The sequence below is a fragment of the Astyanax mexicanus genome, chromosome 16 (genome assembly GCF_023375975.1).
Source record: "Astyanax mexicanus isolate ESR-SI-001 chromosome 16, AstMex3_surface, whole genome shotgun sequence".
Lineage (NCBI taxonomy): Eukaryota > Metazoa > Chordata > Actinopteri > Characiformes > Acestrorhamphidae > Astyanax > Astyanax mexicanus.
The window spans coordinates 5,268,458-5,340,546 of record NC_064423.1 but is presented as its reverse complement, the minus strand read 5'-3'; the positions used below and the strand labels follow the sequence as shown (position 1 = coordinate 5,340,546).

The following is a 72,089-nucleotide window of genomic DNA, read 5'->3' as shown; positions in this document are numbered from 1 at the left end:
GTCTGTTTTTGCCGCTTTTACGTCTGCTTCCCGTCTGCTCCACTGTTACATCAGGAAAATACTGACTTTAATATAAGGTTTGGGAAAGAGCCAATTTTATGATTTAATTCATTATATTTTTAAAGTGGCAGATTTACAATTTTTTTTTTTTTTTATAATTTCTACAATAATTACAATTACAATTTGTTGTAACATTTATTATCAAACATGAAACCTTTTTATGTAATGCTTGAATAGAAATCTTCCAGATTTAGGTGTGCACTATCAGGCAGAAAATTGACAAAAATGCTGGCCTGTAAATGGGTTAAAGTGTTATATATATATATATATATATATATATATATATATATATATATATATATATATATATATATATATATATATATATATTTTTTTTTTTTTTTTTTTTTTTGAAGATCACATCGTGTAGTTTGAGTGCACAGGGAAGCATAGTGAGCTGGGAAAAATGTAAACTGTGTCAGGTGACTTCATGCTGACTGGCTCTCAGGTGGATGTTTTGAAGTTCAGGTGGTTTGGCTCTGTTTCATGCTCTACCTGAAATACAGCATTGCTCTAATATCCTCAGCAGCTGCACAGACTCTGTGTACGAGTTCCAGAAACAAGTTCAGCAGTTCCTCACTACTCAGATCAGCAGGGAGGAATACAGAAAAATAGTCTGCATGCTCAGGAGCTTCAGTGTGCCTGCTGGAAAATAAAATCTGCATCTCTTTAAAAGTTGTTTTCAGCAGAGGGAAGCTGTAAGATATGAAGTTCTGTAAGATTTTGTGGGGGAAACAAAACTGCACTGACTTTAGACTTAATAATAAAACACAGTGGATCAACACCAGCAGATGACAGACATGTCTCTCCAAACCATCACTGATCATCAATAAATTTTACATTTCGTTTGTAAATCAATGGAGCAGAGTCTGGAGGAAGAGTGGAGAGACACACAGTCCAAAGTGCTCGAGGTCTAGTGTGAAGTTTCCACCAATCAGTGATGGTTTGGATAAAGAGACATGTCATCTGCTGGTGTTGATCCACTGTGTTTTATGAAGATATCAAAGCCAAAGTCAGTGCAAAGTTTTGTTTTTCGGCAAAATCGTAAAGCACTTCATGCTTCCCTCTGCTACTGACAACTTTTATGAAGATGCGGATTTCATTTTCCAGCAGGAACTGGCACACTGCCCAGTTTATTCAATTGACAATAACTAAACCAACTGATTATAGGCCATTCAATGACAAAAGAAACAACAACAAAAAAAAAAAACACAAACTTACTCAACTACCAAACACTATCCATAACAATCCATAACAAAACAATTATATTAAATTTATGAGCTGTAATGAACAGTATAACCTGCAGTTATAGACAGACCCCTACCCCAACAGTGTGTTAATTAATGATCAACGCTTTATTTCTGTTACAGATAAAACACTCATTTTTAATAAAAAAAATACTAATGTTAAAAATCTATATATAAATGCTATAAATGATTTTTATGATAACAGTGTTGACTGATGAATGAAATCTTCCCATGCTTGAAATCTAACTGCAATTATAGAATGGGTCGTGTACATGTTTAATTAGTTACAATTCTAGCATTAGCTGTATGCTATCTATCTCTCTCTCTCTCTCTCTCTCTCTCTCTCTCTCTCTGTATCTCTCTCTCTCTCTTTCTGTAATTTTATCTTGGGTCAGGCCAAGCTTGCCATCATTTTAGTTGAAAGGAAAAAAAGCTGGATTCGGGTTTGATTGTGATGTTTGTCAGGTTTTTAAAGGTTTTGTGCAATCAATGATAAAAATAAATTTTATGTTTTTTAAGACTATGCAAAACAATAATGCATTTGAAGAAGTGTGGAATTTTAATGATGCTCTTTGTACAGTAGAAAATGGCATTTTACACTTCTCTGATGTTTTATGTGAAGTATTTTACCTGAATGCCTATGCTTTTTATCAGCCTGAGTGTTTGTTAATAAAGTACGGTCAAAAACTCAAAAACTCTGTGTCTCTCTCTTTCTCTCTCTGAATGGTGTGTGTGTATGTGCTGAATGTATATCCTGGCTGTACTGAGGTCAGTGTGGAGGGATTTGTGTGTGTGTGTGTGTGTTTGTGTGGTGGGGGGGGTGGTTAATGTGGTGACTGGTGAGCTCAGGCCTTCCGGAGATGTGAAAACAAAGGAAACAGGAAGGAAGTGACAGAGATTTCACTTTAAAACTGCCACTCTCTCTCTCGCTCTCTCTTTATCTCCATTTCTTTCTTTGTCTTTCTCTCTTTTTCTCTCTCTCCCACACACACACACACACACACACACTTTGTCATCACAATCAGTTGTGGAATTTTTTTTTTTTTTTCTGCTATTAAGCGGCTTTATTTGGCCATGCTCATGCTGCCTGTACTGAGAAACACTATTGCAAGACTTTTGCAAGTATTTAAATCTATTATATAAAAAGCTCCTTGTTAACAACACAAATAAACTATTATATATATATATATATATATATATATATATTATAAAAAAAAAACTATTTATATTGATATTAATCCATATACAGTACAGACCACTGTAACCATTCACGTTGGAAGGGGGGGGGGGATGGGTGGGACATGTCCCACCCAATATAAGAAAGAGGTGGATTTGTCCCCCCCCCAAAAAATTCTATCGTTTCGCTCAGTTCAGCAGTACTATTAATGAGGAGACAGACCGGACCAATCACGGAGCCAGTTCAGGAAACAAGTTCCACCTCTCAGGAGAAACAGCCAATCAGCTTGCTGTTTTTGCAGTGCGCGGAGGTGTCAGTGTGTTGGTGGGGGGGAAGCCCCTCCCTCTCTGTGAGATTTAGCAGCGGGACCGGGCTGCAGCAGCTTGAGCTGATTTTAAGATATGGATATACGGCGTTTTTTTTTTCTAAAAGAAAGGTAACAGTATCTAATCATGTAAACTGTGATGATATGTTTCTGATAGCTGGTTAAAAATACACGTCTCTGAATCAGCACACAGTTTACTGCACTGCACAGCACACTGTGATTAATAAACTGCAGCTGTGTTAGTGAGTTAGCTTAACTTTGGAATGACCTAGATTGGGAGTCAAGGTTAAAGAAAGAAAAAAACTATATATGTAATGTTCAACTGTAATGTTGTAACTATATATGTAATGTTCAAGCCCGCTCCTACGCCCGTGACTGTAACACTGGTATATAAATTAGGAAGATATTTATTGATAACCGCTTACCGAATACTGGCTGTTACATACAGTATTCCCTCCAGGCCATTTAAATGGTCATCCCCCTATTGTGAGTATGTGTGCAATAACAAACACTTAACAAGGTTTTTAAGTCCTAATTCAGAAAACATTACAACCAAAAGCTGAGCTGTTTATAAAACTATAAACTCTCTACCTCAGTAACTGCTGTGATTATATATGTTCTATATGTTAGGGCCTAATTCAGCGAAACACTGAGGAAGGAAGGTGCCTGCCTGATGACCCCTGAGAAGAGCTTGCACTGAAGTTTGTGTTAGAGTTTGGATGAAGGGGATTGGTGTGGTCCTGCTCTTGTAATAATTTGTCTCATGAGTTTTTGTAGACGTCTGAGTACTTGGCAGTTGAGGCACGGACCATGAACATAGTTCGCTATGCTTCTGGATTCTTGTCGAGCCAGTATCAGATGGTAGTGGTTGCTGTGTTCTGCTCACGCAACTTATAATGTGATTTATTGTGTGTGATTGTGCTTAGGTAAGTGTGTTGTTGCCATAGTTAAAGGAAGTGAGCTTAGATTAAGGAGGGATTCTGTTTGTTCATAGGTTATTTTTTGGTAGGTCTGTTACTTGGCAGTTGAGGCAATGGACCATGAACATAGTGTTAGGCTGTGCTTCTGGATTCTTGTCGAGCCAGTATCAGATTGTGGTGGTTTTGCTATTGTTGTTAGTTGAGTGAGTAGTAGATCCTGGCTGAGCCCTATGCATAACCCCAGCTGTTAGGTGCAGGATTTGTCAATTTCCTGTATTATATTACTTACTAGAATGTGTTATACATCTCTGCACCTTATTCTCACTGTGCACTTTATTATACCGTATCGGTACTGCACTGCCTTGTCTTTAAAATTGTCTCGTCTTTTGTATTTATTGTAGTGTTATAGTTTTATGTTGCACTATCATCTCTCTTGCACTTGTCTGTTATTTGTTGTTCTATGTTGCATCCTGGTTCTGGAGGAACATGATTTCACTATACTGTGTACCTGTACTCAGATATAATGACAATAAAAGCCTCTTGGCTTGACTTAACTTGAACTGTGTAAAAAAAAAAAAAAATGAAGTTTTCTCTATCCAATTTATCATGCATTCTTTATTACATACAACTCTATGTATGTACAAGCATTTTAATTAACACCACTAATATAAATATATAATTGCATTTTACATTTCTCACATTCATTCTTGTATTTACATTTAAATATCCACTATACAAACTTAAGAAGTCTTTAGAAGTACAAGTGTGATCAATTGCAGTTAATCACAGAATATTGCTAAGTCATGTTTTTTATCGATTAAAATCAGTAAATTTGTTTAGTTTTCTCCTTAAAAACTCCTAGTAACTCAAAGCATGAGTTCTCCACTAGTGTTTGTAGTTGTGTCAGCTCTTCACGTGCAATTCCTTCTGCTAATCTCATCAGAAACTCCCACTGCTGCCCAATTACAACATTCCCACAGAGGCCCTGTCGCATTCTCCTGAAGATTTAGAGCTGAACTTCCCGCCCACTACCTGCAGCCCAGCCTCAGCCAGAGAGTCGTCTGAACGCAGGGTTAAAGCGCTGGATAATGATGGGCCTCTCGCGCTCATGTCTGTTTACTTGGGCTATGTGAGGCCATGAAGTGGACCATCTGTTGTAATGATGAGAAGGGTGGCACGCGCTGATACCAGCAGCTGAGCATGTGCCAGGTCACCTTCTGGAAGTTCACCTTGAAGGAATGTGGCCACCTGTAGATTTCCATGTGGCTCACGTTCACCAACACGGTTTATTGTTTGAATACTGCAGAGTAATACATGTAAAACATCTCATTTTTAAAGGGAACGTATTATACACCTTTTTTTATCAAGGTGGGCAATTAATTTGAAATTAATTGGCCACATGAGAAATTAGAATGGTTTTAGAGGGCCAGTCTATTATACTTAGCTTGATTCTGGCGTGTACATATACAGGGGTTGGAGAATAAAACAGAAACACCTGTCATTTTAGTGTGGGAGGTTTCATGGCTAAATTGGAGCAGCCTGGTGGCCAATCTTCATTAACTGCACATTGCACACAACATTATGGGTGACATACCAGAGTTCAAAAGAGGATAAATTGTTGGTGCACGTCTTTCTGACGCATCTGTGACCAAGACAGCAAGTCTTTGTGATGTATCAAGAGCCACGGTATCCAGGGTAATGTCAGCATACCACCAAGAAGGACCAACCACATCCAACAGGATTAACTGTGGACGCTGTAAGAGGAAGCTGTCTGAAAGGGATGTTCGGGTGCTAACACGGATTGTATCCAAAAAACATAAAACCACAGCTGCTCAAATCACGCAGAATTCAATGTGCACCTCAACTCTCCTGTTTCCACCAGAACTGTCCATCACCACAATCAATTATTGTGCTCTAAAACCAGGTGTTTCAGTTTCATTCTCCGACCCCTGTATATATTTACCTATACAATATTTATAATAACCCTTTTTATGTAAAAAAAAAAAAACACAGTAAATGAAACATTACAATGATACAATAAAATGTAGATTATTAAACAAGATTTAAGTGGGAATACAAAAGCAAGCAAAAAGTGAGTTTTGCATGATATATAAGCAAGAAAGCAATTTAAGCAAGAAAAAAGCAAAAGATTCAGCTTTTTGTTCAAATATTATTATTCACGAAAGTAATTTTCTCGTGTTTTTGTTGCACCTATGTTTTGTACCTCGGTAGATGCTGGAGTTTCTGCAGTGCTTTTGGAAAGCAGCAGTAGAGCCTGAGGGGTTTTGATTCATATGTATCTCTACAAAAATACAGGAAAGTACCAGCAATATCATTTTTTATCATGTTTAAAATATGAATTCTGTTTTTATTAGTCAGTTTAAGGTTATTAATTGATTGACTACACTATTGATAACTATTTTGTTGCGGCTAAATAAACTCTAGTGAAGGGTTTCTGGATTGTGTGTGTGTGCATATAAGCTTTACTGTTCTCCAGTCATTTCACCTGTTCACCTCACTATATCTACACCCACATCTTGTCGAGTACTGTCTGGTTTATCCACATTACAAACTGTTATTCCTTGCGTGTGGTCGTCTCTCGTTTACGACCTTGTATTGTTCATTCACCGACTCTGACTCAGAGCTGGATTGGGTTATGGTATCTGAGATACCCAGTCCAATAAAATACACCTGGATCAGCACCAATCCCAGTCTGTTGGATCGGATTGGAACACTCCTACTCATGGTGATTCTGTGACTTGTATTATCGATGTCCAGAAAATGTAAGTAATGCCATTTTCAGTGGAATTTATTCTTTATTTATTAAGTGTGATTATCTGTATGGCTTTAGGATTTGCTGACATTTTCATTTTATCTCCTACTTGAATTACAGGATTTGGTAATATGAGAGATTTTTATCGCTTCCATCATTTTCATTTTTATTTTTGTTGATGTTAACAAAACAAATTTCCAAAGTAAGCCTGAGGACCTGCAGCAGCAATGCAGGTTTTGGATGATTGATGGACAGGAATGTGAAAAAAGTCAATAAAAGCCATACATGACCTCTACATGACCTCTTGTTCTGCATGCAGTACAGTCTACAGACGTCTTCTGCGATTTTAAAGAACAAAAGGTCAAGTTTACATTCCTGTGTGGGCGTGCGGTGCTGTCTGGTCTGTTGCTGGACTCGCTGTGTTTATGAGGGTTAGTACTCAGTTACTAAACTCCTGCCTGTAAGCACTGATTACTTATAATATTAATTACTGTAGGGTGTCAATCGGTTTAAAAAAAATATTCAATTAATCACAACAATATTCTGTGATTAACTGTGATTAATCGCACTTGTTCTTCTTAATACGCAAGATTTTATAGTGGTTATTTAAATATAAATAAAAGGGGCGCCGAGTGGTCCAGCGGTCTAAAGCACTGCCACTATGAGCGGGAGGTCACAGGTTCGAACCCCCGCTCATGCAGCTTTGCCATCAAGCCGCCAGCGAGGGAGAAAAATTGGCCCTGCTCCCTCCGGGTGGGTAGATGGCGCTCTCTCCCCACATCACTCCTTGGGTGATGTGGATCAGCACAAGGCTGCATCTGTGAGCTGATGTATCAGAACCGAGTAGCTGCACTTTCCTCCGAGTGTTAGCACTGTGATGATGCTACTCAGCAATGCTGCATCAGCAGCAGCTCAAAAATAAGTGGTGGCTGACCACCAGAGGAAGCATGTGTTAGTCTTCGCCCTCCTGGTGTGTTGGGGCATCACTAGTGATAGGGGGAGTCCTAATGAGTGGGTTGGGTAATGGCCATGTAAATTGGGGAGAAAATGGGAAAAATGTTAAATAAAAGTTATGTATATAAATAAAAGAATGAATGTAAGAAATGTAAAATGCGATTATTATATTTATATTAGTGGTGTCTATAATCAAAATACTAGTAACGTAGGGCGCTGGAATAAAGAATGCATGATAAATTAGAGGAAACTTTTATTTACTTTATTATAAACATCTCAGCTTGGTTGTAAGAAATTCTGTATTAAAACTTAAATTAACTAAGTATAAAAGAGCGTTTGTAGAGCATCTGTAGTTGTGAAAGTTTCATTGACCCCAGATCAGTGGATGAGTTCACGTATATTCGTTTTTTTCCCACTCTGTTTGGTTTGGTTTGGTTTCACACAGGCATAAACCTAAATGCACCAAAATGCACATCAACAAACCACACAAGCACATCGTCTCCTCTGATTGGTCAGAGCTGTCTGATGTTTGAGCAAGAAAAGAAATAGATGTAGTGATAAAATTCTGTGCTCCAGCACGTATTTCTGTATATCTGTGCAGAGTGAAGCTGCTTTTACACAGAACGCTGATCATTTACAGCGCAAATAAACCGAGTGTCACGGTTGTGTGTGCAGTAAATTCTGAACATACCACGCTCAGTGTGTAAACAGCATGGAGCAGCAGAGACAGTGTTTGTTCATAGCAGTATATTATCTGGCTTATATATCAGATTAAACTGTGCCTTTTCAGCAGTTTAGCTTAATTAAAAAGAAGTATATTTCATAGTTGGGTCAGATTAAGACCAGATTACGGTGTCACCACAAGCGAACTGCTTCAGAAAAAAAAATTGTAGGGCGGAAGTTGGGGTCAAACTTGGCGTTATTAATTGCATTAAAAAAATATTGATTACTGATTCCAAATTAGTTGCTAACTAAATGCAAATTAATTGTTGTTAACGTTTTAATGTTGTTATAAGTCACTATAGGGTGGGCTTTGATTAATTTTAGCACAAATTAACCCCTCAATGTCAAATCCCCTCCTACACCTTTTGGAAACAGGATAAACTAAGATGCTAAATTAGTTAAGGCTTCTCGAAGGTTATTTTTGTTAAACAGCTAACTGTACTTTGGGCCACAGTATGGTTCAGTGGTTGGGATTAAAGACTGAGGGATCTCTGCTTATTGGCTAACCAGACCAGGCCTCCACCATAGAGATGTTGTTTCTTAGCAGCACAGCAAATATTTGTATCTGAGAACTAGGTAAACTTTAGGAAATGAAACCACAAACCTGCGATCAGTAACCCAGTGCCCTAACCACTGTGCCACCACTGCCCCGGATAAAACACATCAGATTTTCCCTACAGACTGAGCATCAGACTGAGCATCGCTCGCTAAAATCTCCTGTACACGACCTCCTACACACCACATCAGAGAGATGGAATTTCCCCAATAAAGTGAATCTACAAACCGAAACAAACCCAACAATAAAGGACAGTATTATGAGTTACTATAGATATAATACGTTCACTATGCTCCAAAAACAGGGTTTATACGGTCATGAAAAACCTGGAAAAGACATTGAATTTGAAAACAGTAATTTCTATGAATTATAATTTTAAATACCCAAAAAAGTTTTGGTAAAGTCATTCACGAAAATTTGCAGTCTATGAAAGTGTTTTTCCACTATTTTGAGCTAAGAAATACATCAGCTCAGCGTTAGATCAGTAACATAGCCCTACACACTCTCAGGTTCTGACTCGTGTTTTATGATTATTGAAGATTGGGTAGCAGATTGGGTGCTATGAGCAGTGAGCGCTGCGCTCTCAGTGTGTAAACAGCATGGAGCAGCAGAGACGGCTTTTGTTCATAGCAATATATTATCTGGCTAATATATCAGATTAAAGATTTGTTAGCTTTAAAAGTAAGACTACCTTTATAAAGAGTTCATACATGCTTTATAAAGGAGCTTATAATTGTCATTAATTAGGTTGGAAATACTTTAAAACCTATTAATAAGCAGTTGATAAATATATGACAACGTATAAATAGAAATGGCAACTGTGATTTATACTGTCAAACCTCAGATCTATCTAGATATTGATCTTACTTTGTGTTTTACATCAATCAGTATTAAATCTGCCATAGTAATATATTTGTATGTTTAAGTATGTTTAACTATTTATTATAAATGACTTTGAATTAAATGACTAAATGACTAAGCAAACCAAGATCACTGTTGCCTTTTTTAACTGACGTGTTGTAACTGCAAAGGTTTTTAAAGCATTTATGACCTAATTAATAATAATTAATTAAGTAATTTATAAAGCATTTATAAAGCCTTTTTAAAAGTAGTCTTATTTTAAAGTCAACATTGTCAACAATGCAAACAATTTTTTTTTTTTGCCATTATTCAGTAGTTTTAGTTTATTTTTGATTTTATTGTCCATGTCTGCGCTTACTCTCTCTTAAAGACCTGTATGTATGTTCATGACAATTTGTTGGCTTGAAGACATGGAAAAGTCATGGAAACTTATTGGTTAAAAGTAAATGAAGTCTGAAAAAAACTAAACAAATATTTCAACTGTACAGCAGTTTTTAGTATGTAGTATTAATGTGGCTGATGTTAAATTTATGATGGCTTCCTGGTGTGTGTGGTAAATTCTGATTTATATGGCGTGTGTGGTAAAGGCTGGTTTACATGGTGTGTGTGGTAAAGCTGGGTGTTTAAATGTACGCTGAGTAAACTGATTACAGTAAAAATGATAACACTGAGAAATAAGCCGAGACAGGGTGGTGAGGCCTGGTCTGCCCCCAGTTTATTTTTATATATTGGAACACAGCCCCCCTCACGGCTTAACGTTTTCACTAATCTCTCACTTCACTAATCTCTCACTTACATTAGGCGTCTTTTCCTAGTTTCACTGGAAACGTATGACTAGTTTCATTATGATCTTCAAGGTGAGAGAAAAGAGAGGCAATCAGATAACTTTCACGCCATCTCAGAGATTCATCTTCTTCCATCAAGTGCGTCAGTTCTTCCTGCTCTGTTCATATATATATATATATATATATATATATATATATATATATATATATATAAATAAAAAATAAATTAAATTAATGAAATGTGCATTGAATGAAAAGGTGTTATCCTGTGCAACAGAGGTAACTCTTAGTCTTTTTTCCTGGGGCCGTCCTGATGAGGGCCAGTTTCATCATAATGCTTTGCACTTTCTTTACTTAGTTGAGTAGTTGTTGCGTCTCATAATCTGGATTAGAACATTACTCTATAAATATTCACTATTCACTGTATACCTGTAACTCTACCTCTTCACTACTTTACTTTAACTGATGCTCTCAAACACTTTATTAAGAGACAAGAAATTCAAGTAATCAACTCTTTATGAGTTCAGCACAGCTGACTCTACCTCATAAAGCTGACTGAGAAAATCCAGCAGAGATTTTTTTTTTTACTAAATAATTCCATTGTGTTTGAATGACTGTATAAGTCCACAATACACAACAATCTAAATAATAAAAAACACCAAATTTAAGGTATGTGCACACTTTTCACTGGTGATGTATATATTATATTAATGTATAAAATACATTTAAAAATGTGTGTATTTTTCATTAATCTACTGCAGTTTTTTGAAATACATTTTGAAATTAAACAGTATATTTGAAATTTATTTGAAATGCATGATACATATTTATAAAAATGTATAACAATGTATAATAATGTTTATTATGAATTATGAATGCATAATAACGTGTTATGAGTATATTTGTAGAGTCTAATAGACATGCCAGTCATAGTCTTATAGCCATAGTCTTATGACACATTATAACGCATTCATAAAGCAATATAAGCATGGCTATACATATTTTACAAATGTATACCACATCATAGCTATGTTTATTATGCATTATAAACTGTGATCATAATTCATCATCAGTTGTGTTTATAAGATGGTACCTTAACAAAGCTGCCTGTTTATAAACACACACTTATCTATCTAATTATAGTTTTAACTAATTAATTGGCTAAATAATTATACTTATGGTAAGAAATATAATAACCTATGTCAATTAATAATGTATTATAATGTGTTGTTGTACACTTCAAGCATATGATGCATTATAATCACAATTTATAATACATTATAAATACGGCTTTAATGTGTTATACATTTCTATAAATATTTATAGCCAAGTTTATAGTGCCTTATGCATTAATATAATGTGTTTTAAAGATGCTTTTAGTATGTTTATAGAGCTTATAATAGACATACCATTCATAGAAAGTGTTATTCATTATCCTTATCTCTGTTAATATAAATATAATCAATATTTTGATTATAATCAAAAGTTCACTCGTAGAACTGTAGATCAAGATTGGTCTACAATAATTCACAATTATTATTGATTTATTACAATATAAATAGGCAAAATAAAAATGTACCTCTGTTTTATTATTAAATTTAACCATGAGAAGCCTTTGTTGTCATTATTTAGCCAAATAAAATCAAATCTAGAGCAGTATGTGTCTAACATAAACTGTATTTAAACATACATAATAAAAGACATTTAACCAACCATTAGAGAGTTTTATGATCAAAAATCATTAAATATATATAGAGATTTTTTTCTATACATTTTGTAACTTTAAAATGGGTCAGTTACCCACAAAACAGTTCAATTAAAAGATGATAACGGTAGTTAGGGCAGTTTTAGTGTCCTCTTGAGCTTTTGTTTTTCAGTGTATTTTTATTTTGGCAGGATTTTACTCTTCCTGTTGTTTTATCTGTGTGTTATCTGTGTTGTATTTGCTTCAGCTGGATTTTATGTGATCTGTTGTGCAGCACTTTGGTCTATACTTATTGCCCATTTGTAGGCCAGGTCTGATGTTTATTATGAACTGGGTGTATTTGTAAATATATAGTGTACATGTGACTGGACTCAATAAAACCGGCACAGTTATTTATTTATTCCTCCAAAATCTAAGATGTATTTATGGCTACATCTGTGGTAAACATGGTAAAAGCATGCCCACAGCTCACCTCCTACAGCAGTGCCACAGCAGACTATAGAGCAACATCTTCCAGTTCAAAGAAAACCACGGCTGATGGTGGATTTCGGGTTTGGTGGAATTTCCTAAATATTTAACACAATTGTCTCCCAAGTTTTGCTGATCCAATTATCTCACACACTTACAGGAAGAGTCAGGACAAGCGCATGCCTCCTTCGATACATTTAAAGTCACACTTTGCCTCTTTTCCAATTACTAGTTGCAACCAATACAGCATCCCCGGGTGGCCAAATCATTCAGAGGAAGGCACCAGATAAATGGCTCATCAAATGGCTGAGGCCTTATTTAAGTGTCAACTGCGCACCATGGAGCTTGATTTAGGGCATGTCAGTGTGCTTTGCTGTTGTAACAATGGCAAAAGTACACCTTGCGTGACTTAAAACATGCAAATTTTGTTGTAAGGTAAAAAAGATGTCTCCTTAACCTTGATTAAAAACGGTCAGTCTACCTACAGCTCTGGGAAAAATGAAGGGACTACTTTAGTTTCTGAATGAGTTTCTCTGATTTCGCTATTTGTAGGTATATATTGAAGTAAAATATAAATTGTTGTTTTATTCTATAAACTACAGACAACATTTCTCCCAAATTCCAAATAAAAATATTGTCATTTAGAGCATTTATTTGCAGAAAATGAGAAATGGCTGAAATAACAAAAAAGATGTGGAGCTTTGAGACCTCAATTAATGCAAAGAAAACAACAAGTTCATATTCATAAAGTTTTAAGAGTTCAGAAATCAATATTTAGTGGAATAACCCTGGTTGGTTTTTAATCACAGTTTTCTTCATGCATCTTGGCATCATGTTCTCCTCCACCAGTCTTACATACTGCTTTTGGATAACTTTATGCTGCTTTACTCCTGTTGATTATATTTCAGATGTTTTCAACGTATTAAAATCAAGGAAATCATAATTTTAAAGTGGTTTCTTATTTTTGTCCAGGGCTGTATTTCCTTCTTAGTACTATCGAGATAAAAGATTTCCTTATTTCACACTTCGCCTCTAAAATTTTCCTGGTATAACCAGGTAGAATCTTCCTGGTAGACACTCGGAAAAACAAGGGGTAGGGATGCACATGAGAAATGGGATTGGGCCGTAGCATTGCATCATGACTATTTTAATAACACACACTGGTTTTAGATCAGAATGACATCGCAGTTTCTCAGAAATAGCATTACCGCGTAATTCAGATCCTCTGTCTGTTCTTAAACAGTTCTGAACAGGTGCTGCTGTTTCTGTTTGCAGAAATCCCGCTCGCCTGTTCGCCATGAGAACATGAAACACAAGCCCTCAGAGAGAGAGAGAATTTCCATGAAATCTCCCAATCAGACTGGAGACTCGTGTGTCTCGTGACTCGGGCTGCTCTCCTTTATTATTATTCCATTTCCTCCCTGCTAACGGAAGGACCAAAATAACCGCGCTGAGATCTATTGCTCTCCTGGAGGAGGACTTTTGTGTTAAAAACACTGAGATAAGAGATGCCCTCCCGGAGTCACAGTGTCCTCAGTGTTTGGGGATCAGTGACAATGCTCCCTCCATCCTGAGTGTCCTCAAGGTGGGCACAGGACATTGTGTGCAGACAGGCCGGGCGCGAGAGCGTCTGTGTTTGTGCTTTAAAATCGCACCCACAGGCAGATGTTTCAGCCAGGGTCCCGCCCCCTCACTCTCTCTCACAATGACTGTAGTGTTCAAACCGTCCCCGTCACAAATGAAGAAACGTACAGAAAGAAAGGAGGCGGGATGTGCTGAAGGTTTTGTCTTGGGCCTTTGTTTTTTCCATCATGGTACATTTTTGAGATGGACGTGTCTCCTTTGATCTATTCATGCGGAACATATTTATATTTTTAACCCTTGAAGATCAGATATTATTCGTTTTTATTTTAAGATTTATTTAAAAAACATTTTAGCTAGGCTGATTGCTGTATATCCCCTATCACTAGTGATGCCCCAACACCAGGAGGGTAAAGACTAGCACATGCCTCCTCCGACACATGAGAAGCCAATTACAGCTAATAGCCTCTTTTTGAACTGCCGCTGATACAGCATTTTGCCAAGAAGCATCTTAAAATGGTTTATAAAACACACAGAGCATCAGCATCCTGCATCAGTAAAGAGTTTATTTCCTTTATTTATGACTGGAATTGTTTTTATTTACGTTCTTTTGATTCAATAACTAAAATAAAGCAGCGGAACACCTCCACGAACTAATGCATGCTCTCCTCTCCGACAAGATGTATATAAAATATAAAAAATACAGGCCAGATGCGGCCTGCAAGCATGAAACATCTGGCCCATGAGGTTGTTTGAACGATAATGAACGATAATGAAAAGAATAAAAAATAAAATGCTTCTCTGGTGAGCTTTTGTTTATATTCCTTTCCTGTCTCTGTCACTCTGTCGCACTCGGCATGACTTTTCCGCTTGTAGTTTCCACTTGTACTCGTTTTTCTCGTTGTACTCGTAATGGCTTGGAAAATATCTGGCCAGCTGCCAAACTTATTTGCCGATGCCTGCGCAAGAGCATTAATAAGCAGCAGGTTATGAACGTAGATAACTGATGGTAATCACAGCAGCCCTGTAACAGATCGTGAGTGGAAAATTGCGCTTCTTTCCCTCAGAGATTCTTAACCTGGCAGACCAAGTAATTAATCTACTTTTTCAATTTAATATTATGACTTTATTATTGTAATATTATTACTTTAATCTCATGACTTTTCCTGGAAGGCTACTGTATATTTTTTTTAAACCAGCCATGTTTCAGCACTGTTCATGGTGCGTAAAATTATTTGTGAACATAGCTTATTTAACTATAGTAAATTGCGGCCTGTATGTGTAAAAAATGTTTTAATTAGTGGGTATGTCTTACATTCAGATATTCTCAGTAGCCCGTAAATTACGGTAATCAGTGTGGAACTACAGTATCTTTATTCCTGCAGGTGAATTGTGATGAATATCAGCTCTCAGGCAGCTTGAGAATGTTGATGTGGGCGTGAGGTTGGGCTGAATCGCTCTTTCTCAACACAACAGACTGAAAACAAACAGATATTAGATCCCAGTGGAGAGGGTTCAGTTTCAGGGTTGCTCTTTGATGAAGTGCAAGTTCAGCATAAACATCAGGACATAAATACACTGTCCTGAGATACATGATCCTGACCTCAATCAGCCTCAACATTTTATAATGTCATCAGAAAATTTGACAAGTTTATAACATTAATATACAGTACAGTTAACTCTTGGAACAGTGAGGCCAATCCCTTATTTAAAAAATGAATGAGACAAAAGATCAATATTTCAGCTTCTGAGTTACTTATTAGGTTTGGATCTTTTTATTTCTTGTGAGAGAAAGTATTGGAACATGTGACTCTCAGCTGTGTTTTGTTGCCCAGGTGTGTCCTGATAAATGAATTATTTAAATGATCAACAGCATTAAATATCTATGCTCAGTTTTAAATTTGGATTTTGCCTGTGCAGACAGTCAGTTACAAAAATTGATTTAGTTATTAATCTTAATCATTTTTAGTTCTAAATATTTAGGGGTTTGTAACAGCCATTTCAGTTTGATATATCTAATAACTGATGGACACAGTAATATTTCAGGATTGAAATGAGGTTTATTGTACTAACAGAAAATTTGACCGGTGCAAAAGTATTGTCACCCTTATCATTTTATTGACTTGAATACTCCTAACTACTTTTTACTGACTTACTGAAGCACACAATTGGTTTGGTAACCTCATTGAGCTTTAAACTTCATAGCCAGGTGTATCCAATCATGAGAAAAGGTATTTAAGGTGGCCAATTGCAAGTTGTTCTCCTATTTGAATCTCCTCTGAAGAGTGGCATCATGGGCTCATCAAAACAACTCTCAAATGATCTAAAAACAAAGATTGTTCAACATAGTTGTTCAGGGGAAGGAGACAAAAAGTTGTCTCAGAGATTTAACCTGTCAGTTTCCACTGTGAGGAACATAGTAAGGAAATGGAAGAGCACAGGGACAGTTCTTGTTAAGCCCAGAAGTGGCAGAACAAGAAAAATATCAGAAAGGCAGAGAAGAAGAATGGTGAGAACAGTCAAGGACAATCCTTAAGCACATTAAACCTGAGTGGAATGTTATACAATGAGCAAACAATGAGCAATATTCTTTCTTTGGGTTTTTTGGGGGGAAGGGTTCATTTTTGTGGAGATTATCTGTGTGTGTTTGTTCAGTTCTGAATTTAATTTCCACTATTGGGGCATTATAGATCCACTTGGTGTTAGGTTGGACGTTAAAATAAGGGTCTCCACTGGTGCGCTGCTACCTTAAATAAAAGTAAAGCAGTGAATTCCTGGAAAACTTAGTCCCAACCTTAATTTCAATTCAAGATAGATAGATGATCAAAGATCTCTCAGAATAACATCTACAGATTTTCATTTTACATTTACAGCATTTTAGCTGACCCTCTATTCAGTTATTCTTTATAAGGTTATTTTTTATTACAGAGGTACAGGGCCAATGTAGCGTTAGGAGTCTTGCCCAAGGACTCCTATTGGTGTTGATCAGTATTCAATCACCCAGACCTGGAATTGAACCCCAGTCTGCCACAAGGTAGCTCAAAGGCAGGTGGTGGTGTTATCCACTCCACCACACCAACCACAAACCTCCAAATACGGATATTAAAAATTGTAGGACTCTCCAAAAAAAGTGAAACGCAACTGAATTCAGTTCTAGTCTTTGGTAAAAGTAATACCAAATACCAAATGCAATACCCGATGTCCGCTACGAGGGACAAATGATAAAACATAATATTTCTTACTGGCAACAGTTACATTATTTAAGCAATAAAATGATTAAAACCTTTTTTTCCTGAAACCTAGGATATTTTATCTTTTACAACCCAAGTCCTATACATTTTTAAGTTAGTGTTACACAAAAAAGAGCATTCACAGGCAGGGTTCTATAGGCCTTTTTTTTAAACTTGGAGGCAGTACAGAGACTTAATGAAAACAGAGTAGGCTACTATAAAAGCAAAGGGTTGGGGGGGGGGGGGGGGGGGTAGAGAAGAGAAGTTGGATGAGTGAGCAGCTCTTTACACCGGTGAAACTGGAGACTGATCGGTCACGATGTTCTGACCAACATCATGCATTATTTAAGGGCGTAATGTTGTCCTGGCTTGGAAAAGACCGGATCCATTTCAGGGTGAAATCTGTTCTGCTGTAATATAAACCCTCTAATTCAGCTCTTATTTTAGGAGTTGAAACATTTCTTCGTGTAGCTGAACCTCATTCTTTAAGCTGGGATTTGGTACATGTACATACGTGGGTATATGTATAAATGTTTCTTGGAATATAAGAACCGAGACTAACTGCAGTACTAGATCTGGATGCAACATTATACCACTATATGCTTAAAATGCATATTTTCAATACACCATACCATATAAACGTTCAGCTGTTTATATTTAAACCAATCAAACAAGAGCTACTGTATTTAAATAGCTCAATACAACTACAACACTGAAGTAGAAAAAGTTGGGACAGTTTGAAAAAATGTAGTGGTAACACTTTCTATGAATGTCATCTCTATAAGACTATAAACATATTTATAAGGCATTATAAACATGGCTATACATATTTATAAAAGTCTATAATTCATCATAGTCATGTTTATTATGCATCATAAACTGTGATTATAATGCATTAATAGCTGTGTTTATAACATGTTATACCTCAATACCAAGAAATTCAGTCCCAGCTTGTAGACTTGTATCATGACTAAAACAGCTTCCAACTTATAAACACACCCTTAGTAATCCTATAAATATATTTTTCACCACTTATGAATTATACTTGTCTTGAATATAATATTAGTTATAGTTAATTATAATGTACTATAACAGGTCTTTGTGCGCTCTAAGTTAAGTGACAGACTTTCATTGTGGGACTAGATTTTTAAAGATAGATATATACTATTTTAACATGTATATCATAAGCATAGCTTATAATGTATTATAATCACAAGTCATAATGCTTAATAAACATGGCTATAGTGGGTTATGCATTTTTATAAATATTTATAGCCATGTTTATAATGCCTTATAAATGCATTATAATATATTATGAATGTGGTTATAGAGTCTAATAAAGATGACATTCATAGAAAGTGTTACCAATGTAGTTAATATTCATATTGTAAGTTAACGTGTGTAGTGTATATTATGAATATATTATGCACCCAAGTTTTTACATAAATACAACTGTATTTATGTGATGTGACAAATTTGATAAGTTGATCTTATTATGGATTGGAATTTAGGAAACCGTGTGTCACTTGCCATTCCCTTTAAGAGCCAGGTGAGCTCTGACTTTGGCACATTCGTATCTTAACAGTGCGGCTCTTTTGTGCGTCTCAGCAGAGACCGATACTGAGCTGCCCGTTCACACTGTGAAGATACACCAGCAGCTCATTTAAGGGAACAGTAATGTTATTTTATTCTTTATTCTGTTTATTGTTGATGTAAAAGCTGGATTTGCGCTCTGCAGTGAGTTTATTTGTGCGTAACGAGCAGGGGTGTATATGCATTTCAGCATGGCTAAGATAGGATTGGGTGGCTGACTGTTGACTGTTGTCAGGGTTTTAATCAGTCAGTGGTGCACCTGAGTTTCCAGCTGTTCCTACTGTTGATGGGGTGTAAGATAGCAACATGCATTGTGATGTACTGTACCTTACGCATTGTACAGTACATCACGATAGGACCCAGAATCTTTTTGAGTTGTTTGAAAAAGGTTTGTAGGTTGTATGTTTGTGGATAAAGAAAATATTTGAAGGTTTAATAAGAATAATTTGTCTATACTGAATCAGAAAATGTTTATAAAAAAGTTTATAAAATTAACTTGCACAATTGTAGTGACTTAATTACTTTATTTAAAAGTCAAACTATGTTTGGGCGTAATAATAGGTATTTCCAAAACAAACAAAAACAAGGTGAAAAAAATGGTATAATGTTTTAAAAGATTTTTTTTATATATATACATTTTAAATCAATTTTAGATTCTAACTAAATCATAAATATTCATAGAGAAAATCTTATATATTTAGCTGTAACAAATTAGATTTTTTTTTTTAAGTTGGTCCAAAGTACTATTTTTTCAGTATAAGTATTTTACTGCAGTCCTACAGGTGGTGAACCCTAACCGAAAGTTAAAAACCATAAAAAAAATTGTTGTTTCGTTTCCTTCTTAAAAGTTTTTTAAAGCAGTGTGAATGTAGTCTGGATGGTAGCGTGAATGGGAACTGCTCAGTCATCTGTGGCCCAGTAGCTCTACAGTATTTGCATTCGGAAGCTGATAAAAGAGGAACTGGGTCTTAACTCTTCTTAGCTTCTTCTTCTTTTTGACCCGTATCTGAATTCCTTTTTAGGCAGAAATTCACTGGCTGGTGTTTTGAATTTCTGAATTGGTGCTGGCCAAGTTTTTATTGCTAATAAAGTACAAAAAAAATATGGTTACATTTTCTATGAATGTGATGACTATAAGACAAAAAAAAAACTCTATATATTCTGGATTACTTCTCTATTCATTTATCATGTAGGAATTTTTTTGACTGCTAATGTATGTTTAAAGGATAGCACTTGTTTTTGCTAATAAGATTTACAAATAGTACAAAAAAGCATATTACATTATAAAAATCAAATCAAATTTATTTATATAGCGCTTTTTACAACTAGTGTCACAAAGCAGCTTTACAGAACAGAGAATCGGACAAAACACTAAACATATAATAAGGAACCCCAGTGAGCACAGAGGAAAGGAATAATGTGTATAACTATGTCATTGCTATGATGTTGCTAGATGCTTGCTATGGTGTCTGTGGTGGTTGCTGAGGAGTTGCAAGGTGATTGCTAAGGCATTGCTATGGTATCCATGGTGGTTGCTATGGTGTTGCTAAGCAGTTGCTAGGTGGTTGCTAAGCTGTTGCTATGGTATCTGTAGTGGTTGCTATGGTGTTGCTAAACAGTTGCTAGATGGCTGCTAAGATGTTGCTATGGTATCTGTAGTGGTTGCTATAGTGTTGCTAAGTAGTTGGTAGGTGGTTGCTAAGGTGTTCCTGGGTGGTTACTAGGCAATGTATTTGCATAAATGAGATTTAAAGGCTCATTGCTAAGATATGGACACTAGGTTGCTCTGGGTGTGCGGCGTGTGCAAACTTTTGACCGATAGCTGGTTTATCCAATAGCTTCTCCATACAATCATTATACTAAGCCCAGTTAGAACTTTGGGCCCCCCATTCATTTCTATGGGGAACATGCGTACGACAATTGTACGAAAACCATAAGTCGTATTGTTTCGTAATTTTCGGAAAGAACGTGATAAGTTCTATAGACCGTCCTATTTTCATCTTCGTATCTCCAAAAATATGACATACACGGGCTTTCAAATTTCTCCCCATTCATTTTCAATGGGAAAAAATGTGTACGTTTACGAAGTTTTTACGAAAACTGTATGTCCTATACAAGCACGCATCGCACCATCAGGTGTCGATATCTTGAAAACTGCGGGAGAAGAAGCGCGGCAACAAAAGTGCAAATAATAAAAATACGCTCAAGCAATGCGCAACCATAATTAATTCCGAATTGTAATTATCATGCATTATAATCTGTATTTATATTATGTTATGTTATATAATGTTATATTAAATACTTATTGCCATTTATAATGCCTTATTAATAAGCACTATGTCGTGTTATGAATGTGTTAATAGAGTCTGATAGACTCATAGAAATTCATAAACATTCATAGATAGTGTTATTAGTAAAACTAATAAAAAATACCAAGCGCCATAAGCTTGTAAATTTACTTATTACAGAATGTTAAAAAGTACAAGTTTGTCTATTCATAAAGGCTTATATTAGTATGTACGATGTTCTTATGAACAGATATTATAATGCATTATTAAACCTCACTTTACAAAGCAATTGTACATCACTGTAAGTTATTATGTATGCTGTATAATGCATTATAAATGCATTCACAATGCATTATAAATACAGGATTTATAAAAAATGTTACAAACTATGCTGGAGTTATTTCTGTTCGCATTTAACATTACATTTAAATCTGCAGCTGCTTTAAACACTCTGGAAATGATAGTGAATAATCTGAGTCTGATCTATGTCCCTGTCTGACTCTCAGAAAAGGCTCTGGAGTAAAGATTTGTCCCCAGTTTGAACCAGCGCCACCACAGTGAGGTAAAGCTCTGCCCAGAATATTAATGCCCACATCAGGATTCCCAGTGCCAGCGACTGGGGTTTCCCACTGAAGAGTCCTAAATAAAAGGGCTGGTTACTGGCAGAGCTGGAACTAGTGTGGGTATAGCCTAGACAATTTACACGAAAAAAAGGTAACACACCTTCTATTAATGTCATGTCTATAAGACTCTATGAACATATATTTATAACACATTATAATACACTCTGTAATGAACTGTCCTGTGAAATTATACACTGTAAAATTGTGTAAAATCACTGAATTAGTATTCATGGCTTCACCCACGTTGACTCAGGCTGCAGCAGAGCCGAAACTGTCTCGTCAGCTAAAGAATATACAGCTTGTACTCCAGCTAGTCAGCGTTAGCTATCTTATATAAGTAAGGTTTAAATTGGATCTCCAGTGGTTTCTGCGTTTTACAGAGACCTTAAATACACACTATGGGAGCACTGGTCAAAGTGGGCGCGCCGTTTGTGTCAAATTTTATAAAATAGAACAGAGTCCAAGGAAAGAGTTTAGTAGCGTTAGTTTAGCTGAAAGAAACATTATAAATGCTCCGTCCCAGATAGAGTGCTTTGGGGCAGGAGAAAAACAAAGCACATGGAGCAGATAGGACAATCAGACTCGCTCTGGAGTTATTACACTTATGTATTAGTTTATACATGAGCTAATGCAGCACCAAAGCACATTTATGGCGATACATACAGAAATTAAATAAATAAAAGAAAGAAGCACGGTTATTAATCTGGTGCCTGCATTTAGCGTAAGAATCTTTTAAAGGGACAGTGTACACATTACTGAATACTGACCGTTACATACAGTATCCCCCCCCAGGCCATTTAAATGCTCATTCTTTTTAAATGCATTTCAATTTCTGAATCTGTAGAGGTTAACAGAAGCGTGAGGAACTGAGAGAGAGCTGTAGAGCTGAGCTGCTGAGGCTGAGCTGAGGCAGTATAAGTACACTCTCTGTGTTTTATATAAGGAAACGAGTGCAGTTTCACATCACGCTGTGAGATCACTTCATTAAGCAGTGTTAATGCCACTTATCCTGCTGTGCATGGGGAAAAAGAGGAAGTACCTCACATAGCTACAGAGTACCAGATTTTTTTACATAAATACATTATTATACATTCATTATTTTTCTAAGCATATATAAGTTAAATGTTTGTGGTCTTTGGTTGTCTAGTAGTGCAATACTGGCAGCAGAGATGTTGCCCTTCGCATCAAAGTAATTGGAAACTTGCTCTTATGGCCTATAACACTGCAGCTACACTGTAAACCCTGTAAAAGTTGTTTAAACTCAAATGAATTAAGTCTGTTCAACATAAATTTGGAAATTTCTAAACATTAATCAATTGTTTTGATTCCCAATTCACTAGCCAGGGCAGCGGTCTGCACAGATCTGATTGGCCGAGGAGAGCGTTTAAAGATTTTACACCACACGTGATTGGTCAGCAAATTTCCTGTGCCGCAGACACGTATACCGTAAGGACAAGAAAAGTTCCGGTGCTTTAAATGAACTCTTTCAAAATTAAATCCTTCTCAGTAGTTAATTGGTTTGGATCTGCATTGAACAACGTCTGAGTCCGGACCCGGACCGCAGTCTGCATATATGTGATCCCTGGTCTAGATCATATACATGGTTCTGTTTTATAAAACCACTCCTTGCTGCCCTGCAGAGAACAACAGGTTCAAAGTACTTTTAAAATCAAGTAATCCATAAAGTAACTAAGTTACTTTTTAAAGGAGTAATCAGTAATTGGATTACTTTTTCAAAGTAACTATACCATCACTGGTGGGCACATTTACATTCAAACGGAGACCAATAGTAAGTTGAACCAACTTATAATAACTGAGTTTAGTCTGTTGCCATTGACAGCTTCTTTTCCATTGGCTTCTGGCACAATCTATTTGCATACTGGGTGTGTCCAACAGTTTCTGACAGACTCAACATCCGTGAGTAGTCATTCCCCCCTCGGGCTCCCTTAGGTAAACTTGTACAGTTGATCATATATTATGATGATAGACTGCTTGGTCTCTGTGTTGTAAGAACAAGCAGCATCAGTTTCTGAGCTGCTTCAGTAACTCTGTGTTGCCGTGCTCTCAATACTGTTCACTCTGTAGCTAATTTATGAATTAAAAATTTTCAGAAAAAACTACTTTCATAAGTTCAACATAACTCTGATGGCATTGTTAATTTAGATAGTTTAGAATTTTTCTAGTGCTGCCCCTTTCATTTAGAATTTCTGGCTTTAAAAACCACTACAATATGCAAATGTTGAGTGAAAACAACTGAATTTAATCATTAAAATAAACTTAAACAAGTAAGATAGACTGGTTGTGCAAAAGTTACTTCGATATAAAATGTTGAGTTTCAGGTACAACACATTTTTGTACCACTTTAAAATAAGACTACCTCTATGAAGGGTTTTTTAAAGTGCTTATAAATTCGATTAATCCTTATTATTGATTATGTTGTAAATGCTTTAAAAAACATTGATAAGCAGTTACAACACATCAATTGAGAAGGCCACAGTGATATGTTGTTTGCTTAGTCATTTAATTCAACATAGTCATTTAATTCATAGAAAGTTAAACATTAATTATTGACAGGTTTAATGCTGATTGATGGAAAACACAAAGAAAGATCAGTATCTAGACATATCTGAGGTTTAACAGTATAAATGAATGTGAAATTAATATTTTGAAAACTTTCAACTCACTGTTGCCATTTCTATTTATGTGTTGTTATATAACTATTAACTGCTTAATGAATGGTTTTAAAGTATTTGCAAGCTAATTATTAACTATTAGTAAACACCTTTATAAACCATTCATAACCCTTTATAAAGGTAGTCTTATTTTAAAGTGGTACCCACATTTTAAATGTCCCTGAGAAATTGCCTTAAAATGTTTTGAGTAACTTATTATACTTAACTTAACTTAACTTCTCTGATCCTAAATCAGTCAATCATTATACAAAATATAACCGCATACCCAAGCAAAGTTGGCCCTGGTAGGCATGACTGCACACTGATGGGGAGCTAGGGGTGTGGACAAACACATTATGCAAATAAAGCATGACATGGGCCAATAGGAAAGATTATCTTACATTTTGTTTAGGATACTATGAAATTAGATTATTTCATTGGGTCTTGGTCAGTTTACGTAATATTTGCTTAAAATATGGAGTAAATTCTACCCAAACAAAGTGAGAGCAAACTGTTGCTTTAAATTTATTGACTATACTCTTTATATTTAATTTTTTTACAGTCTATAAATGGGTAAATTTTAGGAAGTTTCTGCATGTGGTACGTGTGATGTGTTTTTTTTCTGGTGGTCACACCATCACACTCCAGCAAGAACATAGCAGACGTTTGTAGTCTAGTATGAAGATGATCCGTGCAGAGGCTCAAGAGAACTCCAGTTTTACAAACCCAAGTCTAACTAAGCTTTAACTTTAATATATATTTACATTATTCTTTGTGTAAAATACATTCATTTTTAATAAGCATATATGCAGCTGAAACACTAGGGAGGCGCCTAGTGCAAAATCCCAAATTATATTATCAACATTAACATTTTAATATTTTAACATTATTATAGTCATTATGGCTTTTAGAAAAATGTGCCTGGATGAGGGGAGGTAGTGTGTTATAGAGTAAGTAAAGCTTTTGTCTTTAATGGCTTTATTTTTCCCCATACATTACTTTTACTTTAATACTTTAGGTACTTTTACAACCAGTACTCTTTTAAACACTTTTACTTAAAGAGTAAAAAGCTTGAATTGATATTTTTTTAATACCTAGTATCTATACTACTCTTCTGCCTGAGTAATGAATGTGAATTCTTTTGTCACCTTTAATTAAAAAATGCTCTATACGTTCTATAATCTTATTTCTATGACTGTGTCAAAATTCGGTAGTCCCATGTGGCTGGAAGACTAAATATACAGCTCTGGAAAAAATTAGGAGAGAGCACATTAGTTTCTGAATCAGTTTCTCTGATTGTGCTTTTTATAGGTTTATGTTTGAGTAAAATAAACATTGTTGTTTTATTCTATAAACTACAGACAACATTTCTCCCAAATTCCAAATAAAAATCTCGTAATTTGGAGCATTTATTTACAGGAAATGAGAAATGGCTGAAATAACAAAAAGGATGCAGAACTTTCAGACTTCAAATAATGCAAAAAAACAAACAAGTTCATATTCATAAAGTTTTAAGTGTTTAGAAATCAATATTTGGTGGAATAACCCTGGATTTTAATCACAGTTTTCATGCATCTCTGTCTGTTCTCCTCCACCAGTCTTACACACTGCTTTTAGATAACTTTATGCATTTACTCCTGGTGCAAACAAAATCAAGCAGTTCAGGTTTTCAATTTGGTAAAATCAAAGACACTTATCATTTTTAAGTGCTCTCTTATTTTTTTCTAGAGCTGAATGTAGAATGTAATATAATAAATATTAAACACTTCCATATAGATGATTTATTAATAGTAAATTGATTTAAATATGTTAAAATCAGAATTGTGCTCAGAGAAGACTACGTGTTTAGATGTGGGCAGGAATGGGTTAAGTCAAATAATCAGCAAATTCTCCAGAGTCTGAGCGAGCTGAGCTGCCTCCTGATTTCCTCCTTATCTCTCTGAAGTGACAGACGAGGCACTGTCCTGTCCTCCTTACGCACAGTATCATCACAATGTCTTGTAGAGTAGAATATACACAGTACTTTAACTTTAACTCAATTTAACTCACATTAAAAAAAGTGCATAACACTGGCCTGTACCATTCTTCTGTTTTTTTATTGGTAATTAAGTGAGGTTCACAAAAACAAACCACATTTACCTCTTTAAAAATAATAAACATTATGAACATATTTGAATATATTTACATCTCGGTACACCGCAATGTTGTTGTCTCTTTTGCACAGCAAAGATAGAACATTGGCGTTTATAAGAACATTGAAAAGGAGACGACAGTATGTACAAAACTTGTTAATAGAACGACTTAATTACAGCACAGTGCAAAAATATAGAACAGAAAGTGGAACATCCTGAAAGTAGCTAGCATTGTCGGGGGCAAACTACAGCAAAAAAAAAAAAAAAGGGAGTAAAATCGCTCAGGGCCGTCGTTTCCACAAAAAAAAAGAGAAAAGAAGAGAAAAAAGAGACGCATTTCCTTTGGGGGAAATGGATCGGGTAAACAAGTTCAGATGTAAAACGTACACAGCCAAAGCCCCTAGTGTTGCATTAAGTCTTTACAGTGCTGGATTAACTCTTACCGTATTAACTCTTACAGTGTTGGATTACCTAATAGTGTTGGCCTAACTCTCGCAGGGTTGAGTTAACTCTTACAGTGCAGATCTGCACTCTAAAAAAAAATGTTTTTTCAATTTTTTTAAAGTTCTTTATGCAGTTTTTCTCTTGAGCCACATTAAGTTCTTTATAAGTAAAGAATCTACAATAGAATGGTATAAATAAGAGGTTTCACCCTTTTTTTTTGTACAGAAACTTATATTATATAACTTATACTATATTTATTCTAGAGTGCAGCGTGTAGAGTTAACTCAACCCTGCATGTTTTCAGTGCAGACTGCAGGAGCTGTGCAGATCCACTTTCTCCATTTGGCTGTGTAGCTGAGGAGAGCACCGCTTTGCTCCTTTCTCCTGCCCAACTCAACGCTGGATTGGACAAGAAGGAGGGTGCTTTGAGCTCAGCCAAAGGCCTTTAGTTTGTCCTGTGGTTTGTCACGCATTTGTCCTGTGTTCTCTCCAGTTCAAGGTGGTGAACACTGTGAAAAACACTGAGAAAAAAAGCCCAGAACACAGTTTTTCATCTTCATCTTTCAAGTCATACGGATAAGGTGGCACAAACCCCATACCCTCCCAGACCCAACGTCACCACTTCCCCAGGGCTGGCAGACTCAGTCCAGGACCACAGAGTGGACCGACGTGTGGACCAAAGAGTGCGTCACTGTAAACCATCGGGAACCTCGCTGGGAAGTGAAAAAAAACTAAACAAAACAGAGGGGGTTTCACCTCCTGTCCACCTCAGCCCACCTCCTGCATGTGCCCGTCCTGCTCAGAGTGCGGCGGGTTCACCGTCTCCGGGCTGCTCTCGATGGACGACTCGCTGCCCGTGCTTTCGCCCGACAGCAGCCGGGTCACCCTTAGATCAGCCCGCAAAGTCTGCACATCGTTTCCAATTGCCATCTCTCCCAGGTCACTGATGATCTGGGCCAGCTCAGCCTGTCCCGCACCGTTCAGGACCTCGTCCCCCTGGAATCGGGCGGACGCCTTCTCTTCTGCCTCCTCTCCCAGAGAGTCCTCGGTGATGGAACCCAACTTGGGCGCACTGCGGCTGCGCTCCACCGGCGGCCTGTAGCAGCACTGGCCGTTGAGGAGCTTGCGAAGTGGCACCAGAGGCACGGTGCGCTCGCCCACCAGCTGCTGCTGCTGGTGCCGGGCATCGTCTCGTCTCTTGAGCCGCTTGAACTCTGCCAGGGCGGCCGCCGACGTCTGGTACAGGAGCAGTGCCATGGCTTTAGCCTTCTCTGGCTTGGACACGAGCACGGCGTGGCATCGCAGCATGACCGCCTTGTGCTTCAGCTCGTGCCGGTAGATCCAGGCGAAGATCTTGGGTAGGCGTGGGTCGGCCACGCAGTAGGTGACCCGGTGCAGAAGGTAGAGGTGTCCGGGTCGGCGCGCCCGCTCGTCGGAGTGCACCATGCGGATGCCCTGAGAGCTGACGGTCAGCTTCATCTTGGTGCCACTCTTGCCCATGTCGCTCTTGGCCCAGATCTTGCTCACCGCCACGTCCGTGCAGCCGTCCCCTTTGGACTGGATGGTGGTGGCGTTGCCCAGGTACAGCACGGTGTAGGTGGGGTCCTCACCTGTGATCTTCACTTTCCTTCGCTTGGACTTGAACATGCTGCCCACCCGGTGCAGGGCGCTCTCCGGGCACGACCTGGCGAAGGAGGTGAGGGCTGAGTAGTTGAGGCTCACGGCATAGCCCTTCTGCTTGGACTGCTTGTCGTCCTCGATCAGGTCGAACTTGTTCTTCTTCCAAGGCAACATGATCCACGCGCTGCACGTGGAGCTTCAGAAGGCGCGCTCAGGACAGACCCACCCCCTCAAACCCTGACTAAACTCTACAGACTGCCAGTCTAGACTTATACCAGCCTAATGCACTCACTACATTCCTCAGCTCCCGGACCGCTGCACTGCCGCACGAGCTACAGTATCTCTCCGCGCGCTCCGCTCCTCCCCGCATCGTCTCGAGCCTGAAACTGACAGCAGCGCGAGCGAAGCAGCGCTTATGAGCTGGACTGAACCATCTGAGCCGCGGGGAGGGGGAGCAGCTCTGAGCGCGGGACCAACCAACACACACAGCTTCCGGGGACCGACTCAGACAACTGTGCCCAACAAACACAGCAAAATATCACAGTCTAACGTCGCATAAACGTTGTCCAAACTTTGCTCGGTGTATGTTTCATCAACGTAATCAAATTACATTGCCTTTTTTCGCTATTAGAACACCTTTTAACAACTTTCCAAGGACGTAGTGCACTTCAGCGTTAAGACAATGTTTCCTAAACATTGAACAAACTTTAGTTTTTGGTTGCATTACATCATCACTTTTTAATGTTGATATTGGAAAAACAAACCTTAAAACAAACTTTATTTAACATTGGCTAAAAGGTTGGTGTTGAAATTCTGATATTTAAAGTAGATTTGAAGGACTCTAGACGTTTATTTGAAGGCTTTTTCATGGGTGGGATTCTGATTCTACACTCAAATAGTTTTTAGAGAAAGGCTGCTTCCCACAAGCAACAACCATAATAATCCTAATTATTTTACTATTTTATTTATTTCTGACCCATAAATAATAATAAAAATAAATAAATAAATAAATAAATAAATAAATAAATAAATAAATAATAATAATAATAATAATAATAATAATAATAATAATAATAATAATAATTGTATATATCTAAGTTAAATCAAATAATTAATATAAAACCATAAATCAATGTTAAATCAACATAAAAGCAATGTGCACAAATAAATCATGAATGTATTAAAGACAGAATAATACAATTTTGCTATCTGGGTTGTGGGCACCACAATAATAGGTTGTAAGTAACTGTGTTTAATGGCTGTCTGTTTTTATATATACACCTACATACATTTATTTTCTTATGTTTAATGGTTCCTGTGATGTTCTGTTTCACTTATAATAACTCTTTAAATTTTTTTTTTTTTATTTTAAGGTGAAAATATCTTCCTTATTTAATAATAATAATAATAATACTTATTATTATTATTATTATTATTATTATTATTAAGGCAACACAACCGTATGCATAATGATAAAAAAATACAATAAGGTGATATCTGCTGCCATCTACTGGAGGATAAAGGTATCCGCACCCTCATTTAAAGACAAGCACACTGCGCTACTGCGTTCATACAACTGTGTTCAAATGTTACAGTGCTTATGTTTAATGTTTAATTAAATTAGCATTTTTAAGTTATAAGACAAGCTTCTGTTGATTTTCTAGAACTTTCATCATATTTCACATCTTCTGTCTAAATTTTAGTGGTTAAACACATCCTGCTCATTTTACTGAATTCCTTTAGTCCATAAGAGCTGAGACCCATTTCTGAATGCCAATTTCTAAATTCAATCTGATAAATTCAGTGAGCAGCTCATTCATGTTTTTTCTTCTTTTGGGCACATGACTGCTAATATATTAAGATTAAAATCTTGATGTAACACAAATGACGCAGCAACTTTAATAACTCATATTTTAACATTGGCTCCAGAAATCAGGTCAGAGCTTGTTATATGGGTCAAAAATTATTTAATAAAAGCTTTTGAATGATTAAATTGTTAACTCAAAAAATATGCTAGTTCTATCTCCAGTACTCCTCTCTTGATGTTTCCATCACTTAGGAAAAGTGAAGGACAGAGCTTTAAGGAACTTTACACAGCTTGTAATGGGTCTGTGACACATATAACTTCTAAATGGCCTCTTTTGGGTTAGTAACAACTCACTTCTGCTCTAAGAGAGGACTTATAAAAGAGTCAAATTACTAATATTTTGATAAAAAATAAAGTTCTGCAACATAAGAATAGACTTTTTGTGAACATTGAATTTCCATTGATTCAATGTTATAATTGTTTATGCATTATTTGTATTAAACTTAACTTTATATATTTAGTATATATGTATTGTTTGTATACTATATAGCTTGTTTGGTGTTCTTGCACTGGCTAGCATTACTGCTACTGTGAGCTGATTGGTTGGTGAGCTTTAGGTTTATACTTGAATATTAAAAGCTCTATTGTATTCGGTACCAAAACACGTGATAATGTTCTGTCTATATATTTGTGTAAGACTGGTGGAGAAGAAAATGAAAAGATGTATAAAAACTGTGATTAAAAAACAGGGTTATTTCACCAAATATTTATTTCTGAACTTTTAAAACTTTATGAATATAAACTTGTATAATTTGAGGTCTGAAAGCTCTGCATCTTTTTTGTTATTTCAGCCATTTTTCATTTTCTGCAAATAAATACTCTAAATTACAACCAGTACTTTTACATTTTTACTTGAGTTGATACTTCTACTTCTAAAATTATTTTAACTCTCGTATCTATACATCTACCTAATGAGTGAGAAATAAATGTAAATACTTTTCACACCTTTGCTCATTTAGTTTTAAGCATTTTCTCTAAAGAAGCTACTACTATAATACATTCGATTATAATTTGGGGTAAATATAACATACACAAAATTTAATTTGCTTAAAACAACAACAAAAAAAATCCTTATTCCAAACATTTGTTTATTTGGATTTATATAATGATATACACAATAAAAAAAATAGTTTTAAGCTTATCAATTTAATTTGACTTTTTTTTATTAGTATTAAACTGGCCTATTGCTTTTTAAATGGTTTGATTGTATGAAGTACATACTCTCTCTCTCACTCTCAAATATAGACGAAAACACAAAATTGGGTCACAAACAAATTTCAAACAACCATCTTTACAAAAATACAAAAGCAAAAAGAAAAAAAGGGATTCATATAAATTTGAAACACTTCAAAATATCTATGGATTTATGACATTTCATATTTTTCAACAAGTGTATATAATCAGTATATAAAAGGTGTGAATATACAAATGTCTGGAATAAGGGTATCTATTTAGCTAATGTTGTTTTGTGTATATCAAAGTTATTTAAAGTTACAATTAAATTTATTATTCATCTCTCTTTGTGGTGAAATAAAGGTTCATCAAAAATATACAATATATTTATTGGACTTTGAGAAGAAATTCTTTACCTAACCTCATCTTCAAGTTTCAAAAAACATACGGGAGAAGCGGAACCATTATTATTATAGAGCAGGATAGAGTAGGACGCTTTAGTGTGGAACACTGGAACATACCACCTCCGTGTTTACACTGTACTCTAATAATTTATTTCTGTTTATAACTGTAATACAGCTGTTCTGACTTCCATCAGAACACAGCCGCATCTAACACGCACACAGACGTGTACACTGATATATAAACTGATATAAACAATAAAATAATATATAACTTAATCAGTGATCTGCGGGCTGTGAGGGGGAGTTTGTGGGAGTGGATCAGTCCCGGTGACGCTCCTCTCACAGCCAGCATGTGCAGCAGTAGCAGCTGGAGCTAAAGCTAAAGCTAAAGCTAAAACCCGAACCAGCAGCAGCTCTAAACCCGCAGCCCGAACCCCGAACCCCGGACCCGGTATGGGTAAGAAGAAGAGCACGGGCCTGGGCAGGGCCCTGATTAAAGAGAGACTCGGAGCGGCGCGGGGGAACCGGAGGAACGATACCTGGGTACGGGAACCTATAACTATCTATATAGCTTAGCCTAGCTATAGCTTTAGCTTCATGCTAACTGGGGCTTTAAACTTCTGTCATAGTGAGAAAACTCTGAACAAAAGCTGAAACTATAAAATAATAAACCTCTCTAGGTTAAATTAATTCCTAAAAATATAAGCCACCTAACTCACCTATTAATAAAGAGCCACACATACAGAAAACACACAGTTATAGCTAGCTTAACAGCCTTATCTTTACTTGACAGTCACGTGTGTTTACTAACATCTATCTATCTATCTATCTATCTATCTATCTATCTATCTGTCTGTCTGTCTGTCTGTCTGTCTGTCTCTATCTTGTCTGTCTATTTATCTTTCTGTCTATCTATCTCTACCTTGTCTGTCTGTCTATTTATCTGTCTGACTGTCTGTATCTATCTCTATCTTGTCTATCTATCTATCTATCTATCTATCTATCTATCTATCTCTATCTTGTCTGTGTCTATTTATCTGTCTATCTATCTATATATCTATCTAGCTATCTCTACCTTGTCTGTCTGTCTATTTATCTGTCTGTCTGTCTGTCTATCTATCTATCTCTATCTTGTCTGTCTATCTATCTATCTATCTATCTATCTATCTATCTATCTATCTATCTCTATCTTGTCTATCTATCTATCTATCTCTATCTTATCTATCTATCTATCTATCTATCTATCTATCTATCTATCTATCTATCTATCTATTTATCTCTATCTTGTCTGTCTGTCTGTCTATCTATTTGTCTGTCTGTCTGTCTATCTATCTATCTATCTATCTATCTATCTATCTATCTATCTATCTATCTATCTATCTCTATCTTGTCTGTCTGTCTATCTCTATCTATCTATCTATCTATCTATCTCTATCTTGTCTGTCTGTCTATTTATCTATCTATCTATCTATCTATCTATCTATCTATCTATCTATCTCTATCTTGTCTGTCTGTCTATTTATCTGTCTATCTATCTATCTATCTATCTATCTATCTATCTATCTATCTATCTATCTATCTATCTATCTATCTATCTCTATCTTGTCTGTCTGTCTATTTATCTGTCTATCTATCTATCTATCTATCTATCTTGTCTGTCTGTCTATTTATCTGTCTATCTATCTATCTATCCATCTCTATCTTGTCTGTCTGTCTATTTATCTGTCTATCTATCTATCTATCTATCTATCTTGTCTGTCTGTCTATTTATCTGTCTATCTATCTATCTATCTATCTATCTATCTATCTCTATCTTGTCTGTCTATCTATCTATCTATCTATCTATCTATCTATCTATCTATCTATCTATCTCTATCTTGTCTGTCTGTCTGTCTGTCTGTCTATCTATCTATCTATCTATCTATCTATCTATCTATCTATCTATCTATCTATCTATCTATCTATCTATCTATCTCTATCTTGTCTGTCTGTCTATCTCTATCTATCTATCTATCTATCTATCTATCTATCTATCTATCTATCTATCTATCTATCTCTATCTTGTCTGTCTGTCTGTCTGTCTGTCTGTCTGTGTCTGTCTGTCTGTCTGTCTGTCTATCTATCTATCTATCTATCTATCTATCTATCTATCTATCTATCTATCTATCTATCTTGTCTGTCTGTCTATCTCTATCTATCTATCTATCTATCTATCTATCTATCTATCTATCTATCTATCTCTATCTTGTCTGTCTGTCTATTTATCTATCTATCTATCTATCTATCTATCTATCTATCTATCTCTATCTTGTCTGTCTGTCTATTTATCTGTCTATCTATCTATCTATCTATCTATCTATCTATCTATCTATCTATCTATCTATCTATCTCTATCTTGTCTGTCTGTCTATTTATCTGTCTATCTATCTATCTATCTATCTATCTTGTCTGTCTGTCTATTTATCTGTCTATCTATCTATCTATCCATCTCTATCTTGTCTGTCTGTCTATTTATCTGTCTATCTATCTATCTATCTATCTATCTTGTCTGTCTGTCTATTTATCTGTCTATCTATCTATCTATCTATCTATCTATCTATCTATCTATCTATCTATCTATCTATCTATCTCTATCTTGTCTGTCTATCTATCTATCTATCTATCTATCTATCTATCTATCTATCTATCTATCTATCTATCTCTATCTTGTCTGTCTGTCTGTCTGTCTGTCTGTCTGTCTATCTATCTATCTATCTATCTATCTATCTATCTATCTCTATCTTGTCTGTCTGTCTGTCTGTCTGTCTGTCTGTCTGTCTGTCTGTCTGTCTGTCTGTCTGTCTGTCTGTCTGTCTGTCTGTCTGTCTGTCTGTCTGTCTATCTATCTATCTATCTATCTATCTATCTATCTATCTATCTATCTATCTATCTATCTATCTATCTATCTATCTATCTATCTATCTATCTATCTATCTATCTATCTATCTATCTATCTATCTATCTATCTATCTATCTATCTATCTATCTATCTATCTTGTCCGTCTCAGAAATCTGGCATTTAAACTATGTAAAATAATGTCTCTGTATTTTTACCGTATTTATGTTTCTTTTCCAGCTTCACACCAGTGAACTGAATGATGGATATGACTGGGGTCGTCTGAATCTTCAGTCTGTGACCGAGCAGAGCTCACTGGATGATTTCCTGGCCACGGCTGAACTCGCTGGAACTGAATTTATTGCAGGTTTGTTCATATTTAAGGCAATTATTCTATATAGAACCAGGACAACTTTAATAAACACTCAAGTGTTTAAACGGGTTCTTTACACTGGTATAAGTATTGTGACACTTTCAAAATTATACATTAAACATTAATTGATGGTGTTGTAGTGTACATTGCAGTTCCACTGAAACATATGTAGATATCAGTTATTACGGTAGTCATATCGCCTAACCCTGTCCAGTGGTCACATTTACAGGTACTGTGTCGCTCAAGGCAAATCAATCCATACATGTTATTCTATATGTTGCTTGATACAACAATAGAATTTTAACATGCTTCATGTTTTGTCAGATCTGTCAGTTAAATGATTATCAGTTAAATTTTTTGATGATTTGAGGCTAAATTATAAAATAGAAAATTGTGTATAAAGCCTTATTATTTGTGTTTTATTTAGTATAGTGAACAATTTGTTTATGTTCTGTTTTTCCTTTTTTATTTTTCATTTCTGCTTTTTGAAAGCAGAATATTAGAGGAAAAAAACTGAACTTATATTATATATATTTTATATATCTGCCCAAAAAAGTAACACAGTAAATTTGATTACATGTTGGATCACTGATTTTTCAGTTAAAATTTCTGCTTTCATTAATATTGAAATAAATGTCAAATATGAAAATATCATGCAGCTCTATTCAAGTGTAGGAAACATGTCCCAGCTGTAACTGTGTTGAAATGCTAAAAGTGTGTCTTTCTGTCTCGTTTTATAACATATTTACAGAGAAGCTGAACGTGAGGTTTGTACCGCCTGAAGCCCGGACTGGATTACTAACAGCCGAAGAGTCCAAAAGACTGAAGAAGCTCCATGAAGACAACAGACAGTTCCTTCGGATCCCACGAAGGTGATCTTGAAAGATCAGATAACTGCAGTAATCCCATCTCCACAGATTGTTTTCCAACATGCATTAAAAATAGGATTGTCCACATTAAAGGGTTTTAAAATTTAGTTTTTACACAATTACTTGTGCCACCAAGTTGGAAATTTACTGTTTTGATTTGGTATAAAAGTTTAATTTGTGTATTCATGCATTTTCTTTCAGACCTCCGTGGGATGAAAGTACGAGCCCCGAGGTTCTCCAGCAGACTGAAAGAGACACTTTCCTCACATGGAGACGAGATTTGGCGAGGTACATTAACATTTTATTTTTATTTTGTTCTTTTTGTGTTGTACTTGTTAAGTGCAGTCATCTTTTTGTGAGTTCCGGCTAATTATTTTCCTGTTTTGCTGCATCAGGCTGGAGGAGGAACAGAAGTTGATTCTTACACCTTTTGAGAGGAACTTGGATTTTTGGAGGCAGCTCTGGAGAGTCATTGAGAGAAGGTACTCTACATAAGCCAATGTTATTTTTGTTGGATTTTAGAAAGTGGAAGAAAGTACCCTCTAGAGCAGGGGTCATTAATAGGTGGACCGCGGTCCGGGTCCGGATCCAGACGTTGTCCAATGCGGACCCAAACGATAAACTACAGAGAAGAATTTAATTCTGACAGTGTTCATTTAAAGGGGCGTAACCTTTCTTGTTCACACTGCAGCGACACAGCATCGCTCCCAATCGCTTTCTCCGCCTTTCTCTCGCCGCTTTGGGGTGCGTCTCCTGAAAGAGCAAGCAGTTTATCTTCCTCCAGCAAGAATATGTAGAGTTGTAGTTCAGTGTTGTGTACGAACCAGACGCTGTTATTCTTTTATAGCCCTAAAACATCCAGTTCAGGATCAGCTGGCCCTCAGTCTCTGTAATCACACAGAGGTTAACATAGAGCACAAAAAAGCCTGTAATCAGCCTCTCCTCCGTTTTCTCACTCTGTAGTTCAGCCTGTGGTGTGTGTGGTGCTGAAGCCCTGTCTGCGTGGCACTGATTGGCTACTGCCCAGTGAAACTCGCTTCTCATTTGCATAAAGTTGAAAATATCTAAACTTTTTGCCACTCCGACAGGGGAGGAATGTTATTATATATTTTTTCATCATAGTTCAAACAACCTCACAGGTCAGATGTTGCATATATATATATATATATATATATATATATATATATATATATATATATATATATATATATATATATATATATATATAGACGCATCACAAATATTTGACATGCTAGATATCTGACCCTGTTGGTTGACTGGGAGTCAGAAGCAGCAGCTAAATACTGCTAATGGAATTACAGAGAAATAGAGGGTCCAAAATGGCTCTAAAACACTCCCCCTGCATTACCAGAGCTGTTTATGAAGAGTCTTAGCACGTTCTGTCCCCCTGTTATATCCGTAAATGATTGTTAAACACTAGAGGGAGGTCAAGAGTGGATTCTCTATGAAAGGGGTAAATGGAGCTAAAAGCTAAAAACTTTAATTTAAAAATAAACATAAGCTACTAGTTCTGAGTTTCATTAATTTTAGAAAGTAGAATAATGTATTTTACTAAAAAAAGCAAAGAAACCATGCCTGTATTTTATAGGGCTGGACCCGAATATTCGGGTATTCGGATATTCGTTCGTTGAGTAGGTATTCGGTTTTTAATTTTGGTATTCGGATATTCGTTTTTTTTCTCCTTTCCAGAGTTCCACCTCACTCTAACCACTTCTGTTCTCGCGGGTCCCGTCAGAATATCTTGCGCGCGGGACAGAACTGAACTGTTATTGGCTGGAGCGGGAGTTTAATCCAGACGATGCGGGAGCAAATTAATAAATAGTTAAGAAAACTGTAATAATTGTAAAAAAAAAAAAAACCTAAAGAAAACTCTCAACGCGCAGGATGGACCGACACACACGCACACACCGATGGTGTTTGGACTGGGGTAAGGAAAGGGACCACACTTTTCAGCGCTGCTGTTTTAATAAATATATAAGTAAATTTGAAGCATTAAATGTAGTTTATTTAATTTATATTAGGAACGTGGGGCGGGAGCGGCAGAAATGTGTATGTGGCGGGCGGGCGCGGGATTAAAAGAAGCAATTTTTTTGCGGCGCGGTAACGAGACAGAAACGCGGGAGCGTGGAAGAGTGGGTTTAAAAATCAGTCTCGCGCAGACCTCTATTATACATGATAAAAAAAAATGCAGGCTCTTCGAAACTGATTTATATAATAAAACGTAAGGGGTAATGTGGCAACAGTAGGGGCTAAATCGGTTACAAAAGCCTGGCCTACAAAAATGATGTCTGAACGAATTTCCTCTTATCTAATATAATTTAAAATGGTTTAAAAATATAAAATAATTTCTAAGCAAACGAAATATTTAATATTGAGCTTATAGCCCAAGTGCAAAAATACAAAATCAGTAATACGGCTATGCCCTGCACAATGCTAAAACCGAAATAGACCAAGTACAATAACGTCATTAACAATGACTTTCCTCTACTCTAATATAATTTAACATGGTTTAAAAATATAAAATAATTTCTAAACAAACGAAATATTTAATATTGAGCTTATAGCCCAAGTGCAAAAATACAAAATCAGTAATATGCCCTGCACAAAACCTTTAACCGAAATAGACCAAGTACAGTTTACAATGACTGTCCTCTAATATAATTAACAATGTTTAAGAATATAAAATACTTCCTGAACAAACGTTTTTTTTGTTTGTTTTTTTAAGCAAATAGCCTAAGTGTGAAAACACAAACAGCAATTTACTGGGCTGGCTTGCGCAGCGGAGAAACCGTGCAGCAGCAGCCTCGGTGTGGGGCAGCAGAAATTCCGGGATGAAAACACAAAGAAATCTGGGCTAAAAACACAGAAAAAATATGGGGTGAAAACACAAAAATCCGGGATAAAAACACCAAAAATCCGGGGTGAATATGTCTCGTCGGTCAGAGCAAATTGAACATTTTTCAGTGGATTAAAGGGGCCGTGATTTGCTTTTTTTTTTTTTTTTTTTTTTTACCTCTTTTTTTAAAAACGAATATTCGAATATTCGCTTCGAATCAGTGCCGAATATCCGGAGCTCAAAAAACGCTATTCGGGCCAGCCCTAGTATTTTAGTTTATCTACAGATAACAGGTTTTATATTGTAAAGGAATAGCGTTACTGCTACTGAGAGCTGATTGGTTAGCGAGCTGATGCAGGAGATACAGGCAGAGGTTGTTTAAAAGGTTTATAACTGGAGTTCAGAACAATAAAAAATATGTCTGCGGTGCTGAAACATTTGATGTAGTTCTGTGTTGAGGACATAAGTACACATTTCAGTAAAAAAACTGATCAAACATTTATGAACTCTATTTTTCTTAGTTGCCTCATTTCTACTATGGGGTGTGGTGCTGTTGTGTATAGGTTTATCCCACAGGTGAGTATAATGAAGTGACCCCAATAGTTATTTGTCTAATTAAGACGTGCCTCACCTGTGTCAAGTATTGCTGTAAATAGTGTGAGAATCCAGAGTAATAAACATGATGTGGTGCTCTATAGAATGCCCTTCCAAGTTACGATCTACCCACCCAGAGAAAGATGACCAATTGCGCTCTCTCAGACTCTGGCTGCTGATGGATGAGCTGTGTCCCGGGTACTCATGCTATATAGGCATAGTGTCAGATTTTTGGTCTAATGAGCCGTTTAGTGACCAGATTTAAACACTACTGATAGTGTTTAACAGAACCATGATAGGAAATGCATAGAGAAGAATAAATATCCCTTAAGGGATTTCTGTGGGGAAGGAAACATTATAAAAGTATGTTAAAACCAACAAAATGCTAATATATCTGGTTAAATATTTTTTGATTATTTATGTATTTATTATTTTTTGTGTTGATTTTGTTGTTTTAAGATATACAGCCATCATGCACACATACACACACAAACATTAACAAGAAATAGAGAATGTAAAATAAAGTAAATTTTAAAATTAGACCATGTTTTTTTTTTTCCCCACAAATAAACAAAATATCAGCGAGAAGGCAACAGTCTAGACAGCCCAACACGAACATTTACTTTAAATATCCAGATCTGGTATCTGATCCTGAAACTCTATTTCATAGTTAGAGCCTTTTAGCTGATAATTAATTTTTTGATCAGTTTCATAAAATGCAGTGTATGTTTAATTCAGTGTTTTTTTTTTGTTATTTATTTGGTGTTTTATGATAAAAAAAAAAAAAATTCACATTTTTTGTAATTATTTTCTTGTCTTCTAGTGATGTCGTGGTTCAGATTCTTGATGCCAGAAACCCTCTTCTGTTTCGCTGTCCAGATCTAGTAAGTAATTACAAATCAAATAAATTTACTGGAATTTATAAGGGTTCTCCAAGTGGTCCAGCAGACTAATGCACTGCTGTTCATCACCACTGCTACCCTGTTGGCTAATGTATCAGAGCCGTATTGGGGGTGGGTCCTAGTGAGGGGGTGGGGTAAATGTTATTCCAAAATTGGGGAGGAAAAAAGGGGAACAAAATTAATTACTAAATGTTTGCCCCTAAAAGGAACCATTTCTCTCCTCTTTTCAGGAGAAATATGTAAAAGAGGTGTCCGGTCAGAAGGTTAACATGCTGCTTTTAAATAAAGCTGATCTCCTCACTCGAGAACAGCGACGGACCTGGGCCAGGTACTTCCAGAAAGAAGGTATCAGAGCCGTGTTCTGGTCCGCTCTGGCTGAGGCAGCCCGACTGGAGGCTGAAGAAAAGGTAAGAACCCTGTTACCTTTATATTGAGGTTTCACTAGATACTGGTGCATCTCAAAAAAATTGAATATCATTGACAAGTTACTTTATTTCCGTAATTCAGTTCATAATGTGAAACTCATCTAAATATTATATAGATGTGTATAGACACACAGAGTGATTTATTTTAAGCATTTTTTTTTTAATTTTATTGTTGCTTGTTTATGGCTTACAGCCAATGAAAACCCAAAAATCAGTGTCTCAGAAAATTAGAATATTATATAATAAGACCAATTGCTACTTTTGGCAGTGTGGGCAGTGTGCCTAGTCCTGCTGGAAAATGAAATCTGCATCTCTATAAAAGTTGTCAGCAATTGTCACAAGTCGTAGTTTACTTCTCCTCTTACTGTGTTTACTTTTCATGCTTAAATGTCTATTAGAACTTCAGATCTGAAAAACTGTTCTGTTTTAGCTGGAACAGAAATAATAAAACGCAAACATCTGCCTTATACGCATCATAAATAAATTAAATTTTACTTATATGGTGTTTTTCTGGACAAGGATTCTTTACAATCATGTTTTACACACAACCATTTACACTCAGCACTCATCCACACGCACCAGTGAGAAGCGGTAGCCAATCACGCACAGCCTACTCTCAACCGGAAACAGCCGTCCACCTGAAGGACTGCATCAGGCATTGAGTATCCAATGAATTTCTGGGAACACTATCATGCACACAAACATACTGACACACACACACACACACACACACACCAGGACAATTTAGAGCATCTAAATGTACCTGATCTTCTTATTTTTGGACTGTGGGAGGAAAAAAAATGATGAGGAGGACATGAAAACTCCACCCAGCGCTGGAAGGCAAACGTTCCAACCACTAAGCCACAGCCCATCATAGCCTTCTCGGACATCTATGCTACTAAACATATGCAGGCTCCTAGTTTGTTAAGTACCCACATTATTATGCACTGTAAAGTGGTGTTAACTGTGATTAACCTCCTGGTTTTTGTTAATAAAGGGAGAAGATGTGGTTGAGGATGAGGAGATGAGTGATCCAGAAGCTTCAGTCAGCTACAGTGAAACTGAAGGATCAGCGACGAATAGTAACGAAAAGGAAATGAAAAACAATAATGAGAAGGAAGAGGAGGAGGAGGAGGATGATGAAGAAGAGAGTATAGAGGAGATTTTTGAGGACTGTACCTCAGAAGCAGACTGGCAGACCTGCTCAGAGGCGTCAGGAGACGAAGGAGAGGAAGGAGCACACAAATCATCTTCGTTTTATAACTCCAGCCGTCTGCTGCACAAAGACGAGCTGCTGGAAATGTTTAAATCTGCACATTCTGGACCCACATGCAAGGAGGGACAGCTGACCGTCGGACTGGTGAGTAGGAGTGTGCCATAACGTATCATACTAGAGCATCTCAAAAAAATTAGAATACCATTGCAAAGTTGCTTTATTTCAGTAATTTAGTTTAAAATGTGAAACTCATATATTATATAGATGTATTACACACAGAGTGATCTATTTTAAGAGTTTATTTCTTTAATTGCTGATGATTATGGTTTACAGCCAATGAAAACCCAAAAGTCAGTATCTCAGAAAATTAGACTATTATATAAGACCGATTGGTACTTTTGGCAGTGTGCCAAGTCCTGCTGAAAAATGAAATCTGCATCTCCAAAAAAGTTGTCAGTAGCAGAGGGAAGCTGTAAGATATGAAGTGCTGTAAGATTTTGTGGGGAAACAAAACTGCACTGACTTTAGACTTGATAATAAAACACAGTGGATCAACACCAGCAGATGACATGTCTCTCCATTAAACCATCACTGATCATCAGTAAATTTTACATTTCATTTGTAAATAAAGGGAGCAGAGTCTGGAGGAAGAGTGGAGAGACACACAGTCTAAACTGCTCGAGGTCTTGTGTGAAGTTTCCACCAATCAGTGATGGTTTGGAGAGACATCTAGTATATAGTGACACAGTAATATTGTGATAACTGATGTATCGTGTCTTGAAAGCAGGCTATTGTTTACAGTAATTATTTTAAGAGTATTTTTAGAATAGTTGTTTATATTTACAGTTTATAGGAATGCACTAAATTTTCTGCATTTGGTACATTTCTGCTAAATGATGTTTGTTACATCGTTTATTTGTTACATTTTTATTATTATATACACATGAGAGCCTTGTTGAGTTACTCTTATTCACAAAACAGACAAATGTCTACAGAATGTTTGGTTTCTAGTCAATATTTTAGTCAACTTTTTACACAAAAGTATTTTAAGCATTCATTTCTGCAGTAGTATATTAATAAAATTACTAAAATATTTTTTGTGTATTTTCATATCCTTTTTTAATATCATTATCACAGAAATACTTTTAATTATTGTGATATTATTTTAGGGTTGCTAGCAGCTTGATGATTGATTGATTATCTGTGTTTAAGGTTGGTTATCCTAATGTTGGCAAAAGCTCCACTATCAACACCATCTTCCAGAATAAGAAGGTGTCAGTATCGGCTACACCTGGACACACTAAGCACTTTCAGGTATGTTCTAATCTTTTATTTTGGGTTTTAAGGGTTTAATCAGGTCTAGGCTGGGGCTCTGAGTGGTCCAGCAGACTAAAGCCAGGCGGACACTGTGCAATTTTTTCAGTTAATTTTTTTTTCAGGCTGGATTATAGTTTTATTGTGCGTCGTGCAGTGTCAGAGGGGAAGTGATGTCTGATTAACTGCCCAAACGAGCTGTGAGTGAGCAGTCAGGCATGAAAAGGGATTTCTGACATTGCAGAAATTTTGGTCACTTTTTTAATGTCACAACCAGTTTTCCCAAAATTGACTACAAATATACCCATAAAAACGCCTTTCTTTTGGGGTGATGGCCTGTCTCATATGGATATCTTGTTATGTCTTGTTATATATATCTTGATAAATGGAGAAACTTTTTTCCATGAGATAGCTTAAGTCCTCAATTAATATGTGCCGAAAGTCCAGAACAACCCTGGAAACTCGCAATACGAGGTACAAAAAAGCTTTAAAAGCCGTAACTATAGCCCTTTTAAATATATTAATACTGTAGCTTGAAGGATCATTTTAATGCACACTGAATTGAAAGCATTAGTGCTGTGATGCTACTCGGCAATGCTGCATTAGCAGCAGTTCAAAAAGAGGCGGAGTCTCTGATGACTTCACATATATCAGAGGAGGCGTGTGCTGGTCCTCACCAATCAATCAATAGTGATAATAGGATATACAGCTGAGTAGCAGCTGAATGGGTAAGACAACTGGCCTAGCTAAAATTTGGGAGAAAATGGGAATAAAATTAGAGACAAATATTTATCATCAGTCCTAATATCAGTCCTAATAATGCCTGATGTCTTAAAGGTTATTGCTGCTAACCCTGACTAGCACTGCTGGAGCAGCATTAGCATTAGCTGCTAACTGCGTTAAGCACTAGCTCTTTTGTCGTTCAGAGGTGAGTATATTGGACTGTAGTCTGTGTGTTTACCGTGTTAAAACAAGCTACGTGGGACGAACCGCTAGCTGATAGCGCCCTGGCTTAGCGGAACACTTCAGTGTTCACTTAGCGGTTCTTCAGTGTAGCACTTTCGGGCGGCATTAGTTGCTAACAGAGGCTAGCCGTTAGCTGCCAATTAGTGGAAAATCTGTAAATCAAGTTTCCTGGAAGTAAAATGAAGCGCTTCACTCACCCAAATAAACAGTTTCTGGGAGAGAAATCTGTGTAAATAAACATCCAGTGCTTGTTTGACTTTAAAATATTTTTTTTTGTTGTTTTAAAAAATTAGTTTTCTTTACTTAGCTTAGCTCTACAGTTGCAAGATCTGCGGAATTAGAAGGAAAATATGGCGACACACCTGTTCCTTACTAGTGTTGCTTAATGCACATTATAATCCAGTGCGCCCTATAATGAGAAAAATAAGGTATTATGCGTGAGCAGCAGTTAAACATTGCATGTATCTGTTACAGACTCTGTTTGTGGAGCCCAGCCTCTGCCTGTGTGACTGTCCTGGTCTGGTCATGCCTTCCTTCGTGTCGACCAAAGCTGAAATGATCTGCAGTGGGATTCTCCCCATCGACCAGATGCGAGACCACGTCCCAGCTATTTCCCTCATATCCTCTCAGTACTCGCTTGCTCTTATTTATTGTGCTCGCCCACAATTATCAGTACAGAAATGGCATTTCACTTAACTGTGAGTAACGTAAAGTTAAATACTGTCCTTAACCTGAATACGTTTGTCAGACGATCCCAAGAACCGTGCTTGAGGGAACGTACGGCTTCAACATCATCAGACCAAGAGAGGACGAAGACCCTGATCGCCCACCCACCGCTGAGGAGCTGCTCGCTGCGTATGGATGTACGCTTTCAGTTCACCACATTATCATATCTACAGTGCTGGAAAGTTTATGAACCCTTAAAATCGATCAATATTGCGGCATAGATTTGACCCAAAACTTGATCAGAAGTTCTAAAAACAAATGTAAAACTCAGGAAACTACTCTGAACTTTTTTTTGTTAACTGGTATCAGATTAGAAACAGACTGGGTTTCTCACACTTCCTTACAGATTTAACTGATTTGTTACAGCAAATAAAACAAAATCACAGCCAATCACACAGTAAATAGACTCAGGGCCAGGACCCACATTTTCTAGACCCACTTTTATAGAGTACAAACCAAACTAAATTATTCAAATAATAAATAAGCATATATATGCATGCAAAGTAAATTTAAGAGCATTTTTTTGTAAGAAACTGAGGAGGGTCATGAAATCTACTTAAATTGTTACTACAGTAACTTTAATAACAATTAAATATCAAAACTGCACAAAATAAATAAGGCCACAACATTAGTCAGGATTTGTACGGTCATTAATATCCTGGAAAAGTCATGGAATTTGAAAATAGCAATGTCCAGGCCTGTATAAATTTTGGAAAAATAAAAATACCCAGAAAGTTTTGGAAAAGTCATGGAAATTTGGTCTACAAATTTTTGTGTTTCATTTTATCGATGGAGAAAATCTATTTTGAGCTAAGAAATACTTAAGCTCAGAGTTAATTGAGTAATTTAGCTCTAAACAATGGAGCTCTCAGGTGCTCTCACATTATATTATTAAAGATTGCAGGTCAACATTTTATCAGATTCTTTTTAGGCCTACTTTAAAATTTTGTAATTATAGTTTTAGATTTTTTTTGTTGTTTTATTGTTAATGTCTGCATGTTTTGAAAATCGTATGGTTATAAAAATTCGCCCTGAAGGCATGGAAAAATATGGAAAAAATCATGGAAATGTATTGGTTAAAAAGTGTATAAACTCTGCAGGACCAGTATACATAAAGAGTTATTTTATGCTCAGAGTGAGATATTAGATTATTTATTTATTTATTGATAAAAAAAGATCCAATATTAGGTATCTCTGAGTGGCAAATATAGAAACTTGTGAAGGTTTCATAAACGTCTAATATGTGTAGTGCTGTAATTTACACTGTGTTTGATGGTTTCTTTTAGGTATGAGGGGCTTCATGACAGCACATGGTCAGCCGGACCAGTCCAGATCAGCCCGATACGTTCTGAAAGATTATGTTAGTGTAAGTATGGCTTGATTTGATTGAAGCTGTTGTTTCTTTAGCTACGTATGTTTAAAATAAACCACAGGAGAAAATACAACATTTCTAGATGCATTTGAACTGTTCTTTTCATTAAACATTGATTATCTGCTGCTCTTCCACAGGGAAAGCTGCTCTACTGTCACCCTCCTCCCCACATTAACCCTGAAGACTTCCAGCCTCAGCACGCCAAGTTTTCCTGCCCCTCTGCTCAGAGTGATCCCTCTAACTGCACCATCGGGTCTTCAAAAGTCAAACGGATCGAGAATTCTGTAGATAAACACTTCTTTCATCAGGTAACACAGATAATCAGGACTTTTAATTAGGCATTTAATCAGCATTACTGTATTTTTTGCACTATAAGGGGCACTTAAAATCTTTTATTTTTGCCAAATATTCTAGTGCGCCTTATAATCCGGTGCTCCTTATGTATGAATTCTACCAGTCAGGTTGTAAAAGGCAGTAAAGCCACTCCACTGAAGTACATTGTATACAGGAGATTCAGTGAAGTTTCTCCATCACCAAGGCTGGAGCAGTACTAGCATTAGCTGCTTACTGCGCTAAATGCTAGCTTTTTCACTGTTTGGTGGCAAGTACATCAGCCTGTAGTCTCTGCACGTTAACTGTGTTAAAACAAGCTACGTGGGATGAACCACTAGCTGATATCTCCCTAGATTACCAGAACACTCAGGATTCCTCAGTGTAGCACTGTTGGCTGGAATTTACGTCTCGCTGGTGTGAGTGATTAACTGCTAATGCTAATGCTGCTGCACCCAGCATTGGTGGAAATCTGGAAAGCTAAGCTTACTCTAAATTAACAGAAGCGCTTTACTCACCCAAATAAACAGTTTTCAGGAGAGAAATCTGTGTAAATTAACATCCAGCACTCATTTGTCTTTAAAATGAAAGTGTTTTTTTTTACAGTTTTGTTTACATATCTTAGCTTTGCTTAACTTAGTTAGTAGCCCTGTTGTTAATTATCTGTTGGTCAGCTAAAGAATTTTAGACAAGAATTTTATAATATATACAGTACCAGTCTTTGTAAATTTAATATTGAAGGCTATAATAAAGCTTTACAGGAACACATACAGAATTAGTCTGTACAAAAAAGTGTTAAAGAAACCAGAATATGTTTTATACTTTAAGTTTTTCTAAATACCACATTTGGTGAGATTTTAATCTGTGTCTTCATGAGGGAGAGGCACCTGGAATAGCAGTAGTTGTTGCTTTTCCTTCACGCTGTGAAGCTCCAGCTCATCCCAATTAAATCACCTCAAATCACCATCTTTAGATCAGGGGATTAATGTGGAGGAATCAGTTCTTTATTGTTTACTACATAATTCTGTATGTGTCCCTAAATAGTTTTCATGTCTTTATTTTAATCTAAAATAAGGAAATTAAATTAAATTAAGAAAAACATTGAATTAGAAGCTGTGTTCAAACCTCGACTTTACTGTGTGTATTTAGTTTTTTGATGTAAAACAAATAATCTGTGACAGTTTTTTTTGCTCAAAACTACTGTTTTGTATCTTGCAGGAAAATGTTCGGGCTCTAACCAAGGGTGTGCAGATGGTGATGGGCTACAGGCCGGGCTGCGGTCCTGTGAAACAAGGACAAGCTGGATCAGAACAGCCTGTTGGAAAGCCGTGGAAAAAACACGGCAACAGGAATAAGAAGGAGAAAGTGAGAAGACTCAATAAGCACCTGGACTCCTGAATGCTGCCGTGTCCAGCGTAAATGTGGGACATTAATTAAAGAGACACTGGGTGGTTAATGTGTTCATGGAAAATCTTTTGCTTTCCAAATGCAACATTTTTCAGATTTTTCAGACTTTTTCTGGTGATCATTCCATCGTTAAAACAGCAATTTCCACAGTTATTTCAATTACATTGTAATTTAATGTATTAAAACATTTATACAGTCTGAATGCAGACACGTTGCAGAAACACCAATCAAACCATTAAACTATATTAATAAGAAATTACCTACTGTTGGGAGGGGAAAAAGGGCAGAAAATAATGCTTTGCAAGATGTCCAAAGAAATATCAAAAAAAAAAAGACAGGTACTCCTTGAGCATGGGTGAATCAGTCTCAACGTTGCTGTGCAGTTCATATAGATAAAAATATAAATAGGCAGGTAACACTTTACAATAAGATACTTGCAGTACTTATGCTAGAATATGTATTATATACAACATTCTTAAGGATTTAATCATTAAGTAGTGTCTTAACAGGTGTCAAATAAATAGTTAAGAGATTACTTAACCATTTAACAAAGTTTATTGCTGTCATATTTGCATGTTTTTTTTTTATCCTTTTTGTGAAGTACTACCAAGTGGCCTTTATTAACACACTGCCCCCTATTGGTCAGGAAGAAATTTTTAAGGGCAACATTTTTTTTTTTTTTTTACAATTTACAAATCATCGTTGATGCTTGAATTAACGTTGAATTGGTGTTGATTTTGGTGTTGATTTTGGTGTTGATTTTGAAAAGTAAATCAACGTTGATATTGTTGTTTCATCGTTGTATTCTCAACCTTTAATAAACCATAGATCACTAAAAGTAGAAAATCCTAGGGTAAACAGATTATTAATAATAAACTAACATCACTGAAGTAAAGCAGAGAATTAAGAAAGTTACCCACCACCACTATCAATCTGATTTAACATCTGATCTGAAAACACAGCAGTAAAACTAGTAGAACATAAACATTACCCCAGGTATGGTGACGAATTGGTGTTAAATTAAAAAGCAGTTTACAAATGAAATGTAAAATTTACTGATGATCAGTGATGGTTTAGATAAAGAGACATGTCATCTGCTGGTGTTGATCCACTGTGTTTTATTATCAAGTCTAAAGCCAGTGCAGTTTTGTTCTTCCACAAAATCTTACAACACTTCATATCTTACAGCTTCACTCTGCTACTGACAACTTTCATGGAGATGAGAATTTCATTTTCCAGCTGGACTTGGCACACTGCCCACACTGCTCCAAAAGTACCAATTGGTCTTATATACAGCTCTGAAAAAAACGAGACATTTTCAAAGTGATGAGTTTCTTTAATTTTACCTAAATTGAAAACCTCTGGAATATAATCAAGAGGAAGATGGATGATCACAAGCCATCAAACCAAGCTGACCTGCTTGAATTTTTGCACCAGGAGTAAAGCAGCATAAAGTTATCCAACAGCAGTGTGTAAGACTGGTGGAGGAGAACATGGTGCCAAGAATGGCATGAAAATGCCATGAATATGAACTTGTTTTCTTTGCATTATTTAAGGTCTGAAAGCTCTGCATCTTTTTTTTTTCAGCCATTTTAAATTTTCTGCAAATAAATGCTCTAAATAACAATATTTTTGTTTAGAATTTGGGAGAAATGTTGTGTGTAGTTAATAGGATAAAACAGCAATGTTCATTTTACTCAAACATAAACCAATAGATAAAAAATAAACGCTTACAATAGATCACTCTGTGTTCAATACATCTATATAATATATGAGTTTCACATTTTAAACTGAATTACTGAAATAAAGTAAGAACAAGTTAAGTAGAACAGAAAAAAAAAACTACAGAGACGCTTTACCTGCAGAGTCACGTGACTCTGTGTTAGAGTACCTGGATCACGTGGCGGTGTTAAGGCGCGTGCTGCAGCTGTGTGTTGCTGTGGTATGCTGCGGGTGCTGCTGTGTGTGAGTGATGGAGGATGGGGGGTTGGTGGAGACTCTGTACCGCTGGAGAGACGCGCTGATCTGCGGCTCCTCTGCGGGAAAGAGCGGCTGTGTGTCCGCAACTCTGGGAGCTCTGTCCCTATCATCCCTGCTCATCTCCTGCTGCCTGTGAGTAGCTTTACACACTGTATCAGACTCCTGTCTGAAGCTCCAGTCTAATCTCTTACTATAAATAGTTTTAAATATATATATATATATATATATATATATATATATATATATATATATATATATATATATATATTATTAAATTGAATATTTTATTAAAGTTATAACCACTCTGTAAAGGTGAGCTCTTATCTGGGGAGCTGTTTGCTAACTTGTGGTTTCTGAGGCTGGTAACTCTAGTAAACGTATCCTGTACATCAGAGGGAACTCCACTTTCATCATCATAATATTTTTAACGCTTATTGTGACTCCATTTGACTTTTTTGTTCTTTAATTATTTGAGTACTTATTGCTGCTCATAATCTGGATTAGAACATTACTCAACTATTCACTATTCACTGTATACCTGTAACTCTACCTCTTCACTACTTTACTTTAACTGATGCTCTCAAACACTTTATTAAGAGACAAGACATTCAAGTAAATCTCTCAAAGACTGAACTTCTGGTCATACCAGCAAAACCATCTTTTCAACACAACCTCTCTATAAGCATCGACTCTCTTTCTCTCTCACCGACAAAGGTTGCTAGGAACCTGGGTGTTCTGGTTGATGACCAACTCTCCTTCACGCACCATGTGGCCTCGGTTGCTCGATCCTGCCGCTTCGCGCTTTATAACATCAGGAAAATTAGACAGTTTCTGACGCAACAGGCCACCCAACTCCTGGTGCAAGTGGTCGTCATCTCACGCCTCGACTACTGCAATGCCCTGCTAACTGGCCTCCCGGCCTGCGTAGTAAAACCACTCCAGATGATCCAGAATGCAGCAGCACGTCTGGTCTTCAACCAACCAAAACGGGCACATGTCACCCCGCTGCTCATTGAGCTCCACTGGCTACCAGTTGATGCTCGCATCAAATTCAAAACTCTTACAATCGCCTACAAGGCGATGACAGAACAGGCTCCTTCCTACCTGCACTCGCTCCTGAAGGCTTACGCTACCTCCCGGCTGCTGCGCTCCTCCAATGAACGTCGCCTCGCTTTACCAAACAAACAATCAATCCAGACTGTTCTCATACAGAGTTCCCCAATGGTGGAACAAACTACCTTCCACTACCAGATCAGGAGAATCTCTCGCTATCTTTAAGAGACTCCTGAAGACAGAGCTCTTCAAAGAGCACTTACTCTCCTAACACCTCTAACACACTAACTACTTCTAACCTCATTTCCTTCTTCCCCTCCTTCACTTCTCTATCCCTTTATTTCCCTTCGACCTCCTTTAAGCCCTATCTAAAAATGGGTTATCTAAATTATCCTATTACTTTTGTACTTCATTATTGTAAGTCGCTTTGGACAAAAGCGTCTGCCAAATGAAATGTAATCTAATGTAATGTAATGTAAAAGTAATTAACTCTTGACCAGTTCAGCACAGCTGTTAACTGAAAGCCTGAAATTCTGTGGTTTCTGAGGGTGGTAACTCTAGTAAACTTATCCTGTACAACAGAGGAAACTCTTGCTTTTCTTTTCCTGGGTGGTCCTGATGAGAGCCAGTTTCATCATCATAATGTTTTTAATGCCTATTGTGACTCCATTTGACTTTTTTGTTCTGTACTTATTTGAGTAGTTGTTGCTTCTCATAATATGTATTAGAACATTACTCAAAAAAAAAGTTTTTCACTGTATACCTGTAACTCTACCTCTTCACAACTTTACACCAGATGCTCTCAAACACTTTATTAAGAGACAAGAAATTCAAGTAATTAACTCTTGACAAGTTCAGCACAGCTGTTAACTGAAAGCCTTAAATTATAGGTGTCAACAAACATTAGTGAAAGAATGGCTCTCAGGCTCTCAGGAGCTCAGTGAACTCCAGCACTGTGGTAGGATGTGATAGGATGCAGATAGGATCACTATTAAACATACCCTAGTCAACTGTCAGTGATATTATAACACAGTGGAAGAAACTGAGAATGATAGCATGACAGTCAGCGGATGCTGAGAAGCGTAGTGCCAAGAGATCACCAACTTTCTGCATAGTCACTACATTAGGGCTGCAACGATTAGTCAATATAAACGACAATGTCGATTATTTAAATTTGTCGACTACAAATTTCATTGTCTACTTATCGTTTGTTTGTAATAGTACCACATTACAAAAGGGCTGAAGACAGAAGCGCAAAGGGAGATGGGTAAATGGTTTTCTCACACAGTTTACAATCAACTTAGTTTGTATCTCCAAAAGTGCCCAAACACAATAGATAACATATTTAATCACTAAATATCAGTACTTTCCACGTTTAAACAGCGCTCAGATTTTTAAATATCATTTAAATCTCATGTTCTGCTGTTTCTATCATTTTTAGAGATCGAATAATCGAAAAAATAATCGTCAGATTAGTCGACTACCAAAATAATCATTAGTTGCAGCCCTACACTACATCACTGAAGAACAGTAGAGCATAAAGGGCCTTATGGAATGGGTACACCAATAAGAGTCCTTGGGCAAGACTTGTAACACTGCAATGGCCCACTTCTGTAATAGAAACAACTTCTTAAGTAAATGTAAAATTTAATGTAAATGATGGTGGCTTTTCTTTCTAGGCTTTTCTGCTACAGGTGTAAGGTAAATGCCTGTAATGCAGGGGGCGCCGTAGCCTGGGGCATTTACTGTTTAATTGGAGATTTCTGTAACACTGCTGGATCAGTACTCGCTCATCAACTACCTCTACAGGTGAGACCCTGTAGACCATGATACAGAAATTATGTTTGGACACAATCCATTCTCATTTATTGATTTTTTTTTTCTTTTTATAATATTTTTCACATTGTAAATTTAATATTGAAGTTTATTGAAGCTATACAGGAGCACATGCAGAATTATTCTGTTAACAAAAATTGTTAAACTAACCAGAATATATTAGAATTGTACTTCTGTCTCATGCAGTTTGTTTTATTTTTATTTTATAGATCATTATGGCCTTTTTTATGTTAACGTTGGACGTGTTGCTTTTAACTGCAGTCATTTTGCCCTTCTGTTGGTTTCACCACTCAAGAGCTGGTGAGTCTGAATCTGTTTATTCTTCTGATTTTCTTAATGTTTATTTACATAGTTGCATAGATGAACACTTTCACATCTATAATTCAATTTTGTGTTTTAATGTTATGTAAAACTATTGTGTTTTATATGTTGGTCTTTTAAAAGTAATAAAGCAGTGAAACATTAAAAAAAAATAAACATGTATTTTTATATGACAAACGGGGCAACTATCCTAATTGATTGAAATATCAACACTGCTCGTAATAATTTTTTTGGTTTTAGACTACTTCTGGATAATTAAACATGAACCAGGTCAAACTGACCAGGAAATACCATTGCTGTTCCTGACAAATGAACTTAACAGGATTGTTAATTAAGCTCCTATTAGCTCTTATTTCTCTGGTTCTCCTGTTAATCCATATTACAGTACTGTATATTCCAATAATGCCCTGAAATGTAAATTTCTGTCTAAAACCGAACAAAATTAACATCTTTTGCCTTAAAACGTTTTATCTCAGATTTGTATTAATTTTTCCATTTTTAGTGTTGCATGAGTGAAATATTACAAGAGGATTCCTGTAAATTATAATTAGGGATACACACAGGGCCCAGTTTATTCCCCTCACCCATACCTTAATTACTGTTACATCAAAATTCAGGCCTTTTTACAGGCATTTCACTGAATTATGATCCAGTCTGCATAAAAAATATATATTTTTTATTGTTTTGTATACATTTGCTTGACATTTCACTTGTGCTGATAGTGTTTTTTACAATCTAGCCAAATAATTTTGCTTGTCAAATATCCAGTGCATCTTTTGCTTAATATTTTTATGTTTCTTTAACTGGTTTTCATATTAATTTGTTTATATATAAATATTTTTACTTATTTACTGTTGCACTTTGCATTTACTTTGTAACTAGCCTAATTTATTATCCTTTTATTTTTGGGTTCTTGTTTTGTTAAGGTGTATATGATATTTATTTATTTTTATTCTTCTTATATTATTATTATTAGTGTCAGTAGTTAATGTGTGTGTGGTGCTGAAGGCAGGAGAGCGCGGGTGATGAGCAGGAGGAGGAGGCAGAACTCTCTGGCTGTGTTTCTGCTGTTTGGGATGGGAGGATCTGTTTACTTTGGAATTCCGGTTAAACCCCACAGTCCGTCAGTTACCGGCTCGTCTGTGTCCGGCAGGAAGCTGCTCGGCGTTTTCCTGCAGGTGAGTAAATGCTTCACCTGCACCTGTGTGTTTTACAGCGTGGCTTATCTTTTATAATGTAGATATGAAAGAAGAGCTCATGCAAAACACAGGCACTGCACAGAAGTGCAGAAGAGCAGATGTGCAGATGATGATACGCGCATGTGTGTGGATGAGCAGATGTATAGATAAGCAGATGTGCAAATAAGCAGATGAAACAAGTGAAGGAGCAAATGAACATAGGTGCGCAGGTGTTTAATGAGCAGGTGTTTGATGAACAGGTGTGCAGGTGTTTAATGAGCAGATGTTTGATGAGCAGGTGTTTGATGAGCAGGTGTTTAATGAGCAGGTGTTTGATGAGCAGGTGTTTGATGAGCAGGTGTTTGATGAGCAGGTGTGCAGGTGTTTGATGAGCAGGTGTTTAATGAGCAGATGTTTGATGAGCAGGTGTTTGATGAACAGGTGTGCAGGTGTTTAATGAGCAGATGTTTCATGAGCAGGTGTTTAATGAGCAGGTGTTTAATGAGCAGGTGTTTGATGAGCAGGTGTTTGATGAGCAGGTGTTTAATGCAGGTGTGCAGGCGTTTGATGAGCAGGTGTTTGATGAGCAGTTGTTTGATGAGCAGGTGTTTGATGAGCAGGTGTTTGATGAGCAGGTGTATAGATAAGCAGACGTGCAAATAAGCAGATGAAATAAGTGACTGAGAGGATGAGCATAAGTGTGCAGGTGTTTGATGAGCAGGTGTTTGATGAGCAGGTGTTTGATGAGCAGGTGTTTGATGAGCAGGTGTTTGATGAGCAAGTGTTTGATGAGCAGATGTTTAATGAGCAGGTGTTTGATGAGCAGGTGTTTGATGAGCAGGTGTTTGATGAGCAGGTGTTTGATGAGCAGGTGTTTGATGAACAGGTGTGCAGGTGTTTAATGAGCAGATGTTTGATGAGCAGGTGTTTAATGAGCAGGTGTTTGATGAGCAGGTGTTTGATGAGCAGGTGTTTGATGAGCAGGTGTTTAATGCAGGTGTGCAGGCGTTTGATGAGCAGGTGTTTGATGAGCAGGTGTTTGATGAGCAGGTGTTTGATGAGCAGTTGTTTGATGAGCAGGTGTTTGATGAGCAGGTGTATAGATAAGCAGACGTGCAAATAAGCAGATGAAATAAGTGACTGAGAGGATGAGCATAAGTGTGCAGGTGTTTGATGAGCAGGTGTTTGATGAGCAGGTGTTTGATGAGCAGGTGTTTGATGAGCAGGTGTTTGATGAGCAGATGTTTGATGAGCAGGTGTTTGATGAGCAGGTGTTTGATGAGCAGGTGTTTGATGAGCAGGTGTTTGATGAGCAGGTGTTTGATGAGCAGGTGTTTAATGAGCAGGTGTTTGATGAGCAGGTGTACAGGTGTTTGATGAGCATGTGTTTGATGAGCAGGTGTGCAGGTGTTTGATGTGCAGGTGTGATGAGCAGGTGTGCAGGTGTTTGATGTGCAGGTGTGATGCGCAGGTGTGCAGGTGTTTGATGAGCAGGTGTGCAGGTGTTTGATGAGCAGGTGTTTAATAAGCAGATGTTTGATGAGCAGATGTTTGATGAGCAGATGTTTGATGAGCAGATGTTTGATGAGCAGATGTTTGATAAGCAGGTGTTTGATAAGCAGGTGTTTAATGAGCAGGTGTTTAATGAGCAGGTGTTTAATGAGCAGGTGTTTAATGAGCAGGTGTTTGCTGAGCAGGTGAGCAGGTGTTTGATGAGCAGATGTTTGATGAGCAGGTGTTTGATGAGCAGATGTTTGATGAGCAGGTGTTTAATAAGCAGATGTTTGATGAGCAGATGTTTGATAAACAGATGTTTGATAAGCAGGTGTTTCATGAGCAGGTGTTTAATGAACAGGTGTTTAATGAGCAGGTGTTTGCTGAGCAGGTGAGCAGGTGTTTGATGAGCAGGTGTTTGATGAGCAGGTGTTTGATGAGCAGGTGTTTAATGAGCAGGTGTGCAGATGTGTTGTCTCTGTGAGAACAGGATGAGACGGAGCTGCTGGGGTACGTGCTGGGGCTGCTGTGGTTTGCCATCAGCTGGACCTCCAGGTTTCTCTTCTTCCTCAAAGCTGTGAGTAACCTGGATCTGCACCTCCTGCTCCTTCTGAAGCTTTACCATCCCTTTTAACGAATAAAATACACACACATATAGCTAGACCTTATTTTTTTGGCAATATGCTGGGTATTTGCATTGATTTTGTATTGAATTGATTGATCTCTAGGTCCCAGTTAATTTTAGGATATGGGCAAAATTTATATCTCAATAAAATTACATTTAATGGATACAATATAATTCTGATATCACTCTTTGATGTACTTTTATTCGCCTAAAAAACTATTGGAGAAGTTATTTGCAGGAGATCCTAGGCTACTTAGACGTGTCTTAAGATGTGAATATTAGCAGTTAACAATTTAAATATTAGATCATATCTTGATAGCTTACTTATGAAAAATCCAAATTTAATTATATATATATATATATACATAAAAAACTTTGTGTGCTTTATTATTCTGGTATGTTAGTATGAGGCACTAAACCCTAAACCATATTTTTTCCATTAATAGCTGAAATGGTAATGAGTAATAGTGCTGGGCGATATTTAATTTTTTATATCACGATAACGATATATATCATGTTAACACATTTAAGTATGTTTTCAGTTATTCTTTGAAAAATATGACAAAATAATATCATTGCCTACTTTTTTCCAACTTTATTTCAAACTGACTTTAAACCAAACTTTCACAAATTAGAATTACTACCTTTTAATGCATTAATATATATATATATATATATATATATATATATATATATATATATATATATATATATATATATATATATATATATATATATATATATATATATACGTGACCGTCAAATAACGGAAAGCAGTATCATGTCCAAAACCACAATATAAAGCTTTTTTTGCACAGCGTTAATGAATACCAACTTTTATTTTTTTAAGAATAGTCCACCTCCTTTTACCCTCAGCATTTTAAAATACAGCACTTTTTGCTGATGCTCCCAAAAGCCTTACAATGGAAGTGATAGGGGCATAGAGTTGCCTATTCAAAGAATTCGCTATTTTTGCACCATTGACAAGTAAAAAATAGCTCAAAGTAGATTCTAGTTGAATTTAATTAAATCCTCACATTAGAACTCCAAAATATAGTAGAATGCCTTCTCTGTGCAGTAGAGAATGTTATTTCAACTATTTTTTATTTCTTGATTTCAGTAGAAACATTAAATGAATATGTGTGTCAGTACTAGATTTGTGCCATGTCTTATCGTATCGTACGCAATATTATCACCAACATTTTTAAATATAGTGAACGATATTATACCCTGAAATATCGTGCCATATCACCCACCTCTAATAATCATATCAGGGTACTACTTTTTTACTGTTTTTAGCAAAAATCTACTAGAGACAGATTATATCTGTCCAGTATCATTTATTTTACTTTAATCCTCGATATATATATGGAGATATTTGGAGGAGTGCATTATTATTAGTATCATGACATTTTGGATCCTTGACTTCTTCTGTTACAAATCTGATAAAATTCTTATATTTTGTTTAATGTCTCAGTTAGGGGTGTGCCATATCATATATCATATCATATGCAATAATATTTTTTTGTTTGTTTGTTTTTTCAGTAGTGTATTCTTGGTAAAAAAAAAACATTTTGCCAAGAGTATCGTTATCGCGAAAATACCATGAAATATTGCGATTATATTTTAGGGCCATATCGCCCACCCCTAGTCAGTACTGTTGCCCATATAGTGTATTTTCCATATCTTCCTGTGTAAACTCGTATCACTAGTGCCACATTTGTGTTCAGATGGTGATGTACTCTGAATTTTGTCCCCTGCAGGGCCGGGCAGAGACGGGTAGTCCTCTGTGGCTGTCCTCCAGGGGTCTAAAAGCTCTGTCCGGTGGTCTTTACGCCTCTGCTATACTGGTCCATGATACACGGCTGGAGTCTATAGTGAGGGCGCTGCCATGGATCCTATCAGGAAGCTGCTGTGCCATTCTAGATGTTATTGTATCCTTTTTTTTTTTTTTTACATCCCATAACATTTATACTTTATTTATTATTTTTTACATTGTAAATTTAATTTTGATAACATACATACTATATGTGCTATACAGGAAAACATGCTGAATTATTCTGTAAACAAAAAATATGTTTTACATCTCAGTGTCTTCATGAGGGAGAGTCACCTGTCAGCGTCTTGAAGGAAGGAGTTTCTGGAGGTGCTGAACAATAGCTGCTGCTTTTCTTTCCTTCACGCTGTGAAGCTCCAGCTCATCCCAATTAAATCACCTCAAATCACCATCTCAGTTCATCAGGATTAGATCAGGAGATTAATGTGGAGGAATCACACTTTTTGTTTTTCTCCATATGTGTCCCTTAAAGATGTTTTCATGTTTTTGATATTAATCTTAATTTTAATATACATCTACAATCATAAATTAGAAAAAGAAAAACATTGAATGAGAGGAGATGTCCAAACTTTTGACTTGAATGGTATCTCCACTCCACTCTCTAGCAGCCATAGAACTAAAGTTAAGCCTAATTATAATTATATATTTATAACAGTTTGCATCAATAACCGTAGAACAGCATAAACAGCTCAATAACGTCTTCCCTTATGTTTTAATGACAATACAACCCCACCCATTTGCCATCTAGATTTTTTTTACTTTTAAACAGTCTTTTAATCTCCAGTGAACAATTCCATCTGTTAATTTTCCCTGCGCTGATGTTGTCAAAACTATATCATTTTCTTCTAATATCGTTCAGCCCTGGACTGCAGATCATCTTTGACTCTTCTACTGTTCTGCTCCTTATCTTTGTTCTTTCAGATTCTGTTTGTCTCTTGTTACAGAGTTTATTCTAATGGTCAGTCGGTTCAGCCGCTCAGTACAGACACTGCGTCTCTTTTAGGTCGTAGGCTTTTCTCTGGCCAGCTCAGCCCTAAAAAAGATAAACCTGCCAGAAAACTGCATCATCCCTCCAGGAGGAGCAGCACTGCCACAGAGGCTGAGATTGGATGTTACATGGATGTTCATTTACAGCCTGTTCGAAAGGTCTGTACCATGTGATTAAATATGATATTTAAATTAGTGAACCTCCACACTCTGCTCTTACTGGTGCAATGTGAAGTTAATGAAGACTGGCCACCAGGCTGCTCCAATTTAGCCATGAATCCTCCCACACTAAAATGACACGTGTTTCAGTTTCATTGTCCAACCCCTGTAGCTATCAATGACAGGGTTGATCAAGGCTCTTAACTATTACTGCTCTCCAGGTAACATTGCAATGGGCAGTGTGTGTGTGTGTGTGTGTGTGTGTGTGTGTGTGTGTACTGCACAGATTGTGGAGCGGTCATTTTATGTTACCCTGGATGCGTCTGAAAAAGTACTTCAAAGGGGAACTAAACCCACTGATTATATCTGACTCCACCCTCAGCTCAAATTTTAAAAAATGCTAAAACATGGGAGATATAGGGTCGCTGGCTGATGTATGGGTTTAGAGGCAGGGCAGAAGGCAGAGCTAATTGGACTGATAGCCCAGATGGTAACAGTCATTATTGGTTGACTGATCTGCATATTGTGGTGTTTGATGTGTCTGTGTACCAGAGTACATGAAAACATCATCCTCTTCTATAGCATAGCTGATCCTGAGAAGAGCTGCAGAGTCAGAAATTACTGCAGTAAAAGCGCTTTTTAAAGGTTAAGAAATGTTTATAAAAAAATTAAGCAGGACTGATATGTTTTATTATTTCAAATAAACACATTTCAGCTATTAATGAAAATATATGGTTCAGGGTTTAGTGCCTCTTTAAAGGAAGAAACAGTAAGAAATGAGAGCGAATGAATGAAATGACTACAAGAGGCCTGTCACCATAACATTTTTTTGCAAACGATATGTTGTCCCAGAAATTATTGCGATGAACAATATTGTTGGCATTTTAACCCCATTAAATGACACTAATATAATGATAACATAATATCATAACAAAGGAATTACAATAAACTTTCCATTCCTGTTCATGGGCCTAATTTTGGAACCTGAATAGTTTCCAGCTTTCTTGAATCAAAGTAGTGCGTGCAGCCCCAGTCTGTCCCAGCTGGCACTCATTGGACCAGCCTAAAGAACATCAGTGTCTTACCTCACTAATGCGGTTCTGGAAGAATGGTCCAAAATCCCAATAAACACACTCCTAAACCTTGTGGAAAGCCTAAAGACTTCCCAGAAGAGCTGAAGCTGTTAAAGCTGCAAAGTTTCAGCTGATATCATATTAAACCCTATGGATTAAGAATGGGATGTTATGCATATAGTTTATATGTATGTTAAGGCAGATGAGTGAATAGTACATGTGCATAATTTAATGATGCTTCTGGTTCAGGTGTGCTGTTTTTTATAAACCCTCTGTGCTGTTCTGTAGGTATGTCTGAAGGAGGTGACGATCACTCGGGAGGGCTCGGTCGACAGTCAGCCTCTGAGGAGATGTGTGAAGGTGGTCCGAGTGGATGAGTGTTATTCATCAGGGAGCACCACAGACTCCTCCTCCGTCAGCTCAGAATTGGAGGTTAGCAGATTTTATGTGTTACAGAGGACTCTATGGTTCTGAAAATGGTTCTGTTTATTACAATTCTGTTTTAAATGATGTAAAACAATGTTATACAACCAAGTACTATTTAAAAGGTAGTATTTAAAAGGTAATATTAAACAAATAAAATACTTCATTTATGTTTAAATATTTGCAAAATCCACATAATGAACAGTAAATTAAATTTATCTTGGATACTAGTGCATCTCACTAATTTTTCATATCATTGAAAAGTTACTTTTTCCCAGTAATTGAGTTGAAAATTGTGAAACTCACACACAGAGTGATCTAGTTTTATTATTAATGATTATGGCTTACAGCCAATGAAAACCCAAAAATCAGTGTCTCAGAAAATTTTAATATTATATATGACCCATTGGTACTTTTTTCAGTGTGGGCAGTGTGCCAAGTCCTGCTGGAAAATGAAATTCACATCTCCATAAAAACACTGTGGATGGAATCTCCACCCACTATCAGACCTTACTTTAACCTCAGTACAGTAATTCACATGGCCTTGCCATGAGCACAATGGCCAGCATTCAACATCACTCACTCATCAACTAATACTATATTAACTTTAGGTTTAAATGTTTAAATTAAAATTCCTTTAGATTCTAGACTACAAGTGTTAATGATCAGTGTATCTTTTTACTGTTAAATTGCTGGCAGTAGGTGGCAGTAAGTGTTAAGAAGTATCCCAATTATAGGGTATCATAGAGTTTTTCAGGGTATGTCATAGGGTATAGATTTAGTATATTTCCCACCCCTCACTGTTTTAAATAAAAGCATTTAAATTTGTAAAATGAAAGCATTTAACCTATAAGAGCCCAGAGCCTTTTCTTAATATTGATGCCAATTTCAAAATCGAACCAGATTAATTCAGTAAGCAGCTCATTCATGTTTTTTTTTATTGTGGGCACAATAAATATTAAATATTAAGGTTACATTCTTCATGTAATGTAATTGACATATCAGTTTCAGAACTATCAACTCTATAAACCATCTGGTGTACTTTTCAAATGCTGGCTGTGTCCCAAATGAGGAATACACAATAAAATTATAAAATATAGACTATAAGGTACATTTCCTGTCTTTGAGATGGGAATAATGCAAAATTATTTTTCAGATTAATAATGGACAATTTGTTGTAGTAAAATTAAGTGTTTTTTTAATTTTGTATTTTTATTTCTACTTTGTATATTGTGTATATTGATATTAAAGAAAAGAAAACATATGAAACTAGATTGCAATCCCTGCAGAAACTGCGAGTGTGATTGCAGTGCTGATTCATGGCCGGTTACTATGGTGTTGATGTGGTGTCCATGATGGTTGCTAGGGTGTTTCTAAGTGGTTGCTAGGTGGTTGCTATGGTGTTGCTAAGCAGTTGCCAGGTAATTGCTAAGATGTTGCAATGGTATCTGTTGGTTTCTATGTTGTTTCTAAGTGTTTTTAAATTCTTCATGTAATGTAATTGACAACAGTTTTAGAGCTGTCAACCCTATAAACCATCCTGTGTACTTTTCAAATGCAGGCTGTGTCCCAAATGCGGAATACACACTTAAACTATAAATGTAGACTATAAGGCATATATAATCCAAATGTATTTTTGAGATCAATAGTGCAAAATCCTTGTAGTATTTTTTTTGCATGGTATATTGATATTAAAGTCATATAAACCAAGAAGAAAAACATATGAAAGTAAATTACAGTTCCTGCAGAAACTGCTAGGGTGATTGCAGTTCTGGTACATGGTTGCTAAGGTGTTTGCTAAGGTGTTGCTGTGGTATCTGTTTTGGTTGCTGTGTTGTTTCTAAGTGGTTGCTAGGTGGTTCCTAAGGTGTTGCTAAGCGGTTGCTAGGTGGTTGCTAAGGCGTTGCTATGGTATTTGTTGTTTTTTTATGTTGTTTTTAAGTGTTGTTTCTAAATTCTTCCTGTAATGTAATTGACACAACAGTTTCAGAACTTGTATTTTTACATTCTGTTCATCAAAGCATATAAATTTAAAATAAAGTTAAAATGGATTGAACAGAACAGAGCTGTCTAAGTATAAAAAAAATCACCTTTTAAGCGACAGTAACAGGAGAAAAGCATTATATAAAACCATTCTAAACAGTACCAATGTGATTTTCATTTTGTTTCTTAGTCACTTTATGCACCAACATCTATGTAAAAGGGGAAGTCTTTGTTAGAGGGCCTGGGTTCTGGTGCGGCTCCGGCATTTCTTGGCCCGATCCTCTGCTCTGAGGAATGCCAAGTCATTAAGGATGTAATTTAATCAGAAACAAAGGCGAATTGCTGAGGGTGAAAACAATTGAACTTTGTTTTATTCACTAAACAGGAAAAAGCAGACTATGTGAACCTCTTCAGAGCAGCGTGGTGGACCGAGCAGCAGGTTATAGTCCAGCGCTCAGCGTCCGGCTGCACACAGGCTCCTCCTAGAACAATAAACCTGAGGCCGGCCTGAGCGACGTCTTGTTTTGCTATCAGACGCAGTGCTCGGGGTGAGGAGCGCCGGGTTAACCTTTGGTGAACTGTTGTTGCGTAACTCCAGGTTCAGATCTGAACTTCACTGCTGTGTTTTATCGTGTTTGTTACAGATTTTGTACGTGTTAAAATTGTGTGTGTGTGTGTTTGTTTAAGAAGCTAAATGAAGGAACAAGGGTCAGCAGTGGATCTCCATTAGTGATCCATGCTGGTTGAATATTTTCCTGAGCTTCTTTAAGACGTTTGAGTAAACAGTGTGTAAGTCACACAGTTCTGGGAAGGTGACAAAAGTCCAGTGCATTAACCCTGTCAACTCTATCAACTCTATAAACCATCCTTTGTGCTTTTCAAATGCTGGCTGTGTCCCAAATGGGGAATACACTATACAAACTATAAAATATAGACTATAAGGTACATTTCCTATCTTTGAGATTAGACACACCCTAAATTCTGTGTTTTTTTCCATTAATTATTTATTTTCTGTTTTGTATATTGATTATTAAAGTCATCCAAACCGTGAAGAAAAACATATGAAACTAGATTGCAGAAACTGCATGTGTGATTGAAGTGCTGATTCATGGCTGGTTGCTATAGTGTCTGTGGTGGTTGCTAAGGTGTTGCTATGGTATCTGCTTTGGTTACTATGTTGTTTCTAAGAAGTTGCTAGGTGGTTCCTAATGTGTTGCTAAGCAGTTGATAGGTGCTTTCTAGGGTGTTGCTATGGTATCTGCTTTCGTTACAATGTTGTTTCTAAGAAGTGGCTAGGTGGTTCCTAATGTGTTGCCAAGCAGTTGATGGGTGCTTGCTAAGGTGTTGCTATTGTATCTGCTTTGGTTACTAAGTTGTTTCTAAGCAGTTGCTAGGTGGATTGCTAGAGTGTTGCTATGGTATCTGCTTTGGTTACTATGTTGTTTCTAAGCAGTTGCTAGGTGGATTGCTAGAGTGTTGCTATGGTATCTGCTTTGGTTACTATGTTGTTTCTAAGCAGTTGCTAGGTGGATTGCTAGAGTGTTGCTATGGTATCTGCTTTGGTTACTATGTTGTTTCTAAGAAGTTGCTAAGTGTTTCCTAATATGTTGCTAAACAGTTGCTAGGTGCTTGCTAAGGTGTTGCTATGGTATCTGTTTTGGTTACTATGTTGTTTCTAAGAAGTTGCTAGGTGGTTCCTAATGTGTTGCTAAGCAGTTGATAGGTGCTTTCTAGGGTGTTGCTATGGTATCTGCTTTCGTTACAATGTTGTTTCTAAGAAGTGGCTAGGTGGTTCCTAATGTGTTGCCAAGCAGTTGATGGGTGCTTGCTAAGGTGTTGCTATTGTATCTGCTTTGGTTACTAAGTTGTTTCTAAGCAGTTGCTAGGTGGATTGCTAGAGTGTTGCTATGGTATCTGCTTTGGTTACTATGTTGTTTCTAAGCAGTTGCTAGGTGGATTGCTAGAGTGTTGCTATGGTATCTGCTTTGGTTACTATGTTGTTTCTAAGAAGTTGCTAAGTGTTTCCTAATATGTTGCTAAACAGTTGCTAGGTGCTTGCTAAGGTGTTGCTATGGTATCTGTTTTGGTTACTATGTTGTTTCTAAGAAGTTGCTAGGTGGTTCCTAAGGTGGTTGCTTAACAGTTGCTAGGTGGTTGCTAAGGTGTTGCTATGGTGTCCGTGGTTGCTCTGGCGTTGCTAGGTGGTTGCCCAACACATGTCACGGCTATGGACACTAGTGTGCTCTGAATGTGTTGGGAGCCCAAACTTTTGACCAATAGCTAGTTTGACTTTAGACTTGATATAAGACCAACTGGACCAACACCAGAAGATGATCATGGAGATTTATGGAGATGCAGATTTCATTTTCCAGCAGGACTTGGCACACTGCCCACACTGCCAGAAGTACCAATTGTTCTTATACAATATTCAAATTTTCTGAGATACTGACGTTTGGGTTTTCATTGCCTGTAAGTCATAATCATCAACAATAAAATAAATAAACAGTTAAAATAGATCCCTGTGTGTTTAATACATCTATATAATATATGAGTTTCACATTTTCAACAGAATTACTAAAAAATAAAGTAACTTTTCAATGATATTCTAATTGTTGGAGATGCACTAGTTAGTAATTAATTTGCTGCTCTCACATAATAATCTGCAGGCTTTTTTTTATTATTAAGAAATAATCTCTTCTTATCTGCTGATGTTGATAAGGGATATACAGTAAAACTCTCAGACACATGAACATACTGTAGCTACTGTATCCTGGCTTTAGACTAGGGCTGCAATTATGATTATTTTGGTAGTAATTATTTCTGCCATCTCTAAAAATGATAGAAACAACAGAACATGAGGTTTAAATGGCATACAATGGCATCTGAATGTTGTTTAAACATGGAAATTACTGATATTTAGTGATTTAATATGTAATCTGTTGTGTTTGGGCACTTTTGGAGACACAAACTAAAGTTGCTTTCACACCTGAAAGTCCGGACCAAGGTTCATGTGTTGCTACATTGTATATATTTGGTCCGCTTATTTTTGTTTTCACACTGCAGTTTAGGGAGCGCACCAAAGACCTTTGTGTGATACTCCTACATCCTTTCATCCTCACTTACGTATCGATGCGTTTTCCTTAACTTGACGCTGATTGGTTTTAGAAGGATATGTGTCTGACGTTGGCGTGTTGACAATTCAGCAGGTGGTTCATTCGGCGGGAAGCCTTTCCAAGATAAGGATAAAATGAATGAACAGATTCATTTTGTCTCCATAGTAGTGCTGCTGCTATTGTGGTTTTTATACCAGCAGCAGTAACTTCAGGTACAGTACTCTAGATTAGTTCAAATTCTCCAAACGAACGTGCTTCTCCTGAAGCAGCTGTATCCACGCCTCATTTTTCCTGCTTTCCGGTTATTTTGAGAGGGGACTGACTGCAGCCTGCGGGAAGGCGGAGTTGGACGTCCAGTGCGTCCAGCTCCGCCCACTTTGTTAGCGTAATGCCGCCCAGTCCCGCCCACTTTGTCAGCATCATGTCTCTGCCTCTGAACGGAAGTAAACAATGTACAGGGCAGTTAGTGGTCTTTAAATATAATGTGCTGCGTCGTCCGGCTTAAATACTGTGTTACACTACAAGTTTGCAAGACTGACGAGACGTGGCGTGGACAAAGTGGGCGGGACTGGACGCGCTGGGCGTCCAACTCCGCCTTCCCGCAGGCTGCAGTCAGTAGTAGTTGGTTATTATTCTTCTTCTGCTGCCGTTGTTGAGGAACGCCTGCGCAGCTTCCTGTAATTGGTCCGAAAGATCGAACCATCCAGAAAAGCGCTTTCACACTGCAGGCGAAACGGACCATGGTTCAGAAGATCCGGACCGAAACCACCTCTTTTGGTCAGACCTTTGGTCCGGACCGTGGTTCGCGGCCCCTTTCACACCTGCTACTTTGGTTCGGACCAAATGAGGCAGGTGTAAAAGCACCCTAAGTCTCCCATTGCGTTTCTGTCCCCAGCACTTTTTTTAAATAATCAACCTTGTCGATTATATCGACTAATCGTTGCAGCCCTACTTTAGACTATGAAACTGTGACCACAGTGCTGTAAGCCCGACTGATATCCTGCTCCATTGTGTCTGGAGAACTCGAGTGTGGAGAGAATGGGGTCTCGGCTTTAGACTTTTCTTCATGTATTAATTGTTCTATTAGGAAAGATCTGTGATAAAAGCACAGGGCAGGACTCGGCTGCGTGGGAAGTGCTGGAAAATGGCTGTGAAGTCTGTGGGGGATTATTCCATTGCTCTGCTATTTCGGGAGCTTTTTTTCCGCTGCTGTTGATACCCAGGAAGCCCAGTGCTGGAGAGCATGGCTTCTGATTGATGCTCTTATAGATCAAAAAGGGTTACAAAATCCTGTGATCAAGAGTCAAAGGTCATGGGCTACGTTCCCACAGCAGGTGAAAGTGGCCCAAATCTTTCCTTATCTAATTAAATTATCATTATTTTAGGCTTTTCTTGTGCTCTACATCACATCATAACAGTTAATGCTTCTAAACAGTCATTTATGCTTCATGTATAGTTTCAATTTCATCTTCTCTATCGTCACAGAAGCTGTTAAGTAGTTCCAGTATCTACAGCCAAGCTTATCCAAGAGAAAGCGTTCTAGCTTGCTGTAAAAATAGCACATTATTAAGCCACGCCCATCCTTTTTTTTGCGTCATTATTTTGTTTTAACATAATTTTAGGCTTTTTATTTAATTTAGACGTTATTTATTTATTTATTTTGCCATTTCATTTCATACATAAAGCGGTTTCCGGTTGCGACACAAAGCTTTTAATTAAGTTTGAACAGAGAAATCAGGGTCAGTTGTAACATTTATCAGTTGAATTGTCTGACTAATTAAGGCTAAATTTGAAAATAGAAAATTGAGGGTAAAACCTCTTTATTATTTAACTCTTACCATTTTGTGTAGTATAGAAGAAACGTTTTTTTTTTTCAATCTATTTTCGTTATTTCTGCAATTTAGAATTTTAGGAAAAATTAAAAATCTTCTCTAAATTTTCAGATTTTTTCATTTTGTAACAAAAGTAAGTTGCATTATACCATCAGATTTTTTGTTACAAGATGCAAAAATGGAAAAATAAAAAAATAAATGAGAAAATAATATTTTTTTCCCAAATTTTGACTGGAATTCCAAAGACTGGAAACACTGAACAATTTCTTCTTCACCAAAGTAAATAAAAGAAAAATTAAAGGTTACCCAATTTTTTATGTACAAATTTTGCCTGAAACTGTCAGAAAATTTAACTGATAAGCGTTACACTGACTTATCACGGTCTGTCAGAGACCTGTTATCTCACTATCCAACGACTGATACCATTTTCTTGTTTAGCCTTTTTTCCTTGATGTAAAAAAAGTTGCTTAAATTTCGATCTGTTTGTTCAGACAAAGTCGCATTGCTGTGAATCGGAAATGTACTTAGTCTTAGTACTGCATATGAAAGTGGTACAAATTCGAATTGAAATATTTTGCCATTCACACTACCACACAGATAACACGCCTGTGTAAACTACATTCACACAGTAGGTATTTGTGTCCCCAAAACTATATTTTGTGTTATGTGACACAGGTGTGTACCAAATCAGTTTTCTTCATGTGTTGCAGTGTGAATGGCAAACACTGATTCATGGTAATGAGACTCAATCAAGATATGTGGATTTCACATATAGGAGAAGGTTTATTTTTTCTGATTAAAAAAAAATTAAATGGATAAATGGAAACAACCGTGCATGGCTGCACTGTCAAAAAATAAAAAAATAAATCAAGTTTAAGTGCATTCTCAGTGATTAGTCCAGCTGCAGACACTATAGCTCCTCAATAGATCCTGTGATGCTGGAGAAGATGAAACCGAAACTTCACGTGAAGCACAGCTCTTTAATGCATGAGCATCAGTTTAGGAGCATGTTCAGACCATTAACCCTTTCAGACCTGAATTGTCTCCAGTGATGGACATTATTATTTTCCTTTCCTTGCCACTGTGTCACCACAATAATTGGCATCTCTGTGGTGCTGCTCATAAGAGGCGTGGGCCTGTTTTTCTCTGTAAAGCTGCTTTGTAAATAACTTTTGTTGTAAAAAGCGCTATAGAAATAAAATTGAAATTGAAACAAAAGAAGACTCTAATAGTCTACTCTATAGTCTAGTCTAGTCTAAATCCAATTAAATAAAATATTTTATAGTTTTTTTTATTTCCATTGCATTGGAAGCCTGTGTGTATTATTTTTTATTTTATAATGACCTTTTTATTTAATGAATCATCCCTAAACATTAAAAAAACATCATTAAATCAAATTTAAATGGTAAAAGTTAGCTGTTTTTTTGTTTTGGTGGCTCTAGTACTAACTACTGTTTTTTTCAGTGCAGTGGGTGTGGTCAAGCTAATTCTACTGTTTCATTGGTTTATAAACGTGTTTATTGGCTGGTTCATGGTCTAGTCTGATGGACAACAACTTGCGAATAAATAGTGTTAAAAAATCTGAAAATAGTGTGAACAACCTAACATAAACATCAGATTTGATAACAAAATCGACTTGGAGCCTCTTTTACTCTTACTCTTTTGTCAGAATGTATGCGTTCAAAGTCTATTAAAGCGGTCATTCCAGTCATATCTTTAACTAGACTTTCTTTGTTATATTTTTACGCAGTGGGACTTTGAGCAGACGAGTCCACAGTGGAGTTCACAGAGTGGAGGGCAGCACAGCATGGAGGCGTCCCTCCTGCAGGAGAAGACGCTGGATCAAAGGTCAAAGTGCAGCAGTGGGTCAAATTCGCCTGCCTGCTTCTGCCGCAGTTCTGATCCGGAGGAGCAGCCGGTTTCTGCATTACCTGACGCTAACTTGACTCGGTTAAATGATTGATTTCACAACCTTATCCTGGTGTTACATAAATGATTCAGTATCGGCGTATGATATAGTATGATGTGTAATAAAAAAGAGTAAAGATGAACTCTGCAGATTTCATAAACTGATTATTTACATTATTGTTTGATATTTGGCAGATGTTCTCATCCTAAACAATTACAGTTAAATTATGTAACAGTGGGAGGGCCAACATAACGTACAGTAATTAGGACTCTTACCTGGAAGAGGGAATGGAACTCGAGTGTGCTGCATGGTGCTGCATCAAAAAAATTGAATATCATTGAAAAGTTACTTTATTTAACTCCTGTATTGAATAGATGTATTAAACACACAGAGTGATCTATTTTAAGCGTTTATTTATTTTATTGTTGATGATTGTGGCTTACAGCCAATGAAAACCCAAAAATCAGTGTCTCAGAAAATTTGAATATTATATGAGAACTATTGCTACTTTTGGCAGTGTGGGCAGTGTGCCAAGTCCTGCTGGAAAATAAAATCCGCATCTCCATAAAAGTTGCAGTCAGCAGAGGGTGAAGTGCTGTAAGATTTTGTGGGAAAACAAAACTGCACTGACTTTAGACTTGATAATAAAACACAGTGGATCAACACCAGCAGATGACATGTCTCTCCATTAAACCATCACTGATCATCAGTAAATTTTACATTTCATTTGTAAATCTAGGGAGCAGAGTCTGGAGGAAGAGTGGAGAGACACACAGTCCAAACTGCTTGAGGTCTAGTGTGAAGTTTCCACCAATCAGAGACCGCTAATCCAGTGAACTAAAGCAGGGCTATACAGAAACACCTGAGCACTTTTTTTAATGGGTTAATTTATAGAGACATTCTAAAGACCACAACTAGACATTTTAAAATGAAGGGGAACTTTTTTCTTTTTTTAATGATAACAATGTTTAAAGGTTAAACCACATGTGGTTCTTCACTACAGAGAAACATTTTGGCACTCTTCTTTTGTAATGTGTCCACTAAAGAGCCAGTGTTGAGTCGGCGGCTTTGATTGGCTGTTCTTTCTTTCCGCAGGGCGAGGAACACTTTCATCACCTCTCCTTCAGTCACATGCACTGAGTCAGCCTCACAAGCCCCAACGGTGATTAATGTGATGACACTCAGAGCCATATCGAGCCAAAACATAGACAAATGGAGGGAGGTGTCTCATAAACAGCCCTAATAAAAACAGCATCGCCCTTTCGCAGGACTAATAGATCAGTAGGTCACTTCCTGCGTTTTGATAGTTGGACAGTTTTATCTGAGCTGGAATGAACAAGGCCCAACAACCTCTGATAAGGCCCAGACCAGACGAGCCTTTCTGCTGCTCTTCCGCCTCGGCCATTCTTGTTCAGTGACTCTGGGGCTCGGGCTCATTGTGCCCCAGTCAGTCTCGATTAACAGATGAGTAGCAAGGAGACTTCCCGGAGAGGCTGATAGTGGAACAATGCAGCGATTAGAGGCTGTCGGGCACATTCCTCTCCCGCTGGGGCTTTACTGTTGGGACATGTCTCGTGACAGACGATAAGGTACTAAATTAAAAGGAACAAAGCAGATACTGTATGTAAAGCTGTGGTTTGTGAGATTATTTACGCTGACTTTACTGAATATGTATGCTCTATTCCTCTCATCAGGAAGCCCCTATTAAATTAAGTGAGGCTCCCTAAATTTATGAGATAAATAGGCATTATGGCTATAACTTTGGCAAGACCTGCTGTTATTATTGTGGCTGACCGGCTCCAATCTTGCCGAGCCTGGCTACTGTGTCTGTTAGCACTGTGGATTGAACCCATCCAATGCTGGCTGTTAACACTGTGGC

General features: G+C 36.9%; 3 protein-coding genes across 3 annotated transcripts; 2 read left to right on the top strand and 1 right to left on the bottom strand.

Annotated features, from left to right (window-relative positions):
• Positions 1-26,618: 26,618 nt before the first annotated feature.
• On the bottom strand, positions 26,619-29,140 carry fam43a (family with sequence similarity 43 member A). The gene has a single exon (XM_007252575.4). It carries the CDS (start codon positions 28,909-28,911, stop codon positions 27,886-27,888), a length of 1,026 nt encoding a protein of 341 aa, XP_007252637.1. The 5' UTR covers positions 28,912-29,140; the 3' UTR covers positions 26,619-27,885.
• Positions 29,141-32,498: 3,358 nt separating this feature from the next.
• lsg1 (large 60S subunit nuclear export GTPase 1) lies at positions 32,499-50,147 on the top strand. Its single transcript, XM_049465758.1, has 14 exons — positions 32,499-32,724; positions 35,297-35,423; positions 36,181-36,301; positions 36,500-36,586; positions 36,694-36,780; positions 40,573-40,633; positions 40,882-41,058; positions 42,074-42,436; positions 43,505-43,606; positions 45,047-45,190; positions 45,312-45,435; positions 46,585-46,664; positions 46,808-46,978; positions 48,219-50,147. Exons 1-14 carry the CDS (start codon positions 32,635-32,637, stop codon positions 48,396-48,398), a joined length of 1,914 nt encoding a protein of 637 aa, XP_049321715.1. The 5' UTR covers positions 32,499-32,634; the 3' UTR covers positions 48,399-50,147.
• A 144-nt stretch (positions 50,148-50,291) lies between these two features.
• On the top strand, positions 50,292-70,352 carry tmem44 (transmembrane protein 44). Its single transcript, XM_022670142.2, has 9 exons — positions 50,292-50,519; positions 53,120-53,249; positions 53,486-53,576; positions 54,606-54,775; positions 56,760-56,846; positions 58,658-58,828; positions 59,653-59,877; positions 61,239-61,382; positions 70,052-70,352. Exons 1-9 carry the CDS (start codon positions 50,380-50,382, stop codon positions 70,262-70,264), a joined length of 1,371 nt encoding a protein of 456 aa, XP_022525863.2. The 5' UTR covers positions 50,292-50,379; the 3' UTR covers positions 70,265-70,352.
• Positions 70,353-72,089: the final 1,737 nt, after the last annotated feature.

Excerpts from the sequence above, each read along its gene's own strand:
- fam43a (XM_007252575.4), bottom strand. The coding sequence starts at position 28,911 with ATGTTGCCTTGGAAGAAGAACAAGTTCGACCTGATCGAGGACGACAAG.
- lsg1 (XM_049465758.1), top strand. The coding sequence starts at position 32,635 with ATGGGTAAGAAGAAGAGCACGGGCCTGGGCAGGGCCCTGATTAAAGAG. Across the intron at positions 43,607-45,046 it reads GACACACTAAGCACTTTCAG|ACTCTGTTTGTGGAGCCCAG; the intron begins GTATGTTCTAAT and ends TATCTGTTACAG. Across the intron at positions 46,979-48,218 it reads ATAAACACTTCTTTCATCAG|GAAAATGTTCGGGCTCTAAC; the intron begins GTAACACAGATA and ends TGTATCTTGCAG.
- tmem44 (XM_022670142.2), top strand. The coding sequence starts at position 50,380 with ATGGAGGATGGGGGGTTGGTGGAGACTCTGTACCGCTGGAGAGACGCG. Across the intron at positions 53,577-54,605 it reads GTTTCACCACTCAAGAGCTG|GCAGGAGAGCGCGGGTGATG; the intron begins GTGAGTCTGAAT and ends GTGGTGCTGAAG. Across the intron at positions 54,776-56,759 it reads TGCTCGGCGTTTTCCTGCAG|GATGAGACGGAGCTGCTGGG; the intron begins GTGAGTAAATGC and ends CTGTGAGAACAG.